The sequence below is a fragment of the Centroberyx gerrardi genome, chromosome 9 (genome assembly GCF_048128805.1).
Source record: "Centroberyx gerrardi isolate f3 chromosome 9, fCenGer3.hap1.cur.20231027, whole genome shotgun sequence".
NCBI classification, from domain to species: Eukaryota; Metazoa; Chordata; class Actinopteri; order Beryciformes; family Berycidae; genus Centroberyx; species Centroberyx gerrardi.
In genome coordinates this window covers 7,450,840-7,522,928 of record NC_136005.1, presented here as the reverse complement: position 1 = coordinate 7,522,928, position 72,089 = coordinate 7,450,840, and the positions used below count along the sequence as shown (strand labels likewise).

General features: G+C 39.7%; 2 protein-coding genes across 2 annotated transcripts; both read left to right on the top strand.

Moving 5' to 3' along the window:
* Positions 1 to 36,565: 36,565 nt before the first annotated feature.
* adgrl4 (adhesion G protein-coupled receptor L4) lies at positions 36,566 to 53,256 on the top strand. Its single transcript, XM_071920101.2, has 16 exons — positions 36,566 to 36,637; positions 37,093 to 37,242; positions 40,991 to 41,140; positions 42,206 to 42,355; positions 42,725 to 42,795; positions 43,612 to 43,782; positions 45,723 to 45,906; positions 46,058 to 46,171; positions 47,090 to 47,289; positions 48,753 to 48,932; positions 50,005 to 50,208; positions 50,766 to 50,986; positions 51,214 to 51,280; positions 51,454 to 51,545; positions 51,995 to 52,163; positions 52,749 to 53,256. Exons 1-16 carry the CDS (start codon positions 36,592 to 36,594, stop codon positions 52,809 to 52,811), a joined length of 2,232 nt encoding a protein of 743 aa, XP_071776202.2. The 5' UTR covers positions 36,566 to 36,591; the 3' UTR covers positions 52,812 to 53,256.
* Positions 53,257 to 56,644: 3,388 nt separating this feature from the next.
* Positions 56,645 to 69,138, top strand: vtg3 (vitellogenin 3, phosvitinless). The gene is made up of 28 exons (XM_078285537.1): positions 56,645 to 56,684; positions 57,033 to 57,053; positions 57,156 to 57,307; positions 58,093 to 58,344; positions 58,452 to 58,613; positions 58,709 to 58,857; positions 58,943 to 59,093; positions 59,489 to 59,646; positions 61,109 to 61,274; positions 61,472 to 61,597; positions 61,858 to 62,076; positions 62,770 to 62,987; positions 63,107 to 63,204; positions 63,301 to 63,425; positions 63,554 to 63,655; positions 63,775 to 63,894; positions 64,090 to 64,279; positions 64,400 to 64,487; positions 64,713 to 64,898; positions 65,004 to 65,139; positions 65,234 to 65,402; positions 66,029 to 66,138; positions 66,230 to 66,316; positions 67,024 to 67,233; positions 68,083 to 68,228; positions 68,478 to 68,616; positions 68,741 to 68,854; positions 69,069 to 69,138. The coding sequence occupies exons 1-27, from the start codon at positions 56,645 to 56,647 to the stop codon at positions 68,846 to 68,848; spliced, it is 3,828 nt and encodes a 1,275-aa protein (XP_078141663.1). The 3' UTR covers positions 68,849 to 68,854; positions 69,069 to 69,138.
* Positions 69,139 to 72,089: the final 2,951 nt, after the last annotated feature.

Below are 72,089 nucleotides of genomic sequence, written 5' to 3'. Positions count from 1 at the left end.
TAAAAAGACAGGAGTCTCCTGATAGCCTGGCAGTGACATTGCATATCTCGTTCGTTTTCTTTGGATCTGACATCCCTTTATGCAATCCCCCACTTCTCCCGGCTCTGATGAGAAGGGGTGGTTTAGTTAAAATGTGAGAAAGGTACTCGCATGTCCTCAACCCTTCTGTGGTGGAGTCCCATAAGATTTTTGATTCTAGAGCCTCTTGTCCGACGCTTTGCATACTGATTGAGTAAGTGTGGGGGCGTGCAGCTGCCATTTGAGCGCTACAGTATGCGCAGTGATGCATTCTTTTTTCATTAGGCATTATCTGTCCTCTGTAAGATGAAATATTGCATCAGGATTTCACTCATGTCCTTGTATTTTTAAAACCCATCCCTCCATTTCCAATCGACCTCTGCACAAATTCAGTCCACGTACAGGAGGCAGGGGCCCGGTGTCAATGCATGATGAATATAAGATGACAAAAACTGACTGTTTGGTGATTAAACTATCTGGGCCTTTGCTATGCAAAATCTAATTGACAAGAGTTTGTTTGAAATCAGCCACGGCAGCCCAGCGGCATTATACATTAATGCTCATTGATGGAAGTGTACATGTTGATCACATATACATCGACAAGTTGAAGATAGAACCACACAGTAGACGTGTTTTACATAGTTTAACAGAATGGACACGAGCACATTTGGCCTTTGCACCGCACTCTGAAAGACAGATAGGAAAACATCTAATCTAATGTGATATAAAGTGAGACGTCCCCTCTCAGATCAGTCAGCTGCTGTGAAATGAAAGCAGTCACACAATAGACAAGCTAGGCAATTCCATCCAGCCTGGGCCAAGTTTAGAAACATGCTGCAACTGAAGCACTGGTGTCATCAGTAAAAAAATGACAACACAGATGGTCCTGCTGTCCACAGGGGAAACATCATGGGGACTCTACTTGGTTTAAATATAGAATAACACTATGATGATTATATTGGAAAACTAGGAAGGGATAAATTACTACAGCACTGTATCACCATGTGTTAAAAGCTTACTTTCACCATATGCAGTAGAGGAGCAGATTAGATATGTGGTTAAAAAGTAGCCCAAAGTGCTGTTGGCCATTTTTGAATCAAATAAACCACTCCTAACTCGATTCACTACTGTTGGACAGCCCAAAAGAATCGATTTAATTAAATGAAAATCGGTCTTCCTATCACTAATTTTCACTCTGACTGAAGTTCATTTGTTCACTCGTTTCCTTATACACTGAAAACCCTGCAATGTGTAATGTGCAATTTCCTGATGAAAACAATAAATCTGCACACTAGTAAACATGAAAGCCATCAAATAGCATATAGATTACAAAACTTGAAGCAGTAACAAATATCACTGAAATTAACTAAAACAGCCATACCAACATAACAATCTCAGTCCACTAAATCCTTCACTCAATGCTTAGAATGCTCTTTGAAGCATGAAGTGTCTCCTCTCTTGCCTTATACACACTCATACACACTCACACACACTCATAGACCGCTTCAGCTCAAACACAAGTTGGCTGAATTTTTAAGGCATCATCAAAAGAGACGGCACTAGCAGGGCGCACAGAGGGTGCCTCGAAATCCTTTAAATGTACTGAGTTTAACAGACTCCCTGTGCATCCAGCGTTTCTGCATGTATAGTGCTTGGACCACTGAGGTGTGATTTCTTCTGACTGATGATTCGCAAAGCCAGATTGCACCGCAGACTTCCCTCCCGTGTCACTGCAGGTAACATGTTGCCTTTCCATCCTGGCAACAAGTGCTGTGTTGGACAGAGTATCCAGGATGTTGTGGGGAAATCTCAGGCCTCTGTCTGTCTCTCGCTCCTGAGGACTCCTAACTTTAATGGAGTAGGTGTCAATGTTTTCAAATGGTTGATATCTCATTTTGGAATGAAACTCTTCATATCTACACTGAATGTACAAAATATTAGGGACATCTTCTTGATATTGAGTTGCAGCCCCTTTCGCACGATCTACAAATCAATCGTCTCAAACCTTAAAAATCCTCCTCTAACTCATCTGCTTCTCTTTATCTACATCTCCTCCTTTGTGATGTGGTATAAATTACATAAGGGAAATCAATAAGGGATAATGGCTTTTACCTGGATTCACCTCATCACTGAACATCATGAAAAGAGTAAGTGTCCTGAATATTTTGTGCATTCAGTGTATATACTGACACACAAAGAAGCACGGCCAAGTAGAGTTTCCATTTCCAAATATCATCGGCGACTGTACACACGTGACCATCAGGGCGCTGAATGCATAAGAACAGATTTATGGAACAGGAAAAGACAATATTCCAAGAACATTCAATAGCTATGTAATGCAGACATGTGTTTCAAAGTGTGTTTCAATGCAATAAGCACTGCCATTAAGAGAGAACTTGTCGATAGTTTGACTACAAAGCAGCTGTCTTTAATAAACTCATGACAATTTTTTGGTATTAAAAAAAAAAAGTTATTTCTTATAGGCAAATATGTGGAATAGCCAAAATGATTTCATACTTTGTAGTTTATTTTATTATGTTTGTTATCCAGGGCATGTTGCCAATTTAATCTCTGCACTGTCTGAATTAAAGGCGCATGGTATTTAAAGGGAATGCTTCAGCAGAAAGGCATGAAAAGCAGAAAAGTCCGTGGCCCAATTTTCCACCATACCAATGGATAGGACAAAGAAGCCAAAATTTTGAATAAACCCGTGCATGCTCAAAATCCTCAGTGCGCACGCTGAATAGTCCAAGTGTGAATAGGAACAGCTCAAATGTGCGGATCTTAATCCGTGTAAGACCGGCATAATTTATGCAGTCTGAATGGTTCAAATGAATGGCAGTCTTTTATCGCTTGCTACTGTACACTGATTTGGTGGGTTATGTTTCAGGTAAGACAGAAGTTTGGCCCTTGATGCCATGGTATTTTACATCTGTACAGTAACTTTAAACATTTAAACCTAGCAGATTTGCGCTCTATTATTTAAAGCTAAACCACAAAAGCGTTTGTTACTGTTAACCGCATTTTTCCATTTTTATTTATTAATCTTTTTTAAATAGATGTAAATATTGAATACTATCTGTTGGGTCCATGTGTCTGAGCCTATACACTGTTGTATCGCAGAACGACCCAAACAGCCTGCGTTGAAGTGATTGAACTGTCTCGACATCTGACTGCCACTGTCAGCCACAAGGCCTTTAAATTTTTAACCAAACCTTTTGTACTCAAAACCAGTAAAAAATTAATCACTACTCCACATGAGAAAGTTGCTCTCTCTTTTTTTTCTTTGGCTGTGGCCATTAATAGCGCATTCGCCGTTGCCCGGACAGCGTGTAATTCTTTTTGACTTTCCTTTCCATTTGCCTGGAGGATAGAGCAGTTTAAAAACATTTCAGCACACAGGAGCATGGCTAACAGGTAATCTGTCTAATTATGGCTAGGGAGGGGTTCCCCTGTAAAATATTGAAGAGCTTCCATAACCTCTGTTTCACCCTCTCTACATACAAGCCAATGAAACAGAGACACACTCTTCCCCCATTAGCTCCATGTCCTCAAGCTCAGCGGTGCAGACAAACCCAGCTAGCTAGCTGGCAGAGCGACTGGGATCTTCAGCGGTGCCTTTTCATTCAAGAGGCAAAAGAAGGCAATGCAAGAAATCTGAATGTTGCACCAAACTAAGCTAATGCAGCTGGATAATGGATAGTTTGGTTGTCTGGATTACTGCAGGATCATTCTAGCTCATGGTAATTTCTTGAGAAAAAAAAGCATTTTCATTTAAATAAAAGGTTGATTTGCTACTCTCTATATCCAAATGATATAACACAATAGAAATTCAACCTATAGTCAGTTCATGGAAGCTTTTCACTCTTCGAAGCACCCAGCTAGGTCTTTGCTGCGGAAAATCCTCTGGGAAGTGATGCATTTTACATTTCCTGCAGCAGCAACAGCAGTTTATTTAGAATAAACAGAAGAACTGGGTAGTTAGCATGAGCAGACACCATGGCTGAACAAAGAAAAGAGAGATACCTACAGAAAGGCAAACTTGATTAACAGAAAATCCAAGGAAAACGACGCCACAGACAGTACTGGACACACTGACTGACAAATGAGTGCAGTGCAGAAACACCACAGCAATGAGCGCTTAGCACCAAAGATGCTGCCAAAAAAAATGCAAGGATCTTGCAGATTACCGCTTTAAAGCATTTGGGAATCCACCTTATTTCTTTATCATCATCATTGTCTTTGAGGACTTGTCCCAGACCGCCTAATGTTAACACACTGAAGACATGAACATGCCGCCGGCTACAGAAAACCATTAACCTCTTAAACAGATCTGTATTTGTTCTTAAAACTATATTGTAATGACACGAGAGCAGCTTCTCTATGACCTGCAGTAACCGACAGGATACATATTCTAGCATTAGCTTCTCGTCAGTTTGGGGGTTTAGGGGGGGTTGTCTGAGGGATCAGGTGTAAGTATTTGACCATGCACAAGGGGAGTCTTCCTTTCCAAGATAAATGGAGGATCCTGACATCAGCAGGTCATCTGTAATAAGTATTCATGATTAATGTCTTTAAAGAAGAATCACCTATGGGACACTTTAAGCTGATCAGGAAACCAAGCTGTGATATGATAAATGCAGCTGCTTTTGAATAAAAATACACTCTTTGAAACCTTTGGCATATGGGAAGGCTCTTTGCTTGCCTAATGGCCTCTGAGTATATAGACGATTGATCTTTTTTGATTTATTTTTCTGAATGGAATACATCTACAGCTACACATTTTAAATAAGCTTTTGGGTTTTATTTTTAAATGGTGTTTGCCCAATATTGATGTCTTACTTTCGATTGGACGTGAGTGATTATACATGATGCTTGGAAATTACAAACCAGTCAAAAAGCAGCAATTACCTCGGGCGATCTGGTGTTTTGTTTTTTTTCTCTTTATATAAACCACAACGGCTCATTCATTCTGGTTCCAAGTCATTCCTCAGGCTCGCTGTGGCATGACATAAACACATACATCATCCACAGAGCTCAGCCACTCTAAACACCTCTTTGGCGGTGCACCTTTGATACCGCGCAAAACTCAAGCAACCCCGTGCATCGTTCAGTGACCATCAAATGAGATGAGATGCCAATTAGCAAGATTATCTCTGAAAGCCCACAGTCCGCTCTTCTGAAGAGTGACCGTGTATCTGTCAATATGTAAAAAAGACGCAGGGAGATGCAGTTTAAGTGGCTTTCTGTGCACAGCGAAGTCATACTGTTAAGTGGAGAGAGTCTTGACTGGCATTATGTACAGTATGGTACTTTGAGGAGCTGATATCTGAAAGATCACTGATGAAAAGAAAGCCCTCACTCACTCATACAAACTACAAGGGCACTCGGAGAGCGCAGACCTCCGCCAAGGTTCGTGCTATTATTGCTTGTTCGTGAGTCGGATCCGCTCCAAAATTGAATGGGTTCTTCCTTGGCCCATGCTACACCCTTCTACGAAGTTTCATGAAAATCGGGCCAGTAGTTTTTCCGTAATCCTGCTAACAGACAAACAAACGGCACCGAAAACATAACCTCCTTGGCGAAGGTAATGACATTCCATGGCAATGAAGAACTACTGCATATTATTATCTCTCTTCTGCACAAATTCAATGAATTCCATGTTACATTCTATTGTATTTTATTCTCTCTCTCTCCCTCTCTCTTTCTTCCTCCCTCTCACTCTCTCCCTCTCTCTCTCTCTCTCTCTCTCTCCTATTTTCAAAAGCGAGAAAAAATGAACAAGATGCATTGTTTGCTCATCTATTCCCATTTCTCAAAATGTCCGGCCTCCTGTTGGTTTGAGGGCTGAGGCTCTTTGACCACCACCATGGTTGCAATCCCTCCCACGCGGCAGAGAATGGCATGACATTTACCAGAGCTCCAAGGCGGTAATACATTTTTTTGAAATGGCAAGGCTGGAATATACAAGGCTGAAAGGGCCCACGCTGGGGCCCACCGGGACTCCTTCACACCAGCCCGCTAAGTCCATTCAGATGGGGGCAGTAATTACAGGAATGGGGGCAAAGCTGAACTAATTCATACAAGGTGCAAAGCATTCGCAGACCAAATGTCGGTCAGTTTACTGTTGGAACACCCGTTGGATTCAACCATGAAATTATGACTCAGATGGTTACGGTTTGTTTTATATACAAGTCAGTACCATTGATTTACAGTGCCCACAATGACCTCATTGTGCAAAATGATCAATCTGATAATGACTTCATCACCAGGGCTTTAACTTGAGGTGATTAATTATACACACATATCCACATCTAATGCCATGCATCTTGGGATGGAAGTTAATCATCGATTGCACTAAAAATTCACTTGTATACACAGCTGTCGATGTCATATGTAGATGTGAACTTCCAACCTGTTTATTTTGTAAAATATTATTCTCGCTAGGCATTTCAGCACAGTTTGATAAGAATCTAGACCACTCCACCATGCAAATGATCCGGTTTTATCATCACACAGGAAATATGGCCATTATGCTACTCTTCCCTATCATCCCACCACACAACTGAAAGTTCAGTCCACCTGTAATTGTGAACTAGCTCTTTTTCAAAGTAATGTTGCTGCCATACCAAATAGTACAACCATAATAACTTTTCTTTTGCCCCATATCAACAATTCTACAGTGTGGAAAAGGCTGAATTGCAATCAGGTCTGCCATTATTTGGGGTCACGCAGAAAGCCATTCCATTTGCATAGCATTGTGAAGCATATTTACTTCCATCGATAGGCATTTTTCCGTGAAAATATTGTTGGTAGAACACCATTGGGAGCAATAACCTACAGCTCCAAGGCCATATTTTGTGCTTTTAATTGGATGACTTCACAGAAGCATTGAGAGAGGTCTCTGTTGCAACACAAAGGGGAAACTAAGAATACCACTGCCCTTTCTTTATTCCCATAAACACTGCAATTGCTCTACAGTGACATGAAAACTTTTGCAAACTCAGTGAATACCATAAAAGTACTTATTAACTGAAGTTAGGAGTTGAAATTGTCCAAGAAATTGATTTTGCGCCGTTGTCTCCTGCCTGCTTGTATATCTGCCTGTATATTTGTCTGTTTGTCAGTTCTTTTTATTGTTTAAGCAATTTCAAATGTCTGAGACAGAAACCAAAAGCATCATCTCGGTAGGGTGGCACTGAAACAGTCATAATCAAAATCACATCTCAGCGTCTTTGATATGAGAGCTGACCCCCCTGTGCACACGGAAATCAATCTCTTTGACTGGCACTGAGCTGCTTTTTTATTACATGAGTATAAAAACAGTGAATTATTTTCCCAAGGACCTTCTTTCCCTCTCAAGCTAACTTTTTTTAGTTTTTTTTTAATTCATTTTCATCTCAAAACTGTTTAAATTAAATGTAATTCTATTTATGGAAAAACAGTTTGTAATCTGTTCCTTTTCAGATAAAGGCCTCTGTTGGTTGAGGGAGTGAGTGAGGAAAGTGTGTGTGTGTGTGTGTGTGTGTGTGTGTGTGTGTGTGTGTGTGTGTGTGTGAGAGCATGTCAGAGAGAGAGAGAGAGAGAGAGAGAGAGAGAGAGAGAGAGAGAGAGAAGAGGCAATGAGTCAAGTGAGTGAGTGAGTGAGTGAGTGAATGGATGCTTAAGAGGTAACCCTTTAAATTACAGGCCATTAATTACGCAGTAATGACCGGAAATAACTAAGTAATATCCAAGTAAAATAGATGTAATAACTAGTTATAGCATTATAATGACAGGTAATTAGTGAGTAATATACAAGTAATTCATGGCCTGTAATTTAAAGGGTTACCAGACTTTCTTTCTTGCTTAAAGGCAAGATTTGTAGGAAAAATGCACCCGTCTTATCAGCCTAAATCACAAAGTGGGGCTGCAGAGAAAATTGCCATTGCCTTTAATTGAGATTCCTAAGTTTGCCCCATTTGCCCAAATGAAAAGCTATCAGGTATGGTCACTGGTGGGAAATCTCCACCGAGAGGAAGTGATGAATCAAAACTTACAAGCAAAACACAAACTGTCTCCTAAACAGCAGCAAGCGATCGCTCCGTCCACAGAGAGCTGGATCTTTTGCCCCTCTTCTCCCTTCGGTTTCCTTCGGCACAAAGCGACACATGAGGGAGCTGTGCGCAGTTTATCAAGTTACATGATTTCTGGGTCTTGAACTTTAAATTTTCCAAATAGTTACCTCTTGTTGCCGTTTTGAGCCGCCAACATGCACAGTTGCCTCGTGTAGCTTTAATCGCTGACTTAGTGTGAGTTTTAGCAAGAAAATTTCAAAGTCCAAATCTACACTCTGTTGGAAATTAGACCCAAGGCTAAACCTGACACTGATCCTCTGCTGACAAATATAATCCTATCAAGTTCATTCTGTGGAGGTGTTGTCCATCCTTAGTTATGCAGTTAATGGATAGGGTGTAGGATTTCAGGTTCCTGTTGTTGCGGAGGTTAGGGCCCTTTAAAAGCCACCATGAGCTAGTTATTCAGCACTGATCCTCTTCCTGCCTGTAATGAATCTTACCATGGGGTTTCTCTGAAAAGTAACCCTCAGAGTGACAGCTCAAAAGGGATAGAGGAGGACAGAATTTGTCGGTTGTACAATTTAAGAGAAAAATTGAAAATTAAAAACAGTTTATGTTTAATTGCCCTTTGTATGATGAGCTGAGAAGTGTGCTTTATAGCAAAATGACTTCCATTTCTGCTTCTTTCTTTTGGTAGGTTGATTATTCTTATGCTTATGCTTCGGAAAAAGTGGATTCTATATGGTGTATTTAATCTGTAAAGCCTGAGGAAACCGACAGGATTATGTTTGTTGTACACAAACTGTAACTTTAAGTCACAAATGCAGCTACTCATCGTCAAAGGGACCATACTAGTTAAATATACAGTATATTCACTAATAATTCTTAAAGTACCACATGGGTGGGATTTACGTATCAACAATTCATGTGGTGTCAGATAAGTTGTCAGTCTCAGAAAAGTATGCTAAACTAAACTTCAGGTACTTGTCTGTGATTGTCTAAACTGTGGCATTCATTGCATCCTCCTATGTGGTAAACCTCTCCTGTTTGACACATAAGTACGCTAAATCAGACCATAAAAAGTACTTGCAAATATTGGTGACTCAGGTCTGAAAGGGACAAGTCTAATGCAGAACAACTCTATCCGCTGCATACCTCCTATCTCCATGCAAGAAAATCCAACTTTTTGAAAAAACATGAGGTTGCCCTTCAAGAGTTGCGATCATCTTTGATCCCCCTAAGTTGAAGGAAAGGAGGAAATACCTTAAATTTTAATTAAAGCTGCATATCTTGAAACATGGAGTGTGATCTTACAATCACACTTGACAAGCGCTGCAAGTGAGTCCATTTGGATGTTGCGTGATATAGTGACACACAGAATAAAATATAATGAACAGTAAAATTTTATTCTGTTGGAAAAATTGTTCTGCATTAAGTATAGAGAACAGCATTATAAGATAATCCATTAAAAACACATGCAATGTTAATAGATTTTAATGATTGATGCAAAGATAATTGGAATGTCAGAAATGAAGAAGTGTAGAAGGACAGAGGTGTTGGAATCTAATAGTTGAGCCGTGGCAGGGACTCAATCAAACTGTAGCCAGAGCAAACTTGATGCAAAAATGACTTGCCTTGCAAACACAAAATGATGAAAACTTGAATAGTATAACTGCAATCGGATGCTATTCTTTGTCATTTTACCCAGAAGCACTTACATAAAAAATGAATGATGGATGGATGGATATTATGAGGTACTGTATCTGCCTGTGTAGTAAATGCCATATAACTTGACAAAAAGTTAGCAACTTTCAGTCAGATTCAGACAAATGGAGAGGCACTTAGAGAGATGATTTCACTGACAATAACAAAGTATTGTGAGTGTTTCTAGTACTGACTGTAGAGCACTGGCAACTTGCAGCTGTTTGCTGTTGGCACACTGTAAGTACACATCATGAAACTAAAAATAATTCTCTGTCCAAACAAATTTCAAAATGTTTATAAATGATATGAATAAATACAGATTATCTGAGTACAAATATAAAAAAAAACGAACAAGTGTATCCTGTTGAAAAGCTCTGCACCTGCCTTTGCATGCCATGGAAACAGGGTTATTAGCATTTTAAATTGGGACCCGATCACTGCGTTGGTTGATTCGCTCGCAGAGAAACAATTTCTTTGCACAAATGTGTGAAAGAACATGTTCGAACCTCTGCAAAGCCGTGCACTACTCAATCTCTAATTTAGGTTGGAGTGTATTTGTTGCACATCATTTGTCATGGCAGGGCCAGAAGGTGAACCAGAATAGAGATATTTCCTTTATCCATGCCAACAAAGAGGTAGATTCGCTCTTACCAAGGCTATATAATCTAAGGCCCACTCAAGAGCCAGGGGTGAATCAATTATCAGCTCTCCAGTATTTAAATTAGCCTTACCCCCAAGTCATTTGAATACAATAAATAGGTCAGTGGAAACTAAATTGATTCAGCCCGTCCCATGGGTTGCTGTGGAGAAGGGAGCTTTAGCTCTGGTCCACGCATTGGACAAGTGGCCTTCCTTCCTACACTGTTCATCACACACAGCATGTATAGAGGTCCAGAAGCACCGGGTCAATTCACTTTATAATTGAATTTGGTCACTATTCAATCCCAATTCAAACCTGAAAATCTTTAGAATTGATCTGAATTTGAGCAAGCTCAAAGCAGGGCAAAGGTTCTTAGCTATGGGACTAGATTGAATAGAGGATTAAATGGGCAAACATCAACACCATGCTTTATTGTTACACATTACAACCTGTAAAATTCACTATAACCCTGGAGCAAAGAGCGCGTTTCACATCTCAGCGGAGTAGACCTATCATGCACTGACAGATTTCTCATTACAGCACTTCAAAAGTTGGTTTGTTGTTCCTCACTTTGCAAGAGCTCATATTGTGCTGCTGATGTTGGTTATCAAGCTACTCGTTCCTCCATCAGAACAAAACAAGAAACAATAGGAGACAAACCCTGACCTGAAGGAATTCCCCTCAATAACTCGTAAGATGGCCCACAAACGGCGTAAGACACGGGTGCAACAGCGTACCTGAAGAGAATCAACTGTCAATCACAGAGCAAAATGCCTCCTCGAACAGATTGCTATTCTTGTCACGTCACGCTTCTTGTACTGTACAATAACACTGCAGAGCGGAGCAGCAGGCTGCGCAGAGGTGTCCTAGTTTCATAAATGAGCTGAAACTCATATGCATGCAAAGAAATCACTTGCTCCAGAGCATCAAAATGGCAAAGGTCCTTGTGTAACTACACCAACGGGAATCAATATCATGACAAAGTAAAACTGAGACACATTAGCAGGTTTAAGAATGCATTTTTCCCCCTCGGCCTCTACATAAATATTGCGGTCATGCAGTCGAATTCCTTGGTCTCCATATTACTTTCTGGTCATACTCGTGGGTGCATCATGATTGTCTTCAGGGCTAAGATATTTTCACCCAGGCATATTGCTCATAGATAATACAATTACAAATCCAGGGAGGACAGCGCTGACTGAGAGGAGGGGCTGATTGGGATGTGGCTCCCTCCCACGTTGAGGCTATTGACTCATACTTCTCTATATCTAAATAGAGTTAATGACTATTACATGAACCTGTAATGTGTAAAGGGCAGCAAGCAGATGGTCAGATGGAAATTGATGATAGGTTTAGGAGTCATTAGTAATGATACGCTCTGGCAGCAGAAGTGCTGAGGAGCAGCAACGCGAGGGTGATCTGCTGCGCTGGCTGTCTCCGAGGCTCCTGGGAACCGCATGTGGCGGGGACCTACTGTTGTGAAAGTCTGTGTATTAAGGCATGGATATGTGGTAATTGTCTGGTATGCTACTATATAAGATCAGATAGTACGATCAGTGCTAGTTGTTGAGCGGTCTTTTACACTGCGCCATAGAGTGTAGCTCATTAGTGGCCCTGCCCTGCCGCTATCTCCGTCTATCCGGAGAGTGACCATTTGGGAATGGCGGGGACAAAAGGATGCTGTAAAATTAGCTCTCACACGTCTGGTTAGATCTCAGGCTTCAGAAGCAAGAATTAGTTTGTGAAAGAGTTTTTTACCCGCAGTAACAACTAGTTTTTACGGTTGAGCTGATCAGGGATTTGTTGTTATGTTGCATTGACTGTTTTAAAGACTTCACTTGATGTCACCGCTCCAATCTAGAGGCATTTCATTGAGGGACTTTACGGCCCTTCAAGCAAACAATCGTTTAAATTCAATTAACACTGCAAATTGGCACAGTTGAAAACAGCCCATTTTAAAGCTTTGTTTTTGTAGTTTTGACCCATGTGCAATGAGCATATACAGCACAGTTTATATTGCACATTGGTCATTGTACATAGGTCAACATTATATGTGCTGTGAGTAAAATGGAATCATTAGCACAAAGCTTCTCATAATGAGGAATAAACAATGATGTGATGAACCCAGTCCGCTTCTGGCAAGCTTGAAAAATAAAGAGGACCAGGTGCTCGACTGTGGACTCACAATGTAAAATACTTCTTAGCCAGGACAATTAAAAATTTTGCGCTTGTCCTTAGCCTTTTAATATGTAAGAATCATTGTTTACTGTACAAATGTGACTTATATAATTTATATTTCTGCTTGTCTTTCATGCTATGGCCCATGACACATGGTGGTCCTAATTTTTTATTTTATTGTATCCTGGTTTTAAACTTTGTGCATTTGTTTTGGATGTATATTGTGTTTTAGTAGGACCCCAGGAAGAATAGCTGACACCCTTGTGTACAGCCAATGGGAATCCTTATCAATAAACAAATAAACATAAATTGACTGTGTACATCTGTGTTTTCTTTCTCCAGCGACAGTCAACTTTGAATTGTCCTGGCTAAGAAGTATTCTTCTTGTCATAATGATATTATGGTATTCAGAGAGTTTCATGATTAGCAATTAGTGGTCATTGTATTATGGTCGGTGCGACTCAAATCAAACTGAAGTGTCTCCACTCACTTACCTATCCTGAGGCATTGCAAATAAAATATCCCCCTGGATTCAGACATGATTAATGTCTGTCGTAGGAAGGGCTGCAATGGCAGATTAGGCATGATTATGAGTGGGCTCATTTATTTTCAACATGTCATTATCTTTCTCAACATTGACTAAGCAAATGGCAAGAGCGTGCTTATGACTATGGATGTGAGCTGTTTGTTCCATCATTAGTATTTTGCTAAAAAATATAGTTGATGGAGAAAAAGGAAAGAACGAAAGAAAAATTTCAGGTTCTTTAAAGTATAGTAATTTTACTGTAGAATATGGTGTCAAATTCAATCACTAGGCGTCATTGTATCATTTTACAGTAAGCATTGGTTACTAAAATGAATCCACTGCATTGGTATCAGACATTCATATCAAACACAGAGTTGCTGCTATAAATTCTATGAGCCTTGACAATATTTTATGCTGCCAAATACCCCTGAATACCTTGATAACAATTTGACGATGTTCGGCCAGTGAGTCCAGTCGTATTATGATTATTTATTTATTCAAAAAATAAATAAATAAATATCTGTGAAATCTTTATAGCCTTCAAGAGCAGAAAATACCTCCTGCAACTTACATGGTCACTGTAACGACCCTCCACTACCACCAGGAAAAAAAACAAAACATATTTTAGGCAAAAAAAAGGCAAAAGAAAAGGTGAGGTTGGAGAGGATACATTTTAAGAGCTTGAAACCTCTGTTAAAGGTATACATTGGCTTAAATGAAGAATTAGAAAAATGTTTCCACTGACACTAAATACAGACAATTTTCAACATTAAAAAAAATAAAAAAATTACAGTTTACATGCTGGCAAGTCGTCCAGAAATTTTGGGCTTAACTTCCATGTTGCACCCCCCACCCTAACCACTCATCACTCCCCTGATCAAACAATATCATTATCTTGTATCCTGCCCTCATTAATTCCCCTGTTTCCATGTTTTCTTCAAAAATTTAATTATGAAAACATAAATGTTCAAAGATTGTTTTCCTGTATTACTATGCATATTATCATTTGACCATTCTGGTAAATTCTGATGAGCCTTGTTGAGCAAATGTGAATAATTGATAAGTGTTTTCCGATGGCTTGATTGTCGCAAATCAAGACAAATAGAGCGGAATAGAATCATAAAATATTCACTGGAGTATTGGCCGGAAAATAAAAATTAATTCCAAAGTCAGTTTTTTACATGGATGCAGGTGTCCTCATTCTGACAAGGTAACCTGACCATGAACACTCAGGTAAGGGACGGCAAATAATCAGTGCATTAGAGAAACCAGAGGAGACACCATCCCAACACAAGAATGTCGACCAGATAGCATCAAGGCATTCAGGCCTCTTAAAATACGGCAAGCAACAGCAGCCAAGAAGCTAAAAGGTCAAGGTTCAAAGAGTATTATGAAGTCAGCAGCCACAAAACTTCACTGTGTTCCTGACATTTCTTATACTTGGTATTGCAACATATTTTTATTGTGTTTTTATTTTGGTAAACACTACTGCAACCCCTTCTTGTACACATCACACACTCTCACAAACGCTGTTACACAGACAGTGAGGCTTCAGCTCCAGTGAATGTCAGCTGCATAATAATAATAATATCAACGGTGTTGCTCCCAAACTGTGTCAGATTGATCTGATTGCAAAGACAGAATAATGTTTTTATGAGCTAAACTGCGCTTGTGTAGTTGTGCTGTTCAGTTATACAGGTTTCCTGTAGTCCATGTCAGTTCTTAATTTCTAAATGCTGAAGTTTAGAAGAAAAAATACAGGAAAATGATTCCATCCTGCATATTTGGGTGGGCAGTTATCTTTTTTTGTCTTTTCCTCACATAACCCAATTCTGCATAGCACAGCCTGGATGAAAATAATAGAAATTAAATCCCACTCTTTACACCACGATGACTTAGTGCCATCTACTGTTAATAAAAAAAATCATATTGCTTGGGGCTGTTTTGCATCTGTAGAACAACATAGGATAGGAAATCTCAGATTTTAAATAAAATGTATCATTGCACGCTCTATTTCCCTTCCCAAAATCTTATTTTGTCATATTTTATTGTCACTGATGCCCTGCATGCTAAATTAGTATTTTTTCAAGACATTTACAAGAGAAATCATTTCTTCAGTTAAACAAATCTCCATTACTCTCTGACATTGTGAATATCAGTACAAGTAAATATGAAAAATGGAGAAAACCAGCACTTTGCTTATGTTAAATTTTCAGTTAAAAAAAATCAATAGCACTGAAGTCCACAGCACTCTATATAAAGAATAACATGCATTTATTCTATATGAATAAATGATGATTGATCGGTTTTAGATGAATATGATTTGTCATAGCATAGACTTCATGTGCTTCAATTTTATAATTTTGCAGAGCTCCTGGATGATATTATAGGCAAGTGTGTCTCCCATTTGCCTCTGCCTCACACAACTCACAAAGCGGCACAGGCCTACTGTATAAATACAATTTGTACAGACGATCTTCCCTCAGAATTTCAATATGGCACCTCCTTCAATGAGTGTGTGTTGCTACCACTGACAAGTTGGATTGTGGGAGTTAGGTATTCATTAGCATATCAGTGACACAGATTAACATACATTAACATACATTACGGCTGAATTAACCATGGCATGTAGTAGAACTTGGAGAGGCATCTGAAAGCGGGCTGCTCTGAAGTCGTTTCAAGGAAGGAAGCTCGCTGTTCTTGCATAGTAATCTTGTGCAGCTCAAATATCAAGCCCTTACAGTAGGTACAGTAGTAGCCTATGATATCTGGGCTGTCGCATCCAGCTTATTCATTGATTTTTCATATTCAGCAACTTCTGCATCCTTGTCGTGTCTGCTCTTCTCATTAGTGAAGGATTGGGTTGCGTTGTAATTCTATAGCTTTATATGCAGTTAGCTTACTTTGATGAATGATGCTACTATAAGTTACAGTATGGCTACCTTGGCTTTTTAAGACAAATTCAAAACGGAGGGATCCCTTTTATTTTAGCTTTTTACGCTAACTGGCAAGCTGTGAATTTTAACTAAATTGCCAGTGCTAAAGGGATACCAGACATTTTTAATTCCTCGTCTTCATGGAGACCAAATGATAGCAACTAGACACAAGCTGATTGGTTACATTGAGGCTAGCGGCTAACGTTGGCCTCAATTATTATTGTTAACCATGCTAACAAGCATTCCCTGGTTTGCCAGTATATAAATCTTTTCTTTAGTAGGTAAGTTCCTGGTGAAGTAAAATAACAGACCAAAATTTCAAATGTCACGCTGCCCCTCCCTTCGTTAATGCCAGAAAACGTATAAACGTTGAATCAAAACATGTTTTCATGAATAACATATCAATCAACCGAGCTGAAATATCCTCCTGGAGCCAGAAACCCAAACCCCTCTCAGCCAATATGGAGCAAATCCACAAAATGAATTGATAAATAGAGTGAGGGAGTCTCAAAGTGGGGGGATTAAACTAACACATCAAATGTCACAGATTCCATTATCAGCATTTTGGTCATGGCTACTTTTGTGGCTTGCTATCTCTGTGGAACACACAGCAGGGGTCCTATCTAGGCACAAACACAGATTCTGCCTTGGGCCCAGGTAGGATATTATGTGGCGGTGCTCTTGGAGATGAACACTAAGCAGATAATGCCCATCCTTCCAATACTCATCATTAACTCCTGACTGCCAGGCATATTATTATAGCCCTTATTGAGGCAAGGCCATATCATTGGCAGTGTGACTCAGGTTCTGACCGCCTGTTCCACTCAGTTAAGAGTAATATGAATAGCCTCCTTCTAAACACTATTTAAAGAGCTCTCAAAGTGCTCTTAAAGTAGTAATGTAATGAAAGCACCATGCATGCAACTGGAATGCAAGAGCCCAAGCGGCTAGCATCGGTTGAAAAGGGTCATTTTAAAGGCAAGCTGCAGCACTTGACGGACAGCTTCTTCTCTGTGTTGCAACGTGGAAAGGAGCTGACGACTTGAATTATATGGTCATTACACCGGCCCAGTCTGGCTCTATGGACCAGCTGACACCTCCACAAAAAACATGACCCATCACATACCAGGCTTTTTGCTACTCAAGAGTGTGGGTGTAATGAAAAGCATGCCTGTTTTACTTCACTCTGAGTATCGGGGGAAAGCGCTCAAACCGTTTATTTCTTGCAGAATCCTCCGGCAGAGTTTCAGCCAACCAAAGCGCAGCAACAGTGCAAGAGTGACATATTGTCTCAACTTATGTATGAATCAGTCAAAATAGTTAATTCAGCTTCCATTCCCACCATTGCACTCAATACAGACTGACACACAAATGCTGTTCCTTGCCAGCATGTACCACAAACTCAGTGAATTTCAGTGAATAAATATGGCATTATTTTGGCAACAAGGCAAACCAATTCATTTTGAACTTACAGGGAGCAACTGGACAATGCAATTGTTATGAATGCTGCTGTATGACTGGTCAAAGTGATAAACATTTAGAAGAACCCCTGACTACTGTTTCAAACTTAGTACTATTCAGTGCACACTACAAACCATAGATCTTGCACTAAAGCTGTCTCTGCTCAGTAGGGTAGGAGAACAGATTTGTTCCAAAAATGTTCAGCCATTTTAAAACCTTTACTCACAAAAGAGTATCAATTTAGAGAAAATTATCTGTACTTTTCCATTATTTCACAATGAACATTAGTTTACTTTTTGTTATGTGAATCATGCATTCAAACCCTTCATACATCATTCTAATTGTCTGATGTCCCCCCAGCAGTAGTTGTTTCTTAAGGTTTTCTGTGTTTCTTAGTATGCCAGCCAGGCAGAAATGCCAAGTAAACTACACTGTTCAAAGACAGTAACGATAGAGTGGACAATTTCCCTCCAATCCCCCTTGTGCGTATTAAATAATATAAGACCCATGGTGTAATTGCAGTTTTTAAAATATCATTAATTTATAAAAATTGATGACCCGGAGGGCCATGCTCACAAATTAGCCAGGTGAATTCAAACACCTTTCCTGCAGAGTGCAGCACACAATTATGGACCAAGCCCAATTTATTTCCGCCAAATGATCATTTTAGGTTCAGGGAAATTGTGCTTTCTGCACAATATGCACAAGCTGTGAGGAACTGTTTATGTAGACATTTCTGAAACTATCATTTTGGAGGGGGAGAAAATCATTATCGGAAGTTCACCTCTGAAACACAGAGGATCCAATCTGTAATGGTGTTTGGTCAAACAAGGACAAAAGTTTTATATTCTTTAAAACATATCAGAATTTAATTTTGTGCTATCAATCATTTTGCAAGAACAGTTGACTTTGTTTTTCCAAATGATGGATATCTCATTTTGGAAATAAATCTGTCTGAAGATCAAGTCAGTTACAGTGCTGCAGTCAACAAAGAAATCTGCCATGTTGACAGTGTTATTATTACGAGCTTTGTTGCAAATGTAGATATCTACTGATTGAAAAGTGACACATTTTCTAACCAAATGATTGATATCACAAAATTGAAGCTAGTTAGGGTACTTTTTGAAGGATAGTAGGTAATTATGACAATTTTACAGACTCGATCATCTATCTATAAGCGTTGAATGATGAACTTCAGGAAATGATTTGTTTTGTTTTTCAAAATGTAGATATAGACAGTTGCCTTTTGAACAGAATCCTTCAGTTCTTCATTCAGAGCTAAACATTTGGAAAGACCGGCTAACCAGATGACCTCAGCGATGCAAATATATATTCTATTAATTAGTGCACAATTGTTTGAATTTAAGGTATGATGTGTTTTATTCCAAAATGAAATATCCACCATTTGAAAAAAGTTATTCCTACTCTTACAAAATGATTGTTTACAAGAAAGCAAAGCATATTTTGAAAAAAATGTAAATGTATAAAGCCCTTATCTTTATGCTAACATTTTTTGGATGAAATCATCTAGACTGTTGAACTATTCAGTGATTATAATACAGTTATTTCTAACAACAAATATAGTTTTTTGGAGTGAAACCTGAAGCCTATACGCTGAAAAATAAAGTGAACGATGTATTTTTGAATGCACGTGCATACGTTGCATATTTCTTATATTATTATATAAATTATCATACTATAATATATTAATTGCCCTATTTTATAGCATATCAGTCAACTAAACATGGCATCATTTTGCTCCATCAAGACACATATCAATATATTGATGGTCAAAATCTAATAATTTTCTGAACTGTCATGAGACTAAAGCAGCAGTTCTACATTCATTCAGTCAAAGCAGAAAATGTGTTTTCAGTGGAGGAATTCACAAGGTTGCTATTCAGAAAGTAGGTGAACTTCCACAGATCTGCGCCCTCGGTATCAACGGTTTCATATTTATCTCTGAAAAGTGTGCCGTTTTCAATGCTTTTAGCTTCACTGTTGATATTAAAAACGGATGATTTGTGTATTGTTGAGATATTGCTCTCACCATGCCAATACGCCTCTCAATGCATGTTGGCAGATCTTATGATGTGATATTGTGAAATATGCCTTTTGGTATACCCTGATGTGTTCATGTCTAACACGCAGGATAGAATCTATGGCGTTTCAGTAACTCCACTTCCTTAGGGGAACTATTTATACATCACACAATGCCAGAGCCAGGAGAAGGCCTGACAGCCTTGGAGAAATGGGAATGTCAGATATCTGACTGAGGCTTTTCTGCCAGTTTTCTGGTTGTATTGAGTTCTGTGGTTTTGGCCAGGGAATACTGAGACCTTGGAGAGACTCAATACAGACATTTTGTTGATGTTCCATTGGTTCTCAGAGACGGTCCGTTTGACATTTTGACACCACTTCCATTAGTTTTGTCTATATCCACCGTTGGCCTGTCAGTCAAAATGAGAGAGATATTGGAGTCTGAGGTGAGAATGTCTAATAAAGCTTAATTAATCATGTGTGAAGGTCTTAATCATTAAAGTGTGGGCCTTGTCCTAAAAATTCATGAACATTTATCAAATGCCACTTACTTATTCAAGGCCTATATTAATGATTTTTTACACGAGAATCATGTTGTCTATGTGACTCGAATCTGCATTCAGTAAGTGAGGGTGAAAATGTTCAGATAAGTTAGTAAGAGACAAATTAAAGGCAACTTAAAAAGTCAAAGCAAAAAAAAAAGCAAAAGGTATTCTTTGCCAGCATTGACATTTGGTTGGAGTGGGAGATTTTATAAAGCACGACAGATATGATTCAGTTTCAAGGTGAAATGACTCACTGTTTGCAGACCGACTATCAGATTGTTAGACCACGACAAAAACGTTCCTCTCACAACTTCTACCAGCACAACACAATGGAAGTAACAGTCTTCTAAGAATCTAAGATGATCTCCCAAGAAGTTTGAGGATTACAAAATGCTGCTGACTTGTCGAATTTGGAAAACACGGTGCAAATTATCTACAAGTGTGCAGCCAGGTAAGCTCAGCAGATTGCGCCTTCCTGTTCAAATGACACCAACCATAATGGGCTGTATACAGTATGCTGCAACTGAAGTGCACAGCTATACACCAGCTGTGGAAAGCTTTTCACTCCCCTGTTCGATTAACTAGTTGCTGCTTTGAAGACCAAACATTGCTGTCACCCTTTATAGGACTTCAGTTTCCCGAGGTTATACTTCTAAATATTGCCGCTATGCCCCTGCAGTGAGGCCTTGTAGTCTCCGAAAGCTAGTGCAGCGGCTTGGGGGGGGGGAAGTGCTCATGATGGCGCATACTGGCTGATATTGCATGCAAGGCCACCATTCTAAAGCATTTAACAAAGGGGCCGTCCAGCAGAGTACCATGGCATTGAAATGACAGTCTTGCCCTTGCATTGTTTGACACGTCACAACATGGCAAAGCAGTATCTCTTTAGCTCCTAGAGGTCACGGAGGATGGATGCACCACTAATCTCTGACACTCGCTCTGGGATGGGGGGGGGGGGAGGATCGACGCAAACTGGGGGCTTTAGATAACTTTGCTATCCACCAGTGACCTCAAATGCGAAGACATCTCTCGGCCCGCTGTGCTCCGTCAACCAAATCCTTCTTACTGCCTGGTGACTTCAGACAAGAAGACGTTCCCCGCCCCACAAGGATAAATCCCAGCCAAGAACAGACTATATATTAATCTGATATTGTCTTTTTATTGTTTGGGGAATAATGCAGTGGAAAGGAATGATTGATCGGAAGGCTTGAGAGACTTTCATATTGTCCGATCGGTCCATTTAGAGATCTGCGGATGTTTCTCCAGGGGGCATGATCTCACAAATCCAAGGAACAAAAGTGTCATCATGTACACGTGTTCCTGAGCGTTTCCTCTTGGCACTAAAGAACAAAAAGTACAAACATATAAAACGCAAACTCATTTCTTGCTAAAATTAAATGATAACTAACCTATACTATAAAAAGCCTGCGTTTGACTGTATAATTGTTTTATTGACGCTTCCGCTGCAGCAGCATCTATCATTGCTCGCACACTTATTAATAGTTTTGGTAAACATACAGATTTAGGCATCAAATCGTTGAGTACGGTTCACCTCAAATTGAGCCCACAAATGCCTGCCGAATAGACTCAAATAGACGGTTAAATAGTGGCCGTATGACTGTATCCTCCACTGCATCCCAAGTGGGAATATTATCAGGGAGGTTTGTGGTTTCATTGATTTCAAGTCTGCAATCATCCCCCATCTGATGTAGTGGGCTGAGGGAGGATAAGCGAGGCTCCACAGTCTGTAGGCCAGCTCCAGTCTGACAGCAGGACAAGTTGGAGATAACCTCGGCACAAACTATCCACCGACTGAATGTAATGGGTTATTCCCTGTAGCCGCTGGCTGCCACTTCATTGTCACTTCCCATTTCGTTCTCGACAGAAGATTGAGACAAATGAACTATATAATTGTGAAGTAGTAATTAGAAAACGTATCCTACAGATGCCCCTTATTTGAACAGAATTGTTGATAACTATTTATTCAGTGTTTCTCTTTAAAAAAAAAAATGGTGTTGTTTTTCTGAGTTTCTTAAAAGTTCACGGTTTTAGCTGGTTGAGGAATTAGAGTGTTCTGTTTCAAATTGGTTTAGATTTCCTTTTTCGTGCACACTCTTAGGATGACCCCATTTCAATGCTCTTCAGCCAAAATTGCATAAAGCACAAAACATCTGTAATGGCCCCCATCTGAACCTCGCTGGAAATTATCTCTGTACAAGTCTCTAATGGTGCTGTCAGGAGTGAGTTTCAAACCATTAAGCAATTTGCGGTGAATCAGGGCACACGGAAATAAATCACATTCACACTCGCTGTGGTTGAAAGTTCTCAAGATAGAAGGAGAAGAATATGCTCGCACTGTTTTTCTGAAAGAATAGGCTCAGGGAAACCATAGCAGATGCCATATTTGGTTTTATAAAGGCTTAATGAATGATGATGTTAACTTCAATGCCCTTTTCCTCTTTTTAACCTGCCATGACAGCATAAACATTTGAATCGACTGTTTGTGAATGCTAAAAAAAAAAAAAAAAAACAAAAGAAGAAAATCCATTGTCTCTCCTCATCCTTCATTCATCATGTGCTTATTTAGGTTTTAGGTCAAATTTAATACTGAAAATATGCCACAAAAGCCCTCAAAACTTTTGGCGCCTTGACATCTTTATTATTCCAGGGTGTTTATATATAGGCTACATGACATCCACCATGGAAATAAATATGATGAATTCATCAGTTCTGCTTTAATGGGTATGTATTTATGGAACTGGATTCCAAAGCTCACTAAATAAGCCTGTGTGTTGAATCCTGCCAGACCTCAATCCACAAACCTCTGGGAGCCGCGGTGAGGATCTGTACTTGTGTCCTCTGGCATTGTTCATCGCTACGCTTGCCATTCGTTAGTGGCACAAAACGATAAAGCTTCGGACTTTTTTCAGCATAGACTAAATTATTATTTTATCAGCCACAGCAACTTCATTTTCACCCAAGAAAATGATTGTGTTAAAGCTTACTGTAGAGTTGACTACACAAAAAAAGCCGCACAAAAAGCCTGACGCAGGCCTATCGTGGATAAATTTCCCCCTTAACTGAAATCTCAAAAAATTTTAAGCTTTGTCCTGTCAATAATAAACCCCATTATCAAACATCACATTCTGTATTCCAAGCACATTATTAATACATTATAATAACATCTAAAATGGCACAAATTGTATTAATTAATTTTAATTATCACTTAAAAGCACAGTCTTCATATTCTGTGTGACACAAATATATATTTATTTTTTAAATATCCTAGTCAAGGATGTCAAAACTGTGGATCTCTCCCTATACAGTTCCTATGTATCTTTTTTTGGGGGGGTAATTAATTTAAAATTGAGGTATTAAAATTAGTGCTTTACATCAATTAGATCAAAATTAGGCAAGGGTTAACTAGGTGTCACCTAGAAAAATACAGGGTCTCTTGGAAATGTAGAGAAAAGATAACAGTGTGAAACTTTCCTAAATACAGATGGTGAAGTTTCCAACAAGCACGGAAATGATCTGACTGAAAACTGCCAAAACTATCAATTTCATGTGCATTTCACTCTACACCCAAATACTTTGTTTAAAATTCTGTGTTAAAATTACTACCATTACAACTACAAACATACTCACTAGGCATTCGGGTAGCTGCAGTTTAAGAAAGTTATCCTGGCAACTTTTATCCTGGATCTCTTTCAGCACATTTCCCCGGGGCAATGTGAATTAAGTTCTCATAGTTTTTTTTTCAAACTTTCAAAGTTTAATTGTCTTAATTAGCCTGCACTCACAGGTTACCTCAGAAAAAAAAACATTAGAACAGAAACACACACCAGAAAAAAAGCAATACCAGAGAGGATACTGAATAAATTACTGTATATACATGCAAGACAAGCTTTTTTTGCAAGAAATATTCTACTTCTAGGTTAGTTACCACAAGGGATAAAAATCACTTTGCTTTTCCAGTCCCTTGGGCTATCAGAAGTTACCCGTCTCTCTACCACACACACACACAAACACACACACACACACACACACACACACTTCTACAGCTGAAGCGACATCTCATTTGATGGCTACAGAACTGACACAATTCACCAGCGTTCAGTTTAACACACAGTACAGCATGAGCAAATCCAAAGGGTTTGGCTGCATTTTACATCCCTATAAAAAATACAGCAAGCAGATCTTCACTGGTCAGGAACTTCCACACAATTTACAGTAGTCACCCAACTTAGTAGTGACAATATCCCGGTCAACACAAACAATCAATCGCGTCTGCTGCAATAACATCGAAAGGAAGTGCCTCCAATTTATCTTTATTAAATCAATAGGGATTTGATAGCCTTACCTGCAGTGGAGTGCTTGGCCCAGTGTTGGAGCTGTAAGTGTCTAGTGCATTGGGACAGAGGGAGATCTCTGGTTCACTTGTTGTTTGTCGGGGATGGGGTAGTTTGCTGTGTGGCTGGAAGCGACACTCCTAAGGGCCCACTGTGAATAGAGGTCAGGATAATAGACACACTCACACAACAAAGACTGATAATCCTGTCTCGCCCCACAGCTCCCGTGTTGCAATCAGACATTTTAAGGGCAGTTAAGTTGCAGCGAGGGGCGGCTGAATGAACTGCGGTTAGGAAAGACTCCCAAGCTCCCATTATGGACAGTAACCGGTGTCAATTCGCAGCAATTAGACCACTCAGATGTGTCAGTAGACAGGCCTCAAATTAATAAATAAATAACGTCGACCACAAGTGCTCGCTGATATAGCCTTTTGAGTCATTTGAGTCTCCCAATGGTCTATTTCAGTGCAGAACACTTAGTCCTTCAAAAAGTGGCGAGGTTTACCCCCTCCTCCCTGCTTATCCTAGATGACCTTTAAGTGAAAACCTCGCCTTTAGTTAGCAAGGTGCAAAAAGCTGTTTTTATTGTCTCCATAAAAACGTACAAATTGGCGCGGATCCTTTAGTGCTGATAAACCCGGTTCATTATTACTCCAAAACTGAGATACACAAGAGAGTAAGCAAGGTCGCCGCTTTCTAGTTTCCTCAGTTCATGAGCCAAGTCTGACATGGATGTTTACTGCGGCTAAGATCAGCCTTTGCAAAGCTACAAACTCTAAAGTGATCAATAAATGAAGATCACATGTGCAGCACAACAACTAGACTCAGACAGAGGATACATGTATCTGCCCAACTGATATTTCAGATGTTCAAATGTACAGACCAGGGTTGTTGCCTTAGGCCTTAGAGTAAAGAGGAGCAAAAGAGTAGCCTCAGGCCCACTACACTGTAGCTTCTGTAAAACCGTGTCTTTTGGGGCTCATCATAGTCTAGGGGACGGTTACCTCGAAGTTCGGCCCGTACATTTGTATTCATTTTGTCTCAAGTTTCGTCTCTGCCTAGTTTGTTACTTTGTGAAATGAACGGAAAATATTGGCAAAAGTTAATTCTGCAAGTACGTTTGAATATTTGTCTGTAGACTTGACGGAAAAAACAACATATTGCTATAATCCACTGATGTTACATCCTGAAATATTTATGTTAGAAGGGACGATGGTGACAATTTTCAAAATTATTTTCTGTGAATAGCCACAGACTGTGAATGGATCTAACAAGTTTTTGCCAATTTGAAGATACTACTCAATAATTAAGCTAGTTCATTATGGTGAATTTTGAAAAAGTACACACTGTACTGTACATGGAGTGTTTTGCTTAAGGCCTCATGCTGTATCTCTGACATTAAGAGGATATTTCTCAAACTGAAAATTGAGGATTTTTTCCACACAAAAAAGCAAAAGGATACAGACCAGAGCCTCTGAATTTGACTGAGAGCACTCAATCAAGGGGAAGTCATTATTTCAGAATAAAGAGTAGCTGTGCTGTGCTGTGCCGCCTGACTTCAACTGAATAACTCACCTTTCAGCAGTGCATAGTTAATGTGCCAACTGCCTTTGATCTGTTGGAGGTGATAACTTCACAAGCATGCGGACACCATCCACTGATGGAGGAGGTTCTGCCCCGTCCAAATATGTGTCAACAATTATCACTCTCCAAGAAATGCAGTGAGGGGGAAGAGTTGAAGAAGGAGAAGAGGTTTAGAAGGAGAGAAGAAAGTTTTGTCAAGAAAAATATTACATCAATGTTCACTGAGTGATTTGACAAAGGAAATTCTGGTGGTGGTCTGACACTGATATATCAATACAAAGACACTTTCTTATTGCAAACATAAAGTTTAGACTTAATATATTCTTTAGATGATATTTTTTTAGATAATTTTTGTTTTTATACAAATTCCAAATGTATTTACTGAAAATAGCATCTAGACACGTGGGGTAGGGAAGGGCCTAATCCTCTGAATGTAATACCATTATTATTAGATTTGAATGAAAAGTGTGTGAAGTGTCCATTTTCCTCTCAACAGAAGAGAAATCACATTAATGACAGCTGTCAGCTGCTCCTCAGTGGCCGGAGCGGACACTTTAGATTGTGTTTTCCCTTCAGAAATGTCACTGAAGAACGTAAAAGCCCTCTTCTGTGTCAGCAGGGCAGATTGGGTGACCGTGCCTGGACAGTCAGGACCCTGACACAGCCGAAAAAGGAAAAGAAAAAAAAAATAGTGAACTGAATACACAAAGCACTCCACTGAGAGGTCAAAGAGAAGACAAGTCCCCCTTTCAGGCAGAAAGAAAAATATGAGCCTGTGTGATTTTCAACACAATTGCCTCAACCAAAGTGCCCAGGCCGGATGAATTCGAGGGTCACCATATAATAATGGCGATATTAAAAACTGTTATAATTGCCTCTCATTTCCATTTCAGATTTAAGCTGTGGAAAATATGACCAGGCAATGGCACAGCCCTCGGTGAGCCAATTTACTTAATCCTTATTCACCATTATGAAGTGATGTAGGAAATGAAAACAGAGGAAATATCAGAGCATGTATTTGCTTCATACATTCTTTTTTTATATTTCATGATACAAATATTCAATTTTTAAGGGCCAAAAACCATGCGGCAGAAAATCTTGTACTGGCGTTAGGATTTCTACACGTGCAAATGCATCTTTAGTTCTTTCTATATTGCAGTGAATGAGGCTGAAAACAGGTTGGGTTTAGCCCAGGGAACTTATTAGCAGAGTCTCCCTGGTGGTTGAACTGCAAGGGAATAAGGAAGAGAGGCTTCTTCTTCAGAGTTGGCTGTAATGCCATGAGCATCCTCTGCTGGTAAAGAAACACTTCAAAAGCCCAGCCCCTAATGAAACACACCAGAGAGGCACTATACTAATTAATACAACCTGCATGAATAACCCATATGCGTATGCTCAGTGTTAAATCTTACAATATAATATCATACATTCTGGACTACGCCGATGAAAACACACATACATACACTCGGGGGAATAACGGGTTGAATATCAATCACGATGATACTATATGCAGATGATAGTGTGTACAACATCTGTGCATTGTTTACGCAGTTTTCTTTTTCAAATGAAGACTGCATCTGCAGAGGCAGGGGAAATAAAGCCAGGCATTATGTATGAGCCTTTCATTTTGGTTGTGCTATTAGAGTAAATAAAGTAAGTGGTTGGGACTGCATCGCCATATAATTGTGGTCTGGTGAAAACCTCTTAACTCCAATTTGGGTTATTTTCATGTTTATACTTGAATTGAAAGATTACATGGACCTCTATATGCTGATCAAATTATATAACCTGGGGGCTTATGTAACTTTTTGCATAAATGGCTAATCAACAGACAAAATGTCAACAATCGAAAATTACGGCTGATTTCCTTTTTTTATTCCTGCTAAATTGTCATCTGGAGATATGAGATTTTCACCAAACAGCAGCAATATGTGGCAACAATAATGCAATAATCCGATGCAATAAGAGGCCTGCTTTCCATACAAACCAATTGTCTTGCCTGAGGGTCCAAAATTGTCCTCCTCCTGTTGGAAGCAGGCACACACTGCTGTGCTCACACTGAATGTCAAATTTCAGCAAAGCAACTGTGTGAGAAGTCACTACTTTGCCAACTCTCTATTCCCAAAACAATGCTGCTAATACTTTGGCGCTATTGACAGAGAACAGTTCCTAGACTTTCATTCGGTGCCAAATGACCAAGTGTAGGTCTGCTGTGAGATCTATTTGACTTGGATCCAGAAAGTAACAATATCGTGTTTTGTTTTTGCAAATGAAGGGTTTTTGTTTGTTTTTTAGAGTTGTTGCTTTTTTTTAATCACACATTTCAGCAACTATTAATTATTTTAGCACATGCAATGATACTCCAAATTAAAGAGAAAATGGCCCCATGATTGTCTATGGGCAAACAATGGACAATATTAAAGTAGAAACTGAAAGCAAGAATTAGAAACATCTCCTTTCTTGCAGCTGCCGTATCATGTACTGTACTGTATTCCCCAGATCCGTGGCAGAAAAGCTGCTTGAGCCATAAAATAGATTGCTGGGCCTATGAAAAACCACCATGCGGGTACAATAATAACTCATTGTCCACAGCAACATGGGCAGTAGAAGTAATCTTCGGATCTACCCAGTGAGGAAATATAGATATTTGTGAAAGCACTGAAGGGATTAGGCAGGGTTTGCTACCTCCTGGGGTACACAGCCTGAGTCATGCTGGGAGCACCAGGGGCTCTGTGGAAGTCCGTTAAGGACAGAGAGGATTTGACCTGGCTGCTGTATTATTTTGATATGACCCAAACAAAGCCGTCAGCGTGAGACCTATGCAGGGGGTATAGTTTGTCTTTCATCCTCCGTCTTTACAATGAAGAACAGATAAAATATATGGATATAGAATTTACAGGGAAACAATTTCAGTTGCGCGAGGAAGAAACAACTTCAGAATCAGAAGGAAATGCAATGATAACTGAATGATAGACACATTTATACAGAAGCTGTATGCTTTTTCAGTAAATGAACGCCATGTGCTTGAATTGATACCGTAGATAATGTATGTTATGATTGCAACTTACTAAAAAGGCAAACAAAGTGAGCCCATTATTTAAAAAAAAAAAAAAATGTACAGCTCTCTTCCCAACAGGCTTTACTGAAACTTATTAGTTCACACTACCGATGTGCACATACACCTATTAACCCTCTCAGTGATTCTCTGCCGTTCCAAGTCCGGAGTTAATTCCTAATGAAAAATAAATTGAGTTGCTCCCTACACTTTCATAACATTTCCCTCTCAGAATAAATGGGCTCCTTTATGAGAGAAGACACACTGTTGTTAATGATTTTATAAGCAGGGAGCCCACCTGACATCCTGTTTTCTATTACTGCTCTTTATTCAATTTGCAGGGCGCTCTGCAGGTGACCTAACCTATAAAAGGGCACTCCAAATGAAATTATCAGAGCTCCTTGAAATTTTATAAATTCAGAATTGGCCTCACAGGGGGGCTTCATACCAGAAACTAATGGCTTCACCTTTAGCTTCGCATAAATCAATCGCGCCAAAGGTTAGAACACATCATGCCAGGACATATCAATGCTGTTTTAAACACTGTAACATGTAGCAATATTGGAAGTGTGAATGGCAGGTGTATGAGGTCATTTTTTTTTGTGTGAGTGTATGTGTGCGTGTGTGTGTGTGTGTGTGTGTGTGTGCGCGTGTGTAAAATACCTCTATCACCAACGAGAAATATCAACTGCACAAAATTAAAACCATAATTTCATTATTCATCTTATTTACAACTTTACAATAGGGTTCAACTGATATGGGTTTTGAAGGCCGATGCCTATACTGATATTTCAGTATTGAAGCTGCCGGTAGCTGTGAGTTTGTTCCATTATTCAAAACATTTAACTTTTTCTTTTATTTTCCTGCGAAGAAATTACAAGCATTCAGTCTTTCCCAGAGAATTTTATTCTTAGCAGGGTTGTAAAGGCTCTGAAAGACTATTTAGACCACCATGGGCCAATAAAACTCTCCATTCAAATCCATAGTAATTCCTTTAGCCTAAGCAGCTCTTTAAGGCAGAGTGAGCCACTGCATCTATTCAATGGTTGGGAAACTGTGGGATACATTAGGCCTTTAAATGAAGAATTCGTTTACAAAAAACATTATTGAATAATTAAATACATTTAAATGTGCAAAAAAGGGTTGTCATTGCAGGTTTTAGAGATAGTTTAACGTAGCTGGGAGAAACCATCCTATTGGAAGTGGACGACATTGACTGACCACGATTCAATATTTCAGAAAAGGCCAACATTGGCCTGATATATCGATTGGTCTAATCCTACTTTCAATATACACGTTATTTACTTCTTTTTTTTTCTATTTTTTATCAACTCATTTCCAACCTTTGAGGGAATTCAGCAGTGCCATTATTTGACAAATTGAATCTATAAAGTAGCTACAGTATATTGCTAATTATACTTTGTGTAATTGTGAAGACTGGTTAGCGTAAAGCTTTGTCACCTCAATAGGATCCCATCTTCCCTTGAGAAAGCACTGGCTCTTTCCAGTGCCACTTCGTTCCAGTTGGTAACCTAACAAGAGGTTTGTGGCAGAAAAAAAAGGCCCAATCAGTAACACTTGTTGCACCTGAGAACATGGAAATGTAAGAGTTCTGTGTTTGACAAAATGGAAAACGCTGTCTTGTAAAGACCTCAGGAATATGGATAAGATCATTCAGCTGTGTTCAATTTCAGTCAGGACAAATGCTTTTATGAAGCGGTGAAGCATGAAGGAAATTCATTTGTAAATTGCACACCGGTCTTTGGAGAAATTGCTCCTGTTTCAGATTCAAGCCCAGATGCAGAGTTGTCACAGAACAATGTCTGTTTCATATACAATTGTACTGGGATTTCATCTCTGAGTAAAGCATATTTAAGTATTTGCCAATATTGCAATGCATTCAAAATGCTACGGAATAGTAGTTCCTTATAGTAATATTGTGTTTACTTTAAAGCCATGAGCATAAATTATCATTCTAATATCGCACAAACCTTTCATGAAAATAAATTGTGCTGAGGACCTTTATTACAGAAATAGAACCGATAGAGTGAGTATTCACATTCTAATTTTATGGTTATTATATGCATATTTCATGTACATTTAGCAATAGTAGAGCATTTGGCAATTAGCAAAGCATTTAGCAGTGGCAGAACCTTCTGTGTGGATGAGACAGCCATATGCAACAGAGCAGTGAAACAGAAAGATGAAAAATAAGTTTAAAACATTCAGAAGCTGAAGAAAAGGTCTCTGCATGGCTTTGTAATTGAAAAGGCGACCTACGTTATTCACTGGACGGTGACTTGGACCAGACCTTGTCAAACCAAAGTCCAGGGTGACAGGGTCATCAAAGGGAAAGGTGTGAAAAAATAATATTGAGCCCATTTCTTTTTCATTCAAAATGAACTGTAGTCTGCCTTTTGACTAAGTGAACTCAAGCATCTTTTCATTATGGACTTTGAGTTGGTCAGCTGCACAAGGCTCCACATGTCCAAAAAGCAGACCAAGACAGCTGACCCCTTTTCTCTCCTTCATAACCACACACAGGAACTTTGATCTGACCACCCATCCAATTACTTTTACAATTACAGCAAGCGGTTTCAAGTGTGCTATTAAAACCTGTCAGATTTTCCCAGGGCAACCCCTTTGACCCCAGAAACAATTTGCCAAATAGAAGCTATGCTAGCCTTAGACACCTCCATGTAACAAATGGAAATGGGTGGCCTAGGAAACCTTGCATCTCTTCAGCTTAGCTAGGTTGAAGCAACATTGCTTGTATCCCGTCTTTTTCCCATTGTCATACAAGTTTGTAAGCAGCATGCAGGCCTTTGGCCACTTGTGTATCGAAAGGTGTTGGAAAAATCAGTGGATTTTGAAAGAACATGAAGGTTTCAAATTCAAGCTGCTGTGGAGAATTTTTTTATTTAAAATGTCTTGATCTTATAATAGTATTCAGACTCTGAATATTATAATTTCAATATCATCCATAAAGTGCTATTTCAACTATTACATGTTTACTTTCTAACATTGTCCAAACTCCGCCAAATGCGAGCACAACTCGGTCAAGAAAATCCTCCTTAGGTGCACGGCCAAAGATTAACACATGAAGAAATGTATAAAATATATGACAAAAGGACATTAAGAGTGCTGGCTTTTCTTTCTTCATGTACTTTCTAACATTACCATGCAGTAATGTATTGTCCTGCCATCTTTTTCAGTCAATGCCAATATTTAACCACAGGGTGGCAATGTATGGAAACATTACATTTTATGCATATTCATATTCCTCTACTCTAAGAAGTAACTTCTATGGTGACACTTAAATCATAAGCTTGCCTTTAGCAGTGTGTCCATTGAAAGTTTCAGAGTCAAAAGAGGTAAAAATGGAGAGGAAAAGCCTTAATGTACAGGTGGAGACACATAATAACCAGACTTTTGATACTGTGTATGAAACATGGCGGTGGTGTCATGCACTCTCAGGCTGGAGAGGAAAAATGCGGCCTGCTGCTCCCCCTCCTATTGTCTGGATGTGAGAGGAAGCGGACCCGACCCTGACTCCCTGACCACTTTTAATAGGTCATGAGGCAACTGCTGAACCCAGAGCCAAATCTCCCCTTTTTTCCACCGCTGAACTTCCGGGAACAACGCAGTAGGTGGGTGGTGAAGAACACACTGGATTTACACGTCAAGAGTTGTGCTGCAGTTTTGAACCTATATGTATTTTCAGTCAGCGGGAAGCACAGGTCACGGTTGCATGAATCGTCGCTAGTCGTGTTTTTCAGTGCAACACCGGGGCAGCGAGTATGAATCACAGATATTCTTTGAAATATGTAAACTAGTGCATGTTGGACTCAGGGTATGCTTATATATCTTTACTGACAATCATTTCTCACCTCCTACTGTGTGACCCGTTCTGCTTCTTCTTCTTTACCAGTATCTTCAAAGTTCAAAATTGTTCCTGACCTTCCCACTCGTCATACAATAGGTCTAGAAACCCTTTTCATTCCTGGAACTGCTTCATTGACAATGAATAAAAGCCGACTTTCTGGACTCAATGAACATTTGTTTGAGTTTTTGAATCCAAATGGGCTTTATTTCAATGTAGCAATAAAGGTCATGGGCGTGAAAATGTGTCTGTAAACACACTCCTTCACTGCAACAACCTCCACCTTAAAAAGTCATTAAAGTCTAAAAAGAATAAGTTACCAAATCCGCCAATGGGCTGAGATAGATTCATTTGTTTCCAATGCAAATCAATTTGTTTCAAGGATTTTCATTACCAAGTGTCATTTTTCTTGATCAGCCTTATTCCGCCTTGTTTCACTCACCATTTCAGTCTCACTCCATTGGCATGAATCTTCATTGGTTTTAAGAAAAATATGATTTTAAGGCTGAACATGAGACTAAAAGACTTATTAAAATGGGCTTATTCTGCAGTGACACATTGTCCAAAAATCTGTCAATGACATTGTCACAAGGGTCTTGACATCCTTAAAAAGTATGTGTCATTTTCAGCACAATGTTATTAGTAACATTTGTGTGCTATTAATATGCTTTACAACAAAGATGGGTGTTGTCCTAAATTATACTCACTGATGTCTTCAAAATCCCACATCCTTTTACAGAATGTAAGAGAGTGGTTGGTGTTCACAAATGTTTGAATCCCCTAAAATCCAACAAATAAAAGGCAAAGGGCAGAAGCTGCTCAGTGTGAAATAACATTGGCTGTTGTGTGACAAAAATGGATTTTAAGTTTTTTTACTGGCCCGACAAATGGCTTGTAAGAAGATCTTTGAAATTGTGGTTATTTGCTGACTTAGTAAGAGGATATTCTTGATCCTCTTATCCTCCCCTGACCTAATGCTGACAAACAAAAATGACCAAATCTAATTTTTTTCGACCAAAACTGAAGTTATTGCTTTTTTCTCTTTTTGGGGCCTGACAGGTGTGATTTCAGTTTTAGGGTGGATTTTCCCTTTGAGTTAAGTGCAGTACGTTGCGTCCAAGCGGCGCCGCCCATGCTTCACTATAATGATGTTGCAACATCCACCACTTCGACACCAGCTGGGTCCTCTGAACCTGAGGAGCGCTTGCTTTGTCTGTTCATCCCTGTGTGCTGAAATATTCAAGAGCTCCAAGTTCATGAGACAATCGCTGCCATCTGTGCCCCAGCACTCAGTCCTCCCATCATGGGTGAACATAAGGCCAACATCGGAGCAGATATGTGTGAGAGGTATCAAAATAGGTTCTCCAGTTTACTGTATACTGCAAATGTCAATATCGCCTGAATGGCATAAACAACACCCTTGGTTTGCTCACACACACACACACACAAACCCACGCAAAATTCTGCCTCTGCAGAGTCCAAATTTCCATATCCATGAGGGAGGATAGGAAAAGAGGAAACATTTACACAAGACTGCCTCCACACAGTTGAAGAGATCTTTTCTCTTAGGTGTTTTTTTTTTTTTTTTTACAATGTCATTGTGCAGTGAGCAAGCTCCTGTGAGAGCTTTACGAATTTCTCAGTAAATGAGAGATTTCAAGAGACAAAAAAGCGAAAGAGGAAGGGTGCAATCAGCCCAGGTTTGTTCTAGACAACATCTCTTCCTTCCTAACCGTTAGGAGAGTGTCAGAGCGAGACATTCAGATGTGGTTTTCACCAAGCACTTTCCCAGGACAGTAATGCAGAGCAATTCTAATGGTGTCATTCAAAGCAGCTGCTTTTCTCAGCAATAAACTGAACGCCTTGCCTAAGCAATTCAAACCGCCTCCACAGATTGCAATACAGTCAACAAAGAACTTATCTTCCAAGTGAAACTATTCATCAATGAATGTGTTTGTGTGCCAAAAAGTAGAAGACAGCTTGAAAAGACCTCGGTTACACCTGAATGGCTACTTCTCTTTTTTAGCTATTGTTACCATTGCAAGTCTTTGAATTCACCTGTTTCCTAACTGCCACTGCCAATTAAATTCAATCGTAAAACAACAATTCTGAGTATTGATATTCACAGGCATGGATAAACACAAAATCGTGAATATCTGTACTTAAGATTGTTGGCAGTGGCGGTTAGTGAAGGTGAATTCAAGGACTTGAAACATTGATAATGTGTGCCACTATGTAAGTTGTAACTTTGTGTGTGTGTGAGTCAGTAGTCCACATGAGAACTTTGCCAGTCTAAACAGCAGCCAGCCATGCTCATTTCCCACACAGGGAATGGGGTCGTTACTCCATGACTGGTGTCAAACAACCAAAAATAAAATCACTATCTGTGTTGTTTTATTGCTTATCTTCAAAGACACACTCAGTATATAATTACAACACAAAGGGCCTTATCTTTCTGTTTGTGTTGCCATTTTTATACATCACAACTATTATTTCAACCATGCTGATAGAAATACACTATCATTTTAAGGCATTGCGTTTGCATAGAAATGTGAACAATAGCAAATTGCACAATATCTCAACAGCTTTATAAACGGCACATGGTCTATTCAGTATGCCACTGTACTGGAGGCAATGTGTGTAATATCTACAAGAACATGAAGTGAAACACTTGACAGGAAAACGTTTCGTGCTAAAGTAATGAATTTCATTCTTGCCAGATGTGGGAGAAAACATAAAAGGAGACGAAATGAACTAATATACGCTGCATTCTACACTCATGCAAAACGTAATATTCACCGAATCTAAATGAAATTCAGCCATCGATGAGAATAGACTAGAGCTGTATCTATGAAACAATTTCTTTCACTCTGTTTTGTTTACACTAAAACAAAGTGTGATGCTTTCATTTTGCATGCATACTGTATATGGCCTGATGTGACAAGGCGGTGTGCACCTTAACTCATCTTCTCCATTCAGTCATTCATAATAGTCTCCTTGATAGAATCTTATCAAAATACAGACAAGTAACACCATGTGAGCTTGTATACAGCTTGTATATTTCAGTTTGATAGAGCTGAGAAAATTGCCTAGAAGGATTATAAATATTGAGGCCTCTGCTTGGAGAATGCTAAAATTGGTCAGTGAAAGACACACAGCGCTGGAATGTGCGCGAATTTGTGTACAGTCTTTGAGGAAGGGAGGGGGTCGTCCTTCAGTGAAGTCAGTCGGTATTGTTTTGGCCTGTGTTTACATAGCCTACTGTACGTGTTCGGCTGAGAACAATGGCACGGGGGGGCATTCAAAATGGCCACCGGAGTCGCAATGTCAACAACACTACATCAAATGAACAAAATTAACTCTACTAAAACTACTCTATTTGATGTAATACGGAGCCAAATGAAGAGGCGCTGCGCTGTAAGTGCGTCGGGTGCTGTGTGTCGGAGTGGCTGGCGATGGGACGGTGCTGCGTGTTTGTGAAAGCTGATTAAAGATCAAGACAGGAAGGGCCAGGATTAGGGAAACAGGAAAACTGATGCAAGGAAACGGACTACGTCACCAGCCAGCCCCCCACAGCCTCTGCTAAAAGTAAAATCCTGACCCAGCGCAAGTATGGAGTCTTTGCTCAAGTCCCCAATGAAACTTGTACTTTTGACAGGTAAGTGAGCTTATCCGTCAGTCTCTCGGACAGTAGCTGTAGCATGGCAGCTCTCTCGTATGGAGATTGGTGTACATGTGTGTACTTTAAGATCAACTGTGATGGTTTTTTGGGTATGTGAAGGCTCAACAGTTGTGCTTGGTATACGATTCAATTTCAAAATAATGAATGTAATAATTTGTGATTTACAATAGGACTTCTGTATTTATAGATGAGCTGTATTCTAAACTTGGTCATGTGTAGCTCAATGGATCTTGTCACTAACACTGGCCCAGTTAGGGGATCCATTCCCTGTGTAGTTCAATGAGTAGAGCATGTCACTAACACTGCCAGGGTTTGAGGTTCTCATCCGTGCTAAAAATGTACTACAAAGTGTTTCGGAGAAAGTGTCCACCACATGGTACAAGTGAAACTAACCTTAACTCTAATTGAGTCTTGTACTTGTGTCCGCGCAGCATGGCTCTCCAGTCTGATGGACACATGCAGCTTCTCTGACATTTGTGATTCATGCCATCCACTTGCAACATGCAAGGCCCTGAATGGATCAAACGACGGCTGCTTCTGTAGCCATGGATATACAGGAGACGGAACAACATTTTGCAATGGTGAATATAATTTCTTCAACACACAAAGCCATCCATATATTACAGAGTATTTACAGTGATGCAAGAGCACAGCCAGCCGGGTGTGTGTGGGTGCCTTAGAAGCTTGGGCTGTATTTTAGGAAACCTTTGACAAATTGTTATTGTTTTTGACCGCTCATCAACAGCAGACAAACATGTGGGCTCATTTAACAATAAGCCTTGGGAACACGGTTGTTACTCTGCAGTGCAAAGTAATTAGGATGTAGGCAGTTCAAAAATAACTCAGGCAGTCGATGTGTTAAAGCCGCTCCAAATGCCCGTTCATGAAGACAACAAGGTATTCAAGTCAAATGACTTCAAAAGAAACATTCTCCACAGTTATTCGATCAACACAAATCAGTGTCCATTGTTCCTCTGCAAGTGTTTGTCTCATAATATCTCAAAATGTTAATTTAGCTCAAGCTAAGATGTTATGTTATGTGTAACACATACATTGTTCAGCAGTGGTAAAGCCAGCTGCTGCATCTTTTAGTCTGCAGAATTACAATTGGATTAAATACCTTGCTTGTCAACAGTGTCAAAAAAAACCCTGTGATCACTTTATTCTACGGAAGAGAGTATTATTTTTATGTGCAAGAAAATAATTTTTGCTCTCTCACTTTGCCTCTGGTTCATGTCACCCAGCTCATTAATTTATTTGGCTGTTTCCAAAACACACAGGCCTTATGTGGTTAACTTTAAGATCTGTCTAAAAAATGTTCTAAACTTTATGTCTGCTTGTCTACCATTCCCTTTTTGGGACTTGGTTTGTTTTTGTAAGACCAGCTGTGGTGGTGTGGAGCTTGCATTTTTTCTGTTCACTAACAACTAGCTGGCTCCACAACTCAAAGAGTGTTAATCACAGAGAAAACATTGTGAAAAAAAACTTTATCTCCATGACACAGCTCTGTTACTAACGTTTTTAATGGCTAGCTCTGCCTTTCAGTCAGCATTGTTACTCTTGTTTTGCTTCTGGGCTGCTTTTGCTCAGAATTCCTGGAACCTTTCTTATTTCCTGACCCGATCATAATCATGGCAGGGTTTACATTTTTCAAGGGCAAAATGTAAATCAAAATGTGAGTAATATAAACAGCACAGTCAATGATTTCCAAACAAAAAAGGCACAATTAAGTTCAGGTTCATGGAATTCCTGTTTCGCAGCATATTTGACAATAATTAACTCCATTTGAGGTAAATGAAGTTCATTTGATGCATAAACTCATGTAATTAAGTGATCATTCTTCAAATTGAAAGATCGTGCCTTAAATTATTTCATGCTGTATTACCACTTTCGCATTTTAGGACTGAACTGCTATGAAAAAAGTTACTTATAAAAAAAAAAAAAATCCTGTATATTCATTGCAACTGAGACAGCCCAGAGAATCAATTCAAAGAACGAGGCGGATTAAGACAGAAAAAGGATCCATCAGGAATATTGTTTTTAATATACTCTTAATTTTTCAAGCAGCGAGCTCCAAAAGCACAGAGCTATTTATACTCAAAGAGAAAAAAGAAGACATCAAAGTGCATTATGAAATACCTGTGGGTGCTGTGTTTGTGCAACAAAGACGGTTCAAGGGTCTGGAATGTTATGGAGCTATTTCCCCTTTGAATATTGTCACATCCCATTGTGAGAGAAAAGGATATCCCTTCCCGGACAGCCTTTGTGCACAAGGTACATTGGGGAGGAAGAGTGATGTGTCCATCATATCTAGACAAATTAACAGAACAGTGGAAATTCTTACCAGGTCACTTCCAGCACACATAGAAATGCAGTGGAGGAAGGTGCGTTTGAAGAAGCTGGAGCAGCAGTTTCTAAAATGATTCGGTGACACAGCAGGATCCACAGCAAACTGTTCTGAACTTAGTGCCTTGTAAACCCGGGCAGGAAAATAAATACTCAAAGTAATTTGAGTTTCTAGAAATCAAACGACGGCAAACAACTGCTCAACTACTTCAAATGTGGCATGAAAGGTGCAACCAGCCAAGGCTGTAATCAAGTCCAAGACAAGACCACAACTGAGCTTCATCAAGTTCAAGTTCAAAAGTTAGGAATTCCTAAATATTAATCCCATTGTTGAGAACGGTTCAAGTCAATATTTGTGTGAACATGCACAACCCTCTTCCAAAGACAGAAACCAGATGAAACGTGCGATGTCATCAGGTATACAGTAATGTCTGTAGCTGCTCTATAGAGAATGAATCGGGATAGATGGTAATGGAGACTGCGATTGTACCTAGGGGGATTTTTCTGGGGATAACAGTCTGGTTCTTAATGGTGAGCATTACGCTAGAATAAACTGTATTTCAGTATTAAAACTCCAAAAAAACAATCTGTTGGTTTACAAAATCCTACTTTTTGTCTATTTGTTGTCTGTAGAGCAGCTCCAGACTTCACAGCTTCAGCTAATGACATCACATGTTTGAGTTCTGGTTCTCTGGTTTCTGTCTTTGGGAGACAGTTGTTGATGTTAACACATTTTGTCTGGAGTGTCCTAGAATATATCGATAGTTTTGTTGTTTTGTGGTGTATTTTTCTTGTCCCTGCGGATGAATTGCCAAACGCAGATGACGTGACATCACATCGATACCTTTCCACCGCAGCTACAATAGAGTTTAATAGAGGAACAATTTTCAACTAAACATCAGGTTTCAGTGTCCCTCAGAATCAAAGGCAGAGATACCAATTTCTCCCCTGACTGTAGCCTCAATAGTCTATAATGCAGTGCAGCCACAAGACATGTTGTGTTTTGAGCAAGGGGCACGACTCTCTCTTTTCCTTGACGGGAAAAACTCACTCTCCTGCTCTTGCTCCGCTATTGTTATTCCTATCGCTATCTCTATTGAGCTCTCCACCTACACTTCAAAGGAACAGCTGGATGCAACAAGTTCAGGCCCATTCTCTGGGGGTGGTTGAAAGGCATTTTGGGAAATGCAGGAAATCAAAAAGTAAATCACTACACTTCATCACAGAGCAACTCTTGGAATGCACTGAACATCACAGATTGATTATATTTAACGGTTAAAGAGTATCCAAGGGTGGAATCTTCCTTCCTGTAATTGTTCAGTAATGTTTTTTTTTTTCAATATTAATTATCCATTTAAAGGCAGCAGTGAATGAGTTTCCCTGCCATTGAATAGGTGGGGTGGGTCACTCTGCAAAACAGCTTCATTAGACTGGTTAAGTGTCCCATGATGAGCTAAATGCTGTTTCAGAGGCTTTTCCACCCTGCCAGGAATAAAATGATGAGAAAACACTGAATACTTGTCATTTTTTGGCATGAAAATGGTCAGATTAAAAGATATATATTGCAGCACAGTATCGGCTATCGGCAACTTCAATCCAAAAACATCAGTATTGCTATTGGCCTTCAAAAACCCATATCGGTCGAACCTAAAGTATATAAGGAACAATAGCAAGTGTGTCTTATGATTTTCACATAATTCTCAGATTATTGGTATCACTTTCAGGTAGAAATACAAGACCAAACACAAATATATACACAAGACAATACAAAGATCACCACAGACCAGGACTGAGCCTGAGACACGATCAGATTTCGAAACTGTGGTCTCAAGACTGGACAAAGGGCCAAGACCCGACTCAAGCGATGCAACCTCACATCCAACCGGCTTTCCAAATAGGCCAACAATATTTCAAGCCTATTTTGAGAATTATTTTCTTGCAAGCAACTAACCCAGTTTACTTCCTATCCCCCTCTCACCGCAGACGACAACGAGTGCCAGAATGTGACTAATATCTGCGGGGACAAGGGGAACTGCACTAACATACAGGGCAGCTACTACTGCACATGTGTCTCTGGATACACATCCACAGGACCGGACAAGTTCCAGACAAACGATGGCACTGAATGCACCGGTAATGTCAGAGTTACAGTCATTTTATTCACCCAGTATGATAAATATACAGGGATTTGTTTTAGTGAAATTGATGCGGAAACATATTGACAGCTACTATAGTAACACAGTACATACTGACACACATGGTACCGAGACAACAGGACCTCACATAGACATACAATACACAGTAAGCTATAAATATCACTTTAAAAGGTGCTACATGTTGCATTTTTAAACATCAATATATCATTGTAAAATTAATTGTGATACATTGTTACAATTACCGTAAACAAGAACGACTGGTAGCCTCTATCTCACACCAGTATTGTTAGTGCTAGTGTTTCCCATCAACCCCACTGCTTTCTGTCACAAAGAAGATGTTGCTACTTTTCCCCTGACAACACTCTGTGTGCCTTTGTTTTCTCTTTCACTTAACTGAAGAGGGTAAACATGTTGAAAATGATTTTTCCATCTGCCTTTCGCTCTTTCCAACATCTGCCCCCACAAGAAACTCTGAAAGCTTTTGCTCTGTTTGCACTGGAAGAACAGCAGCCCTTATCTCTGATTTGTGCCGTAAAGCTATTTCCCTTTGTGCTGTAAATCAATGCAGCAGATTTCCCCCGAAATCTGACCCAGTGGCACACAGTGTAAAATGCAGTGTAGAGGCCGGTAGAGGCTCCCAGTCTTCTCGGCGGTGGTCTCATTTGTTCACAGTAGTACTAATGTCTCAAAATGAATGTGGTAATGATTCATTGATGTTAAAATACACATAGCACCTTTATAAATACACATGAAGCACTCAATCTGTATGCATATAGGCAGTATGGCTTGGCATGATCCTGTTGTGTTGTTTGAAGTGTAGTATGGTCTTGGAGTTTGTTTCCACAGCATCGACTCTTCATGAATTTCTTTTTCTGGACAGAGCAGCATACTGAATAATCTGTATTTCTGTCGTATCTACCACAATTTAAAACATTAATCTTTTTTTTTTTATTTTGTTATCATTCATTTTGGAGGTGTCACTTTTTTCATATGGTGTTTATCTTTTTTTGGAACTCAACTCTTCATTCACATCTTTTTTTAGATATTGACGAATGTAAGACAGGACAGATCTGTGGACCGAACTCACACTGCCATAATACCAATGGATCTTTCTATTGCACCTGCCAGCGCGATTACATCCCGACTTCAGGAGCTAAGCACTTTCATCCAGAGAATGGTGTAAGATGTAAAGGTTGGTATCTGGGCGTAAGAGCGCATACATACACACATACACCCACATATTCTTTTTCTTTTTTAACTTTCTCTCTCTCCAACACACACTCACATCACACACACATGCACACAACAGACAGGCATCAGCTAATTTAAAGATTTGTGGAGAACCTATGATGCAATGCACCAGGTAAACGGTGCAATGTTAAATTTTCTGATGTTTCAAGCAGCCTTGATGGCAAAGAGAATGATGTGACATATTATGCACTGTGCGTGTTTGGTGGAATTCAGACAGCGCACGTCTGTAACATCCTTTTTTTTTTCTGGAGAAACCATGAAGATCAAGTCACTAATCAAAGACACACCTTTGGTAATTGTTGTTTTCCAGAGCATCCCCAAAAATACTGCCATGACAACAGTGGCTGCATCACACAGACTGTCAACAAAACACTTGAATATGTGAGTACCCCTCTTCAGTAACTCAGCCAAATGTGGTGAAAATAGATATGATGACACTGCCCTCTGTTGGTGAGAGTGGAGTCAAACGTGAGATGAAACAGTTGTGTTGCCAATGGTGATAACAGTACAGTTTTGTCATTTCACATTCTGGATCAAACAAAGAGAAAATGCCAGACTGCACAGCGGTCAGACACTAAGGTCCCCTTCTGCTTTGATTAATAACTCCCTTTTTTTCTACATCAGTATTATTTTGAACACATCATAATGCAGATCTTGCTCCTCTTTACAGAGGAGAGGACACATCTGATTCAATGTACTATGTTTTTCATTATCTTAAAGCCATTTTTATCTAAAGGCTTATGCTTAAATGCTTGAAATTAGTTTTTTAGACAAATATAAATAGTGAAGTTGATGCTTATGTATGAATTTCTTTCCAAAGCCTTTGCTTCTCCGTTAAGGCAAAGGGCAGCAACTTTAAACAATCTAAAATATCAGATATATAATTTGTGTTATTTCATAGTTTACGTCTTTACTATTACCATATTCTAAAATGTGGAAAATAGTAAAAAAATAAATAAATTAAAAAAAAAGAAACTTTTGACTACTAGTGTATGCTGTTACATATCTTTTGAATTGCTTATTGCTTAATTTATTTATTTTTTTTGTTTCTCCTTGTGCCCTTCCTCAAGAGATCAGGCTGTCATTGTCAATTATTGAGTGACATATCTGGTTAAATAAAAGTAAAAAAGAAGAAGAAAAAGACTTCACTTGGGGCAGGAATGTGAGATCATTAAATACTCTGTCTTTCATTTGAAGATGAGCAACCTCACCGAGCCTCAGAGTCTGCTGGGGGAGATCGCCGAGCGGACATCCGGCGAGCTCACCTCGGTGGAGGTGATCGCATACGTTGAGGCCTTGAGTCGATCCACATCGATGTTGGCTGTCAGGGAGAAGGACGAACCATCTGTCATCAACTCAACTCTCACTGTAAGCTTTGTTTACCATTCTCAGTTAGGCTACATCAAGCAACATTTGGCATTCTGACCTGTGATTATCCAGTTCAGTTTTTACATTCACATTTCAGCTCTTTCCTCAAAGGTCAAATTACATAATACAATATTATACTGTACTATACCATTGGGCTCTGCTGATATGGGGTTTTGAAGGCCGATACCAATATATACTAGATGATATTTTGTGCCGATATTCAGTATCTTTAATTTTTTCCATTTCCATGCCAAAAATTACGAATACTTTGATTTGAAGCCTCTGAAACAGCATTTAAACCATCATGGGACAGTAAAACTCTTTGAGGCAGGATGACTCATTCCACCTATTCAATGGAAGGGGGAATTCTGGGATAGATCCTGTACAGGCCCACGGCCTAGTTTAATACATCCATGCCCACGGCGCGTGTGTTGAATTGCACGAGCTGCGGCCACACCGATCCGTCGGAAAACGGACAGAATTATTGACGGATTAATGGCAGAAATTCAGTAGCCTAGCTTCGCTAATAACGGAGCTACTTCATAGAAACAAGTTCAATTCGCTTGAACACATTGTTTTATCACTCACATTGGGTTGAAAATAGGAAAGACGTTAGTTTCTTCTTTGTCGACATGTTCACAACACAACCTGTCGACTCCGCGGCTCAGAGTAAACTGTCAGTGTCTGTCATTTGATTGTGCGTTTGTTTAACGTGGCCCGGCGTCCCGGTTGAGTGGAGTTTTCCGTTTTTAAAGGTTAAGGCCGGTGTTTTTTAATGCATTGCTTACCGTCAACAAATCCCATGAAAATAACAAAATCAACAATGCGTTTGCTCTACTCCCGTTGCTTTCTGACTTCCCACGTACCGTTTTTAGCCGTCAACCCGGAAGTAATTGGCTCCAATTGTAAGCTAAAAACCTTGAAATACAGCTCACAAAGACAGTTTCAATTTTAAAAATCGCTAACTGTTACCACGAAAAGTCAGACTGTTGTAATTATTACCAAATCAAATTCAAATGGGAACAAAGTCTTCATTACGCCGGGGACTATTTTCGGAGCTACGGACCTACTTTCCTGAGATCGCAAAGTGTTTACAGCCGGCTTATTAAGTTGTTTGAGGAAAAAGTCGGCTGGCCCGGTGCATCGCGATGATGAAATATGTTGCCCACAGCAACGGCATGGCTCTTTGACAAGTTTTTAATCGTTTTTTTAATACAATGGAGTTCTATGGCTGCTGGGACATGGCTTCATTGGGCATCGGCTACATGGACGAGACTTGCTGGCAAAACAAAATCATTGCTGATTTTGTTATTTTCATAGCATTTGTTGACGGTAAGCTATGCATTAAAAAACACCGGCCTTATCCTTTAAGCACTGTGATTGGCCCGAAGGTCCAAACACCGCCCAGCTGCAGAAAACTTTTGTCATAAAACGAACCTACAACAGGTACAACCACCGGTACAGCTCTGCATTTACTTTTTCAGAACCAGAATACGCGTTACGTCGTCAAATTTACTCGTGCCGGTGCGATTTGTTTCCTCTGTCAAGAGACTCAAGGCCATCTAGTCAGAGACGCCCTCTAGAGGCCATCTCACAAAGCAACATCTCACTAAGCGTTAACTGACTGACTGATTGACTGACCTGAATTTGCCGCGTGATGCCCTCGGCCCTGCGCCATTGGAAAAACATTACTGAACCATTAAATGAATGAATAAAAAGTACAAAGAAAATACAATTTCATTGCAGGCTTAAAGACTGTTTTTATGTAGCTGTGGTCAGAGAGGAACCTCCATCCAATATTTAATAAAAGGCCAATATTGGCAAACAATATATCAGTCTAACCCTACTTTACAAGTAATGACATAGGCCTATATTACACTTTTATACACACATTATACTATTTATTTTTCAAAAGATTGTCGTCATCTTCTTTTCAACAGAAATTGGTTAATGCAGTAAACAACTTGGTGGAGAAGGATGAACTGGTGGCTTGGAGCAGAATCAAAGAAGAGCGCAGGGAGAATACCATCACCAAACTGCTGCATACAGTTGAAGAAAGTAGTCTGACTTTAGCCAGCAGCTACAAAACTCCAACCGAGCTTGAGATCAAAGCAACCGAAATGGGTGAGATAATCATTAACACAGAGAGCTCTTACAGACACTCAAATGGTATTAAATTGTCATTCCAGTCATTGCCGTCTCTGATTGTGCAGATATTGACGTTCTGGATAATTGTCATTTTCATATCCTACCATCATTTTTCTCTCATCCACAGAATTGAAACTCTGTACCTTTGATGTTCGTCAGACGAAAGCCAAGCTGTCTGTTTCCATGGGAGGAGATCATATAAGTCTGACTCCAAAATCTAGACCAGAGGAGGGCAGGAATGGTAAGATATTTTAAAATATGTAAGTTACAGTCCGTGTGGGAAAATGTATATGCACACAATGACCTGTTAATGTGCATATTCACCACACAGTTGGTCAAGCTACACACTTTTATTAATTTGTACTTTTAACATTTTCCCACACTGAGCTTAACAAATATCCTCTTGTTCTGTGTGAGAGACAACGACTAATATATACTGTAGTATATAGCAGGGTTGGAGTCAATTAATTAATTAACTCATCAATTCCAATTCAGCGGAGGAATTGGTATTGGAATTTGAAAAAACCTACAGGAAACAGAATTGGAATTTCAGGAAGTTGAATTTAATTCAATTAAATTCTGTGAAATTCCATGGGGGTTTTTTTGTTTGTTTTTTTCTTACCCCATATTTTAGATTACACATAGTGTATATATATTCAATACTGATATACAGTATATTATCAATACTGAATATCATAAAATGTTAAAGGGACCTTTCAGGTGGTATTTGATGCAGAACATGTAATCGTTATACATAAATTATGATTGAATGTTTTTGATTGTCTTGTTTTTTTTGTCTTTTATTTGATTCATAATGTTTGACTTATAATGTTTAGCAAGACAAACTCTCTTAGAAATGGAATTTCATGGAATTTCATGTAATTCAATTCTGTTCACTGTCACTCCAATTAAATTCCAATTAGAGCTGAGTGACATTCCAATTCCAACTCCAACTCCAGGAATTGAATTGGAATTGATCATGCATTCTCAATTCCATTCATGAATGGCCCCAACCCTGATATAAAGTATACAGTATATTTCCATAAAGACAAACAAAAAAACAAAAATAAAAAAACGCCTGAGTTAACTGATGGAAAAGTTTGATTAAAAAAAAAAGTTAGACTCCTTCCTGTCTTTTTTTAAACTTTCTGTCCATCAGGAAGTGTGTCAGTGGTGTTTGTGCGATATGACAGCATCGGTGACATCCTGAAGCCGAGCAGCGACCCAGGTGTCACCGACTACTCGCGCTACGCAGGAACAGGGGAAATCACTGTCAACTCCCAAGTCATCGCAGCAGCCGTCAAACCTGCTGACGTTTACCAACTTGACCATGTCACCTTCACTCTGAGACACAATGAGGTAAAGATTATACAGAGTGCTGAGGCTGGCTACATTGTTTTTTCACTCCTGCACTCTTACTGTATACCTTAAAAATGTATGCTACTTCAGTCAGATGCTCAGCAATAAAAAATCTGCCAATGGGGTGAGACAAATCCACTTGTTTTGCAGAATTGTCATGAATGAAGTGACATCGTCTTGATGCTGGTGGATCTTTCTTATTCTGCCTTATTTAAGATACTGACACTTCCTGAAACAAGCAAAACTGCATCGTGGGTAATTGGAATCATCTCACCCCATAGGCAGAATTTTTCACTTTATTTAAGAAAAGTAAAATTTTAGGACTGAATATGAGACTTAATAGCTTGTAATGACAGAAATCTTTTGCTGCACACCTGTGTAAGTTTTTTTCTTCACTTCCCTGGTATTCTTATGTTGTGTCGTACAGTATATGTATTATTTAAAGAGGCATTAGCTTCTCTTACGATCCTGTTCAGTTTCAAACTTCATCAAAACTCCATCACATATCCTGCTGACAGATATCATTGTCAGTCTGGAGCCATCATTGCTCTTTTGTCTTGAGAAATAGCTTCCTTATTCCTGGATGAATCATGCAATAACTTGATAACTGTCATCGAGTTCCCAGAAAAGTAAAATTTAAACAAACGCACATGGGAGGGATAGTTTGTGCTTTGTGTAAAGTTTTATTTCAGTCAAATTCTTGACAATAACGACATCACCGAGTTGTCCAGATTTTATTCCCTGTATTTCTGCTATAAACTCTCAATTAAAGGGATCTTGCCCAAAGTCATAACAAGAAAGTGGTGAGAAATGGCCCAGGAATAATGCAGAATACATAGATGATGAAGGAAATAACCCTAAAAGTTAATGTTCTGGTATTTTCATTTAAGATCATGATAATGTATGAGAAAATGAAAATGCATCATTTTTGTTGGACCCTTGAGGCTCCAGTCTAGTAGAGGGAATGTGGCTCGCTGACTTAATGTTGAGCTGTGAAAATCCTGCTAAAAAAAGCTTTTTAAGGGCAGCGGCATCACGACTCATTCAGTGGGCCAAGAGTTCATTTGGATCCAAATTCATGGTCTTCTTGGTTATAGATAATTTTTATTTATTTTATTTTTTAGAGTGGCAATCAACTATACCATGTGTAATAATTATCTTAGCATTTTAATTGTTCCCATTTATTTTTCTAACAATGGGTCATGAACTTGTGAGATATTGTCAAGTTTTAAAAAAGTAAGAAAAATCAATGCACAACACTGCAAGCATGCAATTGTTAGAACTTTGCGTCTGGAAAATGACAGTTTAAGTGTCAGTTGTGCCTTTATAGATATTTTAACAAAGGCTTTCAAGTATAATTGATATAATTGATGTTGGCGGTGTGTCATACAAAGTGTGTGTGTCATACAAAAAATAAGATCCACGGTCTTAACAACTTCTTTCTCACTCTCTATCCCCCACAGCCCATAGACACGACAGCTGATGTGACCAAGTGTGCCTTCTGGGAGTACGAGGCGGCCGGCCTGCAGGGCCACTGGGCCACTCACGGCTGTGAGAGAGTTCAGGTCAACAGCACCGCAACCACATGCTCCTGCACCCACCTCACACACTTCGCTATCCTCATGTCGTCCGGACGGGCCAACGTAAGTCGCCACACATTAGAAATACAACTGTAACACCGCAAACGTACTTGCTTTTTGGCATTGTTTTCACTGGGGCTTAAAAACTGTCGCAAGAGTAGAGCCTCTCATCTGGATTGTGCAACTATTATTTTTGGTGACAACTTTGATTTAGGAAAACACTTCATTTCCAACAGATACAGAATACTGAGCCTTAAATGAGGAGAGTTAGGTGACTCAATATGCTATTTTCTCATGGTAAAATATGTAAAATATAGAAATATGAAATATGAACGAGATCAATGGCTGTAATATCAGTGGTTTTCAACTTGTGAGTAGGAACCACAGATGGGGTCACACGCTGTGCATTTTACCTTCTTAATAAATGATAAATTCTTCTTTTTTTTCTGAAGGAGCTAATAGATCATACATATTTGTTATATAATGAATAATTGAAATATAATGAATATTCACAGCCTCTGCAACCTAGTTCCCTCAGGCTATTTCACAGCTCACCATTTTGTGTGTGTGTGTGTGTGTGTGTGTGTGCGCGCGCTTGTGTGTGTGCATGCTTGTGTGTATGTATACTACGGCTTCACCAATATGGGTTTTTGAAGGCTGATACCGATATTTTTGTAATGATGCTGCCAATAGTCGATAATTTTTTGTCCTGCTATTCAATATCATTAAATCTAATAAATATCTGAATTCCAAGTATTCAGTGTTTCCACCCTGAATTCTATTCTTGTCAGGATGGAAAAGCCTCTCAAACAGCATGTTGACCATCATCTGACACTAAAACTCTCCACTGGAAACTACTAATAAAATTCTTAAAGGGTAAGCAGCTCTTTAAGGCTGGGTGACCCGTCCCAAATGGCAGGGAAACTCTGGGATATATTACTACCTTTAAATTAAGAGTTAGTTTTTCTGTATCTGTGGTCAATGAGGAACTTCCATCACATCAGCACTGGACCACATGAAAACCGGGCCAATATCGGTCTAGCCCTAGTGTGTGCCCGTGCAGCAACACTACAAATCACAACTTTGATACAATGAAACTGCGAATGAAACACCTCCATTTCCATTTGCCTCTCAGCTGGTGGCCCACTATACCATTCTGACCCGGATCACCCAGCTGGGGATGATCATCTCCCTCATCTGTCTGTCCATGTGCATCTTCACCTTCTGGTTCTTCAGTGAGATCCAGAGCACCAGAACCACCATCCACAAGAACCTGTGCTGCAGCCTCTTCATGGCCGAGTTCATCTTCCTGGTCGGGATCAACATGAACACCCATAAGGTGAGTTCTGGCTGCACCTCAACACGGTGAAACAAGGAAAAGTTCAGGTGTATGTGTGTGTTGTATTTGTTAATCTCCTTCACATTTAATTATACAGCCAGTCACCCCCTTGTCTGGTATTGTAAGATTACATAGGTGATCAGTCTGTCTGTTGGTCTGGATAAGAGCCACAGCTAAATACCTGGAATGTAAATGTTAAATGTAAATGGCACTCTCTCTCGCTCTCTCTCTCTCTCTCTCTCTCTCTCTCTCTCTCTCTCTCTCTCTCTCTCTCTCTCTCTCTCTCTCTCTCTCTCTTTCTCTCTCTTCAATTCAACAACAATTCAATTTCAAGTGGCTTTTTTGGCATGATAAGCTAATTTTTACATTGCCAAAGCATAACTGCTAAAAACATTACCAACACATCTCCTCGTTGATGAAACAAACAAACATATGTATAGTATAGAGAGTATAAATGGTAATCCTTACATATGGGAATATAATAATCTTACACATTGTGCCCCTCTCTCTCTCTCTCTCTCTCTCTCTCTCCCCCTTTTTGTCTGTTTTTTTTGCAGCTTTTCTGCTCTGTTATTGCGGGGCTGCTGCATTATTTCTTCCTTGCGGCCTTTGCCTGGATGTGCATCGAGGGCATCCATCTGTATTTAATAGTGGTTGGCGTCATCTACAACAAAGGCTTCCTGCACCGTAACTTTTACATCTTCGGCTACGGAAGCCCAGCGGTGGTGGTGGCCATCTCGGCAACACTGGGCTCCAAGTATTACGGCACTGATAAAGTGTAAGTGCAACAGATTTGAGTTTGTTTATGATGCATATTCCTTTAGTTCCTTTAGTAAACTGTGTATCAAGGATTGTATCTGCACACCTTATGTGTATTTGTAGCTGCAATTAAATAAAGTCAAAAACTAAACCTTGAAGGCGAGGAGGAAATTATTGCAACAAGGAAATCTTAAAAGACACATTCAGTCAGTGAAAGTGTTTGTTAAATAACGCTTTGTATTATAGGTGTTGGCTGAGCACAGAAAACAACTTCATATGGAGTTTCATTGGGCCTGCATGTTTGATCATTCTGGTAAGATCAGAAACCCCGATCAGATGAGATTGAAGCAGGTGCCTTTTTTCATGTACTGAAAAAAAGAGTATTAAAACATTAATTGAATTCATCAGAAAGGGATTGCTTCAAAGAGAAGGATTCATTTGATCTTGTTTTCTTTGTCATGTTTGTTTTGGTCGGTCCCCGCTCAGGTTAATCTCCTGGCTTTTGGAGTAATCATCTACAAAGTGTACCGCCATACCGCTGTGAAAAAGCCTGAAATCAGCCACTATGAAAACATCAGGTATGATTATGTGTACTGTTGTTGAGTAGGTCAGAAGATTCAGAATATTGAAAGCCAAATTTAAAGTTCAATATCGGTTAGATTATTATGGTATCATGTTGTCATTAGCTGCATGTGTACAATATCACATTTTGGAGACACCAATATTAATGGGATGCTGGCCCACAGGCACACAAATTCAAAGTGAAAAGTTGTAGCTGCACTCCCATAGCTACACTATATTGTCTCACAGCATTAAATCAAACCCTGATGAAAATAGTGCTGCTGTCAAATCGTCGCTTTTTTAATGTTGTAAGACAATAAAGAATTCTGCATCTATGGGAGCTATGGGAGTGCGGCTACAGCTTTTTATGTGCAATATCAAATCTTCCATTAGTCCTGTGCTGGTTTAGAAAAAGAGTTTATTTGCATGCACCCATCCTGTACTGAAGTCAGCCTGATAACCACAGGTCCTGTGCCCGCGGCGCTCTGGCCCTGCTCTTCGTCCTGGGGGCAACCTGGACCTTTGGTGTGCTGCACATCCTGAACGAGACGACGCTCACGGCCTATCTCTTCACCATCACCAACGCCTTCCAGGGGATGTTCATCTTCATCTTCCTATGTGTCTTGTCCAGAAAGGTAAAACCCCGCTTCTCATGATGGTTCATTATTGCTGGATGGACTTCCTTTGATTATTTTCGATCCCTTATTTATCCAGGGAAGGTGTGCTGAGCATGTCTGCACTTTCTCTGCATCACACTGCTTTACTGAGATGCACACAAAGTCATACTTGGGAGCTGCCCAGCAGAACTTCTAATGTTGGCAGCTCCACTGCAGCCGATGGGGGTTCAATGCCTTGCTCAAGAGCACTTCATCAGTAGTTGTTGGTAGATTGGAAAGCATTCCTGAGTCCCACATTTTCCCAGCTACTCTAGGGATTCAAACTAGTAACCTTCTGGTTACAAGTCCGCTTTTCCAAACCTTTAGGCTGTTACCAGTTTTGAGAAATGGTCGCCTCTATGCAGAAATTAATTGAATAATATGCTAGACTGAATAGGAAACATATATTATATTTTATGTTATATGATATGATATGATATGATATGATATGATATTCTGTCATGTTATGTTATGTTATGTTATGTTATGTTATGTTATGTTATGCTAGAAATAACAATAATAATATGTATTCATCCATCTTCTTCCTCCTATGTATCATTTCAGATTCAAGAGGAGTACTACAGGCTTTTCAAAAATGTGCCATGTTGTTTTGAATGCCTGAGATGAACCAGTACAACCAAAACCAATCACCTGCAGTTGTACAATAGTCTACAGCTTTGCAATAACCTTTGCCTTATGCGTTGATTATTGGAAAATACAGCAAATAACACCGTGGGAGGAATGATAAAGTACAGATGTCAAATAAACAATTACATGTAGCACTAGTAATTTCTAAATGTGTTATTTTCTTTTTGAAAAGCTGTCTTTTTATACATCATCTTTATGGTTATTTTTTTGTTTAGGATTTTTCAGTACAGGTTACACATATAAATCTTGCATCAACTGTTTCAGAATTCAGGACGTTTCTCAAAATAAGTTCCTGTCAAAGTAATACTGGAAATTAAATATTTTGTATATTTTCAGTTTAATTCAATTCCTTTGCAATTATGTGCATTACAGTCCAAATCTCCTAGGCAATCTGTTTTCTCGCTACTTGTTTGATCCTTTCTTGTGTGTGGAATTGATTTGTAAATTATTAAAATGAGTGTGGCAACCAGCACATATCTTTGCTCCTCTCTTCTTTTAAGTGCAAAATCAATTGTCTTGTTTAATGCATTCTTTCACCCTCCCTTCCTTAGGAACATTAACACGATTTGGTATACAACATACGAGAGATAAGAGTTATTTATTAATAAGAGTTAAAAGGGCTTCTTCCATTCTCTCTCGCAAAATTACAATCAGTAGCTAGGCCAATGGCTCCATCTACTGGACAAAATGGGGAACACTTTTTTCACTGTGGGCCAAAAGCCTTGGTACTGTACTTTGGCACAGGAACTCAAGTGTGGGTTTTAAGCGCTAGAACAAAATTTCTTACTGTGTTTCCACTGAGAAACATTGGCCATGGGCTTATCACCAGAATAATCCTAATTAACAACCTGTTTCCTGGGCAGCAGGGTGCCACAGTGATTAGGGAAACAAATCACCCAGGATTAAGACCTGTGTCAGCAAGCATTTGCCCTGTTAAAGAATCTATTTTGACTCATACTTGGCCACTACTGGATGTTAACTTGACTTTTTCACACCTATCTTAAAGTCTTCAAAGATCCATTTTTCTGTCCCTGGTCCACCTTTATTTATGTTCTCCCCAGCACTACAAAATGTTTAAAGGATTACACCTGTGTATAGTATGTAATGGCCCTAAAACTTTGATGCAATAATTAGTCAAAGCCTTTGCATTCATTTGTTGGATTTTGAAGCATACAGTGCAGAGCTCATTATTTTTGCATTTGGAAAGACATGAATGCTGTTTATTGCGGATTTTGGTCTCAGTCTTGAATAAGACTTGATTTACTGTAATCTTGGACTTTACTCGGTCTTGACCCCCTTTGACCCTCTTAACCTGAACTCGAATGGACCTCATTTTGGAACTGACTTGGACTTGACTAAGGTGGTCTTGACTACAGCTCTGCTGATGCCTGTAACAATACCTTCACTTTCTGTAGGGCCAAGTAAAGTGTCCTGAGTTCCCTAGTTTGTTTGTTTCAGTCACAGGACAGTGAAAAGTGGAGAGGAACCTGGGAACTAAGTTCAAGCACCAGGTTTGGCCCACAGTGGAAAACTAGTGAAAAACTAGTGGAAGTGCTAAATTGAGGTGGTGAAGTTCACATCATTGCATCACATCTCAATCTGCCACTGGAAGTCTACACAATTTTAAGATGAACTGCCTAAGCCTAATTTGTCCTGAAGAGTCACTCATTTCAGTTCACGGATGTGAGAAAATACACTTAATGATTCGAATTTGGGGGAAAACTGAGGAAATTGGATGATGCTGAAACTAAAAATGAGCAGAAGCAGAAGATTAGGTATAATGAGGAGTAGAAATGAAAGATGTATGATGGCCAAGAGACCCGGCCCCTTAGTATAATCACACAGGGGACCGACGCGCAGTGCAATCAGTAAGTAACCCTGAAAGACAGCAAGAAGAATAGCTACTCAAATGTGGCTGATTGCTGCTTGATGTCATCACCCTCAAGCTGCACATATCAAAATGGCTGTTCCTGTAGCCCTCTAGGTTCTGTAGCACTGTCTGGGCACTGGAGGCTGAGGCAGGAAAAATTGGCATGAAGAGGAACGATTCACCACACTTTCTGACTTTGTTGTAGCCTGGAAGAGAGCTTTGTGATGCTACTGGGGGACACTGGCATCGCTTATGGAGGAAGCCAGCCAGCATCTTCCATTCCTTCACTCCACCTGGCTGGGTTTCACTGAGGGAATCAGAGTGTGTCCCACTGGGTTTATCGCTCCATTTAGCTGTGAAAAATGTGTTTTCTCAGTTTTCTGAGCGATTAAAAAATGATGTTTTTGACTTTGATGTATTTTTCTAACATTCAAAACAAGACAAGTTTCTAATTCTTTAAGTTTATTCAAGGAAAATCACATCATGGTCTTGCCTATGACTTACAAACCTACAAATCATGACATAATGTAAACTTAACAAATATAAAACGTTCTACTACAACAATTTCTAGCATGCACACATCTTGCAGTGATATAATTACACTGTTTAACCCTTGTGTTATGTTAACTTTTTGGACCTTTTGATAAGGTTCACAGGGTCAAATTGACCCAGGACATTGGGATTTTAAACAATACAACAACAATACATCAATTTATCGCAGGATTGATTTCTATATTATCCTCGTCATTTTCCACATCACTTTTTGTTTCTCTCTCTTCAAGTATTAACTCCAAGGCCCGAGTAGAGATTCTTCTGATAATATTGATGGATTGTGGAAGTGACCCACACACTGCAGAGCTTTTTATCTGCTTTGTCCCTCCCCCAATATGCAGGTGTGAGAGGTACAGTGCAAGAAAATTTCAAATATTTACAATTTTTTTGAATAACATTGTGCAGGTTACCACAGTACAGAGGGTGAAGAGGGCGGGAAAGCGGGAGCAGAGGGTTCTTGGTGCTTGGAATACAAGAGTGTTGCAACCTCATGGCAGGCGTGTGTATGTCTGTGTGTGTGTGTGTGTGTGTGTGTGTGTGTGTGTGGGTGGGTGGGTGGGGGTGGGACTAGGCTTGGAACATTTCCTTTTGGCAATATTGTCTATATCATGGTGGAGAGCGTTGTGTGTTCAATCGATGAAATACGCCGCAAATCTGATTGAGTGAAAGACAAAAAGAATACATGTGTGCATAAGTGTGTGAGAGCAAATTTTAGATGAAGGTGAAGAAGAAGAAGAAGTGAAGTCACCTTTTTGTTTCATATTTACCATTCCCTGTCTGTTTTCACCTACAGTTTCTTCCCTTTCATTTCTCTTGGGTCAAATTGACCTGAACATCGGGTCAGGGACGTAAATGTGTCGGGGGGGCTGGGGGGGGGGGGGGGGGGACTACTCAGTGAAAATGTGTTCTTTCACGTGTTCTTCACAGAAAATAAGCCAAGGCCATGGAGTTTCAGGTTTAGAAAATAATTCATAGTATCATTTTTCTTTTAGTAAAAAAGTTTCCGGTGTTCAGGTTCATTTTGACCCGAACACCACATTAAACAAACTTTATCAGATTGTATCTAGGCTGTTTTTTGTAAGACTTTAAAAGGTTAGGTTTTGTAAGTTGGTCTTTTTACAGAACTGTCGGAACTATTTATTTTTGACAATGTCTTTCATATGTCACTGATGTCATTCTGACAATGTCACCGGTCAACACGGCTCAATTGCAGACACTACTTTCTCCTACCTACCTTTGTCCCCATGTTCTGAATATGTTTACTTTAAACCAGCCAAATATCTAAACCAAACTGCAGCCTGCCCACAAGCATCTATGCTACTCGTTTTCCCACAGTGACAGTATATAAAGGAAAAATGTGAAATGCTAGCCCCCACTCCTGGATTTCACCATGCGGGGGTTCCTCCTCTGTTGCCTTGTGGCCCTGGCCAGTAAGTTTTTATTGCTTTTGCATGAACGCCTTGTAACTTCAGTTTCAGTTCTATTCATATTTTACTTGAAAAGAAGGTTTATACAATTCTTAATGTATTGGGCACGACTCATAAGCCTTGGGTTCATGAGACCTTTTTTACAACCTGGTGCATAATTTCAAATGCATTCCATCAATGAAAAAATAAGATGTTTTCTCGAATTCTGAAAATGTGATGCTTTGGAAAGGCGAGATATTAACTTGTTTACAGCTGTTCATTTACCTGTTCATCATTCATTCAGACATGAATGTGCTCAAATATTCATAAAAATTCTCAAATGATAATATTGATGTTTTCTTACAATTTTAGCTTGTGAAAGCGTCCATTATGGTGAGTGTTTTTATCTTGAACAGAATAATAAAATGAGCTTATTCAAAGGCTGTCCATATGGAACAAGTAAAAATTATATTTTATTTTGGTAATACATTTCAGAGCCAGGCCTGAACCCTAGGAAAACCTATGAGTACAAGTATGAGGGAGTGGTGAATTTTGGACGTGGCATGCCAAACCTTGCAGAGTCAGGAGTGAGAATGATGTGCAAGGTGAAGATAGCTGGTGTGTCTGCACAAACCTTCATACTTCAGGTAAGGCTAACAATTTAGAATATTGAAACTTTCTAAGCCTAACAAGCTATGAGTTAATGAGGAATTAAATAGCAAGTTGCTTATCATAAATATTGTAACTGAGTAGGACATCATTAGTAATGACATGAAGTTAAATTAGTTAATTTTGTATCTGATTCATAGTAAAGAATGTTATTGCTAGTATATCATTTGCCATTTATCATTTATTCATGTATTATAAAATATTTGTATGTACATTTGATAAACATCTGTTAAAAAGTTGCACAGACCTTTGCAGCCCCTCATCAGTTTCATGTGAAATTGTTCAACATGTAAAAATGTGTACATTCTTTTACATTTTTTTTAAACCATTTGTATACAAACTTTAAGTTTTATGGGGCGCCAATTGTTACCTTGTGAATTTCGTACACCTTGTTTGATTTTGTCCACAAAATGCAGAAACAACAAATGCATGCACGAAAATAAGTTTGTGACTTGGCAGATTACGACTTCAAGTGCCTTCAAGTTTGGTTATTCAATGACTATAGTGTTGATAATATATATTCTACTTCAGCTATAACTTTGGCGTGTAACACAATGTAAAATGTGGCAAACAGTTCTAGCGTGTGCCAATCTCTCCACAGCACCTGTGCGCCATCTACTGTTTGAAATATGCATGTATGTTGTATGCATGTATGCTGACATTTTGACACTGAACCATAAATTAGCCAGAAAATTAGCCATATACTTCCCATGAATATGTCATATGAATGATGCAACTGCTCATTTCATTCCCTGGTTCAAAGGTTTCAGATCTGGCCTTCGAGGAGTTCAATGGTTTCCCTGGGAAGAATTCCTTTGATGCCTCCCCAAAGCTCACCAAGCGCATCGCGGCCCAGTTTGTCAAACCCTTCATGTTTGAGTATGCCAGCGGACGTGTTAGCGACATCCATGCTCCTGCTGAGGTTTCTGACACTATTGTCAACATTGTGAGAGGGATACTTGGTTTCTTCCAAGTCACTGTCAAGACCACCCAGAGAGTCTACGAGCTTGAGGAGGTATGTGGTCGAGTCACAACTGGCCAATGATTTGCTCTACTCTCACCATAAAATCTCTAAAGTATCGGAAACATGTAAGTAAATAAGTCAATTTATTTTGTCTACAGGTTGGCATCCATGGATTGTGCCAGAGTAACTATGCAATTGAGGAAAACATGAAAACAAAGGAGATGATCATCACTCAAGTTGTTGATGTCAGTAACTGCAGGGAGAAAGCAGCAATTTACCGGGGAATGGCTACGACTGTTGTCGACAAACTATCCAAAGAGGTCTGTTTATCTCACCATGGCTAGATCTGATTCCACGATAGTAAATGAAATAGGCCGTAGTCAATAATCTTTTTTGTTTGTGTCCTCCAATCTAGAAAGGAGAATCGGTCGTTTCAACTGTGAGATATGTTTACACAGTCAGACCAACAGCAGAGGGAGGTCTCATTGCCAGTGCCCACGCTCTGGAGCGACAGCATTTCACTCCCTTCAATGTGAAGGGCGGTAGTTTCAAGATGCAAGCAATGTAAGACAACGCAATATCTGCAGATTCTGCCCACTCACCTCCAATGCTGATCCAAAATGGCCACTTTAAATGTCCTCTCTTGCAGGAAGGAATTGGTGCTGCTGGGTGTTACTGACACAGCTGTAAGCTTCACTGCCGGCCCCATGGAGAACAAGGGCAGCCTGGTGTACAAGTTTGTCGATAAGGAAGCCAATATCCCCATTCTGATGGAAAACCTGGACGACCCTGTGCCAAAGGTAACAATGATATTTTGGTGATAGATACATTTCATATTCATAAAGCACTTTTCCAGAAAGAGGCAGAAAGTGCTTTCCAGAAAGATAAGCAGAAAAGAGAGGAAAGAGAAAGAGAAGAGAAAAGCAAACAACAATAAGCAAAGCAAACAATAGATAGCAGCTATGATAACAGATAAAAGGGGCAATCAGTAAAATGGATGGATATGATGAAAACAAATATTATTAAAAGCAATTGAAATTTCAGCATTCAATATTTCTAATATAGTGGATTGAGTCTCAAAAAGTGCAATACATTTTCCACCAAGGACCTACCCCACCACAGTGCCATAATGCTATTTTGTAAATGTCTAAGCATCACTTTCTCAAATGGTAGTTATCTCTGTTTATCTCCACAGGCTGTTGAAATGATTAAGCATTTGGCTCAAGCTAATATTTACCAGATTGACAGCGCAACAACTGAGGAAACCATTAAGTTGTATCAGCTCCTCCGTGTGATCCCCTTTGAAGGCCTCGAGGCGATGTGGAAGCAATTTGAAGGAAATGAGGAACACAGGTGAGTATTTAGCTATCATACAAAGCTCATCTTTGGTCCATTTAGGATAATCACGCAGAAAAATTCCCATCCCACAAGTTCTACAAAATATAAAGAATGCAACCTTTTCAGCATTCAAGCAGCAAATAAATCAAACCAACTGTAGTACTACTGATGAAAAAAACAAGCAAACCCCAATTGGTAAAATCTCAGTTTAAAGTCACAAGGAAACATCATTTCAATGGTGTCTATCTTGCTTCTATAATTTGACTTATTTCCAGTTGAAACAGAGTGTTTCACATAATTCATTGAGCTTCACAAATTCCTGATTCTTCAAAGGGAACAAATTCCAGCCACCGGGACGCAACCATGGTTATCTTAGGAAATGGATGGTTGGTTTTCAGAGGTGAACGCCCAGAAATACCATGTTCCACTTGTGTCACTTTGAAAGTTGTAAAGATGCAGGTTTTTTATGATGGGAGGGGCAGAGGGAGGGGTGTCCAAAAATCTGTGATGGTATTATTGGGTGGAATTACATGGAAAAAAAACTGCATGAAAATACGTCATTTTGTGACGGGTGGGAGTTTGGGAGTGATGGGATGGGATTTTGATATAAAAATACTAGAAAATACAAATTGTGTAAAAGTTTTGACACTTATTGTTAAATAGGCGCACGTTACAGTATGATACAGATAATTATCTAACAAGGTGAAAAACATTTTTCATTTTGTTGTGACTTTAAAAGGTATACTATGCAGGATTGCTCCCCTGCAGGTGTAAAGATAAATGACAAATCTAAATCAAAACAAAGAGAGAATCTGTCTTCACCCCTTACCCACAGCCGCCCCCCCCCCCCCCTTCCAGTCATCACCGCATACACACACCCTCAACGAGCAAATAGAGAATATCATGTCTCTAACACAAACACACCAGGACCATTATCATCAAGGCGAATAATATTGATTGACCAATTATAGATGCACATTTGCAAGGCTTCTGCCAAACGACCAGATGATCTTCATAAATAGAGTTAGCAATTATAGCTGATGGGCAATAATGTTATTTCTCCCTTATGTGCTGTGTTAGGTCGCTCTGCTCTCTGTACATTCATTTACAGAACAGAAAACAGAAGACAAAGTAAAACTAGACCAAATCGAAGTCCTTGATTCAGCAAAACTGTTGGCATAACAGATGAACAGCTTATAACATTAGTAGCATCCTGCCACTACATAGGTGCAGCATAGCAATAAACATTATGTGACAAATTCAGTGTAGCACATTACTATTGATGAATGACATTTTCACAGTGTACCAGTGTAATGAAAAGCTACATCTGAGCTTGGCATTTACACATCTTTACGTTTTATTGTTTCTCTTTCGTTTTTTTTGGAAATAAGGATCATCCTCATCTAAGCTACATAAGTGATAAGACCATTGAATTTCTGTTTAATGCATTTTATCTTCTTTGCCTTGTGGTTGTTAGACGTTGGTTTCTGGACATGATCGTTGAGGTCAACGATGCCCGAGTCCTGAAGTTCCTGGAACTGAGGTTCAAGGCTGGAGACGTGTCTGCCGCTGAAGCTTTGGAAACCCTTCTGTTGGCGTTTAACCATCTCCAGGCTATTCCTGAATTGGTTGAGATGGCTAAAGTGAGCTCTCACTAAAGAAGAAGTGATTTGCACAGTGTAGGAACATGACACCATGGGCAGTCTCTCTATAACAAATGAGAGATGCTGAAATATATCAAGGAAATTGTTTCAGCATCAATCGTAAGTAATAGAAAAGGCTTTCTGTGGGAAATCCAGATGAGAGATCCAATAAAAAAATATTGTCTCTCCTTTCCCAGGAGTTCCTGACCATGCCCTTCAGTAAATCCAATACATATGTGTGGCACACTGTGGTGCTTGCCTACGGCTCCCTGGTGAATAAGTACTGTTCCTATTACACACCTTGTCTAGTAGCTGCTGTTCAGGTAATCAAACAAAGCAAGAAATCCATTTTCTTTAATACATATTTGAGACATCCAGTGAAAATACGACAGTTTACTAACCATATTTTTTATGACATGTGATAAGAATTTACTGTTTAAGCTTAACATTAACCATTAAAGCTTATTCTTCTCATGCCCTCATTGAAAGTCACTCTGGATAGTAGCATCAGCTAAATGCCTAACATGTAACATGCAAATGTGGTGTTGAATACTTGTTTATTTTTGGTTAACCTCCATGCTAGCCTCTGCTGGACATGGCCCTGGATGGTCTGAAGAAGGGCAGTGACGCGGACATGGTCCTCGCCCTGAAAGCCCTGGGGAACGCCGGTCATCCAGGCAGCATTAAAACCATCATGCGCTTCCTCCCTGGAGTGGCTGCCACCCCCGTGGAGCTCCCCCCCCATGTGCTGAGTGCTGCTGTGCAGGCTATGAGACTCATAGCTACCAGAGACCCTCACAGTGTAAGAGCACTAGATGGTGTGCAGTAACACTGGAAGATTTATAGACATTCAATTATCAAAGCAATATAGTATGTCTTCATATGCACGTATTTATGCTATAAACATGATCTGTATCCCATACTCTGAAAATTTTGAAAATTCAATCCAATTCAGAATAAGGGTGCGTTCAGATTAAGCAGTGGTTTACATGAACTCTGGAGCATTTGCTTCTTTATTTCAGTTCATTGAGAAAAAAATTAGGTGAGAATAATGCCATTCAAACTCAGGTGGCACCAAATAACCACGCTGAGACACCTCAAAATGCAGTTCTTGGTCCTCTACCAAGCAAACTGTGGTGCGGTTCATTAGGAGTGAGAATGTAATCTGAACCAGCAACAGGAAACAACCCCAAAACACAGGTTTTATGGGTATAAGGAGAAGAATGTTGGCATCTGAGAGCCAGCAGCTCAAAGTAGAGAGAGACAAGAAAGATTGGGAGAGAGAGACAAAGAGAAACAAAGCTTCTGGGCCAGAATCAAACCCAGGACATTGAGTTTACATGGTATGCCCCCTAGACCATTTCAAGAAATTTAGTGAGACTGTGCTGCAATAGAATGAGATTTCAGAATTCACCCCAACTGTGGGTGGTAGAATGTATCAGCTAAAGCCCTGTTCCTCTTGGATTCCTTATCATTATAACACTTCTGCTTTCAGGTCCAGGACATCACCATGAGTCTGTTCGTGCAAAAGGACCTCCCCGTCGAGATACGCATGCTGGCCTTCGTGATCCTGTTTGAGACTAAGCCGCCAATGGCTCTGGTGTCCACAGTGACTGCACACCTACTGGAGGAGAAAGACCTCCATGTTGCCAGTTTTGCATATTCCTACATGAGGAGCTTTGCCAGATCCAGCACTCCAGACAATCACTTCCTGTGAGTGTAGCAATGCAACAATGTTTGGTTGATTGATTATCACATTTCATATGAGATTCAGTGCTCTCCTGCTTTTGATTTTTATCATTGAAACTTTTTTTTTGTGGTCTTTGCCATAGCTCAACAGCCTGCAATGTAGCCATGAAAATCCTGGCACCTAAATTCGGTCGTCTCAGTTATCATTACAGCAAAGCATTGCGCATGGACTGGTTTAATGGTATGTTGAAACAGAGCGGCACGACTGTAAGTTGAAGCAGTTTCTGTGATATCTCTGAAAACCTTATATGACAATTTAGTGTCTTTTTCAATCCAGATGATTTCCTAATTGGCACAGCCTCAGAAGTCCTCATGCTAAGAAGTGCAACAAGCATCCTCCCTAGTGAGATCTTGATGAAAGGAAAATTCTACTTCATTGGTAGAATTCTGCAGCTCCTGGAGGTACAGTACAATGGAGTTCAATACTTTACCATGACAACCTTTGTTGTTAATTGGCACCTCTCTACCTCTACCTCTACCTCTGTACCTCTCTTAAATAGTAATCACTCACTTTTCCATTTGTGCTATAGTTGGGTATCCGTGCTGATGGAATTAAGGAACTGTTTGGCGCCAACATCCCTGGATTACAAGGAGATTTTAGTTTCAGTGACTTCCAGGCTATTTTCAACGTGGTGAGTTTATGACTGAGATTTGAAGTGTAAATTGTCACATCTATAGTACCTCTGATGTGTCAGTTACTCGAGGTTCAGCTTTTTTCTTGGGTTGAGTAATAAAGTTGTGTCATTTTCAGCTCCAAAACTGGGAGACTTTGCCTGAAGACAAGCCTGTTCTGTCTGCCTATTTACGGGCCTCTGGACAGGAGTGGTTCTTTGCTGATCTGAACAAAGAGTTCATTCATGAAGTCATCAAGGTAAGATGAAGGCATCATCATAACAATTAATTAACAATTGGACTCATACGATCCAATTTATCAGTAAAGCATGAATTATGGTCCATCTCTATGTCAAAGCCAGTTCAGTTAACAAAAGGACCCTAAGTTACATAATGTCACACAGTGTGCCAAACCTGTTACATGCTGCTCTCCTGTGATTGTACTTCTATGCAGGCTGTCAGTCCTTCTGCAGGCAAAGAAAGCCCTGTCTGGGGTATGATTGAAAATCTCCAGAGGGGCATTTCATGGCACAAAACCAAGCCATTCCTGATCTTTGAGACTCGCTATTTCCAAGCCACCACCCTGGGTCTCCCACTGGAGATCAGCAAATATTATGAAACAGTCAATGGCATCACAGTTAATGGTGAGGACTCCAATCCTACAGGATATGACCAGCCACACAAATCTAATCAGTGTTGATGAATCATGAAAATCATCTTTTTTATTTGATCTAAACCATTAGCAAATTTTTTTTCTTATGCAGCCAAGGCCTCAGTAAATCCACCACTAACCGAGCGTCTTGGACAACTCCTGACTTCTGAAATTTCACTGGAGACTGACGGTTTTGTTGGGTAATTATATTCAATGTTCACTGATGTGTAGACATAATTAAATTATCCAAAACATACCATGTTATTTGAAAAGAGAGCTCAAGAAGATCTCAAGACATTTCCCCAACTTTATAGTCGTGTTCTGCTAACTTTGTAGACCTTGTCTCTCCATCGCCACATTGCCATTGCATATTGGAACTGAATTAAAACTGAGTTAAAACTATTGAATTCAATTCTATTTCATAGTTTCACCAAGGATTTCTGGGTTTTCCACGGGATCAACACAGAGCTGTTCCAGTGTGGTGTTGAGCTGAAGAGTAAATTTCCAGTCGCCATCCCATGGAAGTTTACCGCCAAAATGAATATCAGAGAAAAGAAATTTGAGCTTGACTTCCCTCCTTGCAATAAAGAGTTTGAACTCGTCTCCATCAAGTATGTTTAGCGGTTGTATTATACAATTATGTTTAGGTTATATACAAGTTATCCACAGTGCAGCCGATATGCCAACTTATTCCACTTTCCCTTTCCGTCCAACAGCTCCAATGTGTACGCAGTCTCTAGGAACATTGAGGAGCCCGCTTTGGCTAAAATGACCCCAATGATGCCCAACGCCGTGGACGCCAATGATGAAGTCGTTAACATGGGCCCCACAGTTGTGAAATCTGAGTCTGAGGTACAATCAGAAGGTTTAGGGGGAGATTAGGAGTTCGATTCAGCTGCTGAAGATTCACAGAACTCAATATGTCTCTTACAATTCAATCAAACAGATCATGCCATCAAACTTGTGGCATCCAAAAGCCAAGATGTGCGCCGAGAGTAACATTTACGGAGCAAGTCTCTGCGTGGAATCTGAGCTGAAGAGAGAGTATTACCATGAGGAGTACCCACTGTACTATTTCCTGGGATACACCCACTTGGCATGCAACGTTGTCCCAGGTATGTCCAATATTATTTCAGAATGAGAAGCAGTCTGATCTCCAGGTGCATTTACATGTTGCCTTGGTGACACGGTGTACATAACATCAATTCAGCAAAGTCAAAAAATACTGTATTAACAGATCCAACATAAATTTTGAGTGTAAGGGTCATACACAGAAAAATAAAGGTGCGAACTGGAACCGAAGACGGTTCTTCGGAATGACGCCACAGAAGAACCATTTGGTTCCACAAAGAACCTTTCAGACCAAGGTTCTTTAAGGAACCATTTCTGCACTCCTTTGCTTAGACACCTGCATTGTGTTTTTGATCTGCCCTTGTATAGCCTCATTTGCAATTACACAATATATACTATGAAGGATTTCGGTTATTTTCCACATTTATGGCATCACCTACCATTCAATAACTAAGAATTAAGAACCCAAAGAACCATATTAAAATGTTCTTGAAAGGTTCTTTGTGGAACCAGAAATGGTTCTCTTATGGCATCACTCCGAAGAACCATTTTCGGTTCCAGTTTGCACCTTTTTTGCTCTGTGTGTACAGTTCATGCAACAAAGAAACACTATAATTTCATCACTGTATGTGGATGCTTATGCACGTTTAACATGTGTCTCCTTCATTAGCCCAAGCAATCAAACCTGTTGACAAAATCCACTTTGAGGTTAACGCCGGACCAAGCAGGCATCCAATGAGCGTGCACCAACTGCTTGAAACTCTGAGGAGGCTTTCCAAGGTATTTGGCTACGCTTGCACAGTTATTATCACAACACCTGTTCTGTTGTTTTTTCCATTCAAATTCTCCTCATCCTTATTTATGTTTACAGGAAGCCACCAAGCAATTAAGTCTGTCCTCGGATTCATCCTCAAGCAGCAGAAGGTCTCATCACAGTCGTCCTGACATCGTAACAGAAGTACGCTAAAGCAATCTACAAAGAGTGACACCCTAATTTATGTTTCACTTTACGCAATGGGCAGTTTCAGTGAAGCAATCCGATCGTTCAAATACTGTATGTGTTTCAACTGTGCTGATCCCATAAAGCATCACCATTATACCCAGTGCTTCACAACCCTTTTCCAGTCGTGCCACCCTTTGAACATTTTCAATGTCCATCTTATCAAGTCATTTAGTCTGATATTCAGCCTTGAAATCTTATTTTTCTTAAACCAAGAGAAAAATTCTGCCAATGGGGTGAGATAACTCCACTTGTTACCAATGCAGCTTCACTTGTTTCAGGAATTTTCTAGAAATTAGTGTCAACAAGTCAGAATAAGGCAGGTCACTGCACTACTATCAAGAAAATTACACTTGATTCTACAAAAATCTTGAAACAAGCTGATTTGTATTGGAAACAAGTAAAATTATCAAACCCCATTGGCAGATTTTTTCACTTATTTAAAAAAAATGATGAATTTGGGACTCAGTAATAGACTAAATGACTTGTTAAGGCCGCACCTGAATACAGCATTTCCTGAAATTGCCTTTGTTTGATTCTTCCCTTGATTCTTGCCTCATTGTCCCCTCCACAACCAATGTTACATGATCAGTACTCAACCATACTGGATATGATGCACCCAAAACCATGAAACCTAATGAACTGTTTTCCATTCTATTCCTTAGGGCTGGGACTCCACACCTGAAGCTGTGTTCAACATCAAAGCCCTAGCCATGAGTGGCAACACGAAGCCCGAGGGTTACGATGCAGCGGTCTACTACACGCCAGAGGCAGACATCGAGAATGTCCAGCTGATTGTGTCCCAGGTTGGAGAAGAAGCCAACTGGAAGATGTGCACCGATGCCACTCTGAATAAGGTCCATGCCGAGGCAAAGGTAGATAATACATAGACAGGAAGGGCAGTCGGGTTATTTTGCTACGATTTATTCAGATGTGTATCTTGTCGTGTGTGCATTTTGCTTGGCTTCAGCATTAAGGAGCTGTAATTTGAGCATGTTAAACGTGCAGTTCAGTATTCTGTGACTTCTATCGGCCTCTATTAGTGAGCAGTAGGAATTGCATCAACAGTAGGAATTGCAACAACCTTGCAACAACACCCACCTCGCTTGTCCCGTTGAGGACTGTAAAAATAAAACTGCCTTGTCATTTGCTTTTTTGGCTTGAGAAGGAAATGTCTTGCGATGCTGGTCGCTCGCTCGTCCTCCACTGTTGAGGACTGTTGGAAATTCTAGTAGGTGAGGAGGAAGATTGGGAATGCTTTTGAAATATTTCATTCCAAAACAGAGTACAGGCTGGAAAGTGAATTTTGACAGGCAGAAATCTCAGCACCTTGTGAAGTAATTGTTAAGTCATTGGCACTGAGCAACAACCCTATCAACCCCTCACAAAAGCAGCAAAAATCTTACTTATGGCCCCTTTAACCTTTTAACAGACATCCCAACCGAGTGATAGAGCTGACTTTGAGAGTGAAAAAATACATGAGAAGAAAAATCTGTCTATCAGCTTGACTGGTTTGTGGACCAATCCACAAAGAAAATATCGGAGGTTGATATTTGAGTTGCTAGTGATGACAATTTAAAGTAAAATAATTGTTTCCTTAGCTCTTTCCAGGGGTGACTGTTAAGGTTACTGTATTATCTATGAACATTGCAAGCTATGGATGAGGCCAAAGTCTGTTATTTGGAGAGGCTCCTTTCATGATTGATCTCTTGTGTATGGACTAGGCGCACATGAGATGGGGAGCTGAATGTCAGTCCTATGAAATGTCAATGAAGGCTGCCACTGCACATCTGCCCGGCTCCAAGCCAACACTCAAGGCCAAGGTGCACTGGATGAAAATCCCAGAATCCATGGCGGAGATAGGCAGAAGGTGAGCTGCGTGGGAAGCATCTTATAACGGGGGCAGTTCAGGACTATTGTATTGTGATGGGAGGTAATAGGTGAAGGGAAAGGAGGAGGAGGAGGTGGTGCAGGTAAAGCAGGACTTCTATTCATAATTTTAAGCACTCACTTTGCTTTACATAGAGCGAGGGAAAACATACTCGGTGTTTACGATTATGACAGACACATACTGCCACATTTTGCTGCTAAATTAGTTGTTTTTTTTTACCTTCCCCAGAGTTGAACGATACATCCCAGGCATGGCTTTTCTTCTTGGCTTCTACCAGCAACATGAGATAAATGCCAAGCAGGAGGTTTCTGCATCAGTTGTTGCTGCCTCAGCAGACAGCATAGATATGAAGCTGAAATTCCCAGAGGTGTGGGAGGAAATATTCACTACCAACATTTTTTTTTTATGCATAAATCCTAAATCCTTGCATTGCATATAATTGATCTTGACTGCTGTATTTACACGGTTGTGTCATTTTTGTGTCTTGTCAGTATACTGTGTACCGCCAGGCTATTCCTATTCCATTGCCAGTTGCCAGTTTTCAGGAGTTTCAACACTACACCAGCAACACAACAATGGACAGCTTTGGAGATGCGTAAAGACATGTGAGCTACACAAGCCAGCTTGATTGAGCATAATTGAATGTTCCTCCTAATTTTATGCATGTCTGTAAATTTGTTTGTGTGTGTGTGTGTGTGTGTGTGTGTGTAGCAGCGGATGGCAGTTATGACAGTTTTTTCTGAGCAAAGCTGACAAGCAAAAATAAGCAAAGAGCTATGCCGCTTTTGCTTGTTTTATAAAATATGTTTTGCGTTGCAGAAAGACAACACAGCCCAGATGGGAGCCAGATGCCTCTTTCACGGAGATAACACTGCAACCAAAATCTCACCGCCACGCTGAAAGTGAGGATCATAAAAGATGTATCAGTAATCCGTCAGATGTCAGTAGTTTGGAAATAATCTGCAAAGGTCCAGATTTACTCATTTGACAGCATGTAAATATTTGAACACCCTCCTTTGAAGAAATATTTTCTAAATTTGTGTTTGTCCCAAAATATTGTATCTTCATAGTGGACCGACTAAGAAATGTTTAAGCAAATTTTGCTTTTTGATTCACATTAAAATGCAGAGCAGCATCTGTTCTTTAGTTTTCTTTTGCTTTACCATTACTACTTCTAACTATATATATCTCCACCAAGTTCCATTTCTACTTTCTACTTCTACTAAAATATGCACTCACTAAGATTAAAGACTATATAGAATAGATTCTAAAATTGTCTTTCCCTGAGCTCTTGATGAAAAATACTTGTGATAACCAAATTACTGATATATTGTATTGATTGAAGCATAAACTGAGCTCTTTGACAAATATCACACACTTGACTATTGTCAAGTTACACAAAGATCAGCAGTACTGATGAAATCCCTGGAAATCATCATAAACTTGCTTCAAATCGAATCATGTAATCTCATTGGACTCAATAGAGTGACAGCGCTGTCTGATGCAAACTTTGAAATGGTTTGGTTAAATAGAATGTAATTAACCTGACATTCTACTTGCCAAATCTTATTTTCCTTCAATTATGTTAGAGATGGGATGGGAACTTAACAAAAAACACAGTCCAAATGCTGAGGCTGCCAAGTTTGTCTACCTGCCAGGCTTATCTGATGAAGACTGTGATATACACAGTTGGTTTCACTACTGCTGACAAAATGCACTTATTGTAAGTCCCTTTGGACAAAAGCGTCTGCTAAATGACGTAATGTAATGCCAGTTTGGCAGGTAAACACCTATTATTAAGAAGTCCTGTTGTATATTTTAAAATCCCATTTGGTTGGAAAAATAGTGAAAGTGGTTGGTGAATGTTGGAATCAGTTGGTTGTCTGTGGATGAGAAAGTTAGTTTCCTGCTCTGTTTGGAGGGTTTCTGCAGAAACAGACTGATGTTTACAAGGTCTGGATGACCTGCTCTGTTTGTTTGGTAAACTGACCCAACAGGACTACTGGTTATTTTGGCAGTAGTACAAAATGTCATCATGCCCTTAAAGTTTACTGCCACACAGCACTGCATGCCCTTCAATGCAAAGTGTCCAGTTTATGGGAAGTTTGGACTATATTGTTTAAATATTCAAATTATTTTTGTACAGTTATTCATAAGGACATGAATATAGCCGTCTTGCATTGTGATTTGCTAAAAGATCTGACGAACGTTAATTGGCGCTCACAAACTGGGTAGGACCAAATCGCATTATAACTTGAGTCATAGCAAATAGGAATGTGTCACTAGCCAAAGATAATGACTGCATCCTAACCAAAGACTGGTGTCCTAACTACTTCTGGCTCCACTTCTTCTACCCACGCTGATTTAGCCAGATGGTGTTGAATTGCAGAGAAAAGACATCGCCATCAAAGGCTGAACAGGATGAGCACAATTATAATGGCATCATTATGTTCCATTTACATCTCTAATATCCTGCGGGCTTTCAAGTGCCAGTTGACAGGCTGATTGCAAATCTGTTATGGTCCGACGTCGAGATCCACATCACCTGCTGCAGTCGAGGAGATCAAGGCCACCCTGACCTTGTGGTGACATGACATCGCCAGGTGAATCCAACTGGCAAAAAAAGCATTAGTGAATGATAGATCAGGTAATTTGGAGGAGGAGGAATAGGCCGTCCCCTCCTTTTCATTGTTGCTCACTCTGACTGGGACATGCGTCATTAGGGAGACTATATCAGCCAGGCTAAAAGCCATCTGAGGATAGCTGATAATGAAAGCATGGCTGCAGAAATCTCTGTACAGCTGTAGCTATCACTCCATATTTAGTGCGCAGATAGATAGATAGATAGATAGATAGATAGATAGATAGATAGATAGATAGATAGACAGACAGATAGATAGATAGATAGATAGATAGATAGATAAAAGACTTGATTATCCACATGTGCAGATTTGCCTTTGCCAACACGTAGCTTATAAAAACACTTAATAAAAGACTCAAAACATACAATTCATTAATGAATGCCTCTGCATCATGTTCACAATTGATTGAGCTAAGATCCTAAATGTGCAGAAATTACACCATGTTTTGTATAACTAGGAGTTCAACATGCTTATGGCACTCGGGACACATGACCTCTTATATAAGTTTTTGCAGCCCTTGGCGTCCTGAAACACCTTCCTGACAGCAGCTGCACAAACTGTGAAAAAAGTGGATGAGAAAAGTTGCTGACGGCATACAGTATCATGACAAAAGGTCATTGTCATCAAGAGCTTTATTCCAAAATCCACCATTTCAAAAAACAGCACTCTGTTACAAAATGATTTGGGAGCATCTTTTTTTAAAAGATGGTATGTAACTTAAGCATAAATAACCTTTTCCATAACGGATATATAGAATCTCGGCAATGAACTCCTAAGGTCCTTCTACAGTCTCTGTAAAGGATGGGAAGATATGCTGCATATGGCTTTTGGAGGCAAGTAAAATCAAATTTTGAAACAAGTAAAAAAAAAGTCAATGAAAAAAATATACTGAGGTTGCAACACTTGTATATTCTCGCTCTTGGGCATTGGCAACAGAGTGTGCAATTCTCTGGTATGTGTTAGTGTCTGTGTATATTTGTGGTACGTGTTAGTGTCTGTGTATATTTGTGTGTGTGTGTGTGTGTGTGTGTATGTGTGTGTGTGTTTGAGTTTGAGCACTAGAGGACAGTGTTTACCAGACATTAAAATATGCCTGGCACACTGCTAAAGGCCTGGCACCATTGTTTGTTCAGTTCACAGAGAGCGCTATGCAGTGGATGTTGACATTTTGAGGAAAATAAACATATGTCTTGGCACT

Excerpts from the sequence above, each read along its gene's own strand:
- adgrl4 (XM_071920101.2), top strand. The coding sequence starts at position 36,592 with ATGGAGTCTTTGCTCAAGTCCCCAATGAAACTTGTACTTTTGACAG. Across the intron at positions 37,243-40,990 it reads CGGAACAACATTTTGCAATG|ACGACAACGAGTGCCAGAAT; the intron begins GTGAATATAATT and ends CTCTCACCGCAG. Across the intron at positions 45,907-46,057 it reads GATCAAAGCAACCGAAATGG|AATTGAAACTCTGTACCTTT; the intron begins GTGAGATAATCA and ends TCTCATCCACAG.
- vtg3 (XM_078285537.1), top strand. The coding sequence starts at position 56,645 with ATGCGGGGGTTCCTCCTCTGTTGCCTTGTGGCCCTGGCCA. Across the intron at positions 64,280-64,399 it reads CAATGGCATCACAGTTAATG|CCAAGGCCTCAGTAAATCCA; the intron begins GTGAGGACTCCA and ends TTTCTTATGCAG. Across the intron at positions 64,488-64,712 it reads GAGACTGACGGTTTTGTTGG|TTTCACCAAGGATTTCTGGG; the intron begins GTAATTATATTC and ends TCTATTTCATAG.